The sequence below is a fragment of the Rhamphochromis longiceps genome, linkage group LG22 (assembly GCF_057381845.1).
Source record: "Rhamphochromis longiceps isolate RC_006_pf linkage group LG22, R_longiceps_female_GT1.1, whole genome shotgun sequence".
NCBI classification, from domain to species: Eukaryota; Metazoa; Chordata; class Actinopteri; order Cichliformes; family Cichlidae; genus Rhamphochromis; species Rhamphochromis longiceps.
The window spans coordinates 3,107,284-3,179,372 of NC_140577.1; the positions used below are offsets into that span (position 1 = coordinate 3,107,284).

Below are 72,089 nucleotides of genomic sequence, written 5' to 3' on the forward strand. Positions count from 1 at the left end.
GTCTTCGTGTCACGGGTCTTGTCATTCTGTCAGGGGTTGCTGTGTGGATGTGAAGAAGAGGGGACCCAAACACAGGACTCGTGGTGAGGATTAAGGGAGTTTATTGCAATGGCAGGATGAGCGGACGAGCAGAACAGGGAAGAAGACTGGCTGACTGGACTGAAAGGCAAACATGCAGAGTAGACAGCAGTGACAACATCAATGACAAGACAGTAAGTGAGTGGAAACTGAGGACTTAACACTGGAAGTCCCAGGCTTCTACCTTTCTACCTTTAAAACCCGCCACCAGCCAAATGGCTGGTAGGCGTTTAGCTAAGCTTTAGCTTCAGCCAAGTGGAAGCTAAATTGGCTAGTCATTCATATGTATATTAGGTTGTTACCTGGGAATTCTGGAGGGAGGGGAGTGGGGGGTGTGTGATTGAGGGGGTGGGGGAGCTGCTGATGCATTCTCAATCATCCAGGGAAATAAATCTCAAAAAGTCACCAACTTGAAGTGTTTCAGTTTGCCATCTTAGGGAGAAATCAACACACATGGGTGTATGTCCTTTGTTGCTGAGATTTATTGATGAAAACAGTACAAAAAACCAACCATTTGTACACATATTTACAAATAATGATAAAAAGTGAGTGAGTACATTTCAACATTTTCAGCAATCACTCACAATCCTGGCACTGCCACGGTATCTGTCGTCTGCATTTACCACATGTGTACCTGTAGCAGTGAACACATCGCACAGTGGCCTGATTTTTCTTGCATTTGTGTTTGACCTGACACATGGCTCTTTTTCCAGGGCTAGGTGTGGAGGGTTGTGTCCGAAGCAACTGTTCTTTTCTTGCCTTCTTCGCAGCTACATGAGAGTTCGCCAACTCTCTTGCAAGCGCCACCAGGAAGTCCACCCGTCTTTCCTTCGTCCCGGTGCATGCTTGATACAGCACATGTGCATTCAGTGCTGCCATGTCAATCATGTTATAAAACACGGCAACTGGCCAGCGCCGTGTTCCTCTGCGGACAGTGTACTCCCGAACCATCTGGTCCATCACATCCACGCCACACTTTGTTTTGTTGTAAAGGGTGACAGTGTTTGGCTTCCTTTTGGTAGTGTTATCAGTCTGAACCACGCTGTGCATGCTGCTAAGAATATAGACTGTCTTCTTCCGTTTGGCCGCATACGCCGTCAACGTGGCAGCAGAGGTTGAAAACACCTAAGAAATAAGATAAATTGTTATTTCCATAGCCCTTTTACACACAATGAAACACATAAGCATAGAACCACAAAAGACCTGCAACATACCTGAGTGGTGAATTCATTGCGATATGTCTGTCTAGTGGATTGAGGAATTTCCCTGCGAATCTTGTTGACTGTGCCGAGGATGGTGGTTTTCCATCTAAGAAGTTTTTGCGCAAGTGAAAGCGATGTGAAAAAAATGTCCGTGGTAACATTTCTGCCCTTGTCTAGGAATGGTTCCATCAGCCTCATTACTACATTTTCAGAAAGTCTCTCCCCAGTGGGACGATTGGGGTCCTTGCCAAGATATGGGAAGACATTGCAAATGTACTTGGATTTTAGGTCGCAAGCCACCCAAAACTTGATCCCAAACTTGTCAGGTTTACTTGCAATATACTGCAGGAAACAGCACCGAGTCTTTGATGGGAAAAGCTGTTCATCAACGGTGATATGTAGACCAGGGTTGTAGCACGTGATGCAGTTGGTGACAAATGATCCCCACACACTGGAAATTGCAGCGAACTTATCAGTCTTTGCTCGATCACAGCGGGGGGACTTGTCATCAAAGCGTAGGTGTTGCATGATGTCTTGGAAGCGGTTTCGTGCCATAGTTCCAATTATCTGTGGGTTTCTCTTTCAACACAGAAATATGTCCAAACCACATACAGAAGCAATAAGTGCAACATTTTACAAACCAGTGTCAAAGTCACAAAAATGCAACTCACACATGATTTTAAGTGTTACATGAGTTTAGAAAAATAATTAATCACTAAAACTATTTACTTGATAAACAGAGATATTTACTATACATTTAACTTTAATCTGAATATGTCTTTAAGTTTAGTCTGTTTAATTTTATTTGAAGAATTTTCATTCAAGTAAAATTGTGTTTATCCACAACTTACTGTGAAGAACATAGAGAAAAAATCACTGAAGGAACTGTTTTATTGACAGGAAGTAGGTAAAAATTTCAAACATAAATTTAGACGCAAATTTCTGTCAGCCTCCTTGATATATCAGGAAAAACAACAAAATAAAGTTTTGATGTTTTTCTCTCACCCAACAGTCAACAATTGAAGCAAACAAAGGGTATAAACTTGCATCCAACATCCAGTCTGGTTCCTCCACCAAAAGTCCACCACAGTGATACAAACTCACTGAGTCGCTGTAGAAAAACCTCTGACTGTAGAGAGACACGGCTCTCTGACTCTGAAACAAACAAACTCAACAAATCATTCACTCCCTGTGTAATTCTGACAGCTGATGAATCATTCTTTAGTAAAATTACACAGCCTTTATTTTAATTTTTCCATATTGTTTACTCATTTTAATCCTATGTATAAAAAATGTTAACACGTGCAATATTGTAAAAAAAAACCCTGATCCATCGATCAACCATATGACAAAAGTAAGTAAGTCAGATTTTATTTATGTGGCACCTTTCAAGACAAGGATCACAAAGTGCTTCACAACAAAATAACAGAGCATTAACACTAGCATCCCCAGGCTTCTACCTTTCTACCTATAAAACCAGTCAAATGGTGGAAGTGGAAGCTAAATTGGCTAGTCATTCATATGTATATTAATAATAATAATAATGGATACTTTATTGATCCCCATGGGGAAATTACTTGTTTTTCTCTGCATTTGACCCATTCACTCAGTGAAGCAGTGGGCAGCCCACTAAGCAGGCGCCCGGGGAGCAGTGTGTAGGGACGGTACCTTGCTCAGGGGTACCTCAGGGTAGCCGTTAAGTGGATTCGAACCGCCGACCTTCCGATCATGGGGCGACCACTTTACCTACTGAGCTATCCCTGCCCTTAGGTCGTTACCTAGGAATTCTGGAGGGAGGGGAGTGGGGGTGAGTGATTGAGGGGGTGGGGGAGTGGAGTGTTTCAGTTTGCCATCTTAGGGAGAAATCAACACATGTCCTTTGTATGTCCTTTGTTGCTGACATTTATTGATGAAAACAGTACAAAAAACCAACCATTTGTACACATATTTACAAATAATGATAAAAAGTGAGTGAGTACATTTCAACATTTTCAGCAATCACTCACAATCCTGGCACTGCCACGGTATCTGTCGTCTGCATTTACCACATGTGTACCTGTAGCAGTGAACACATCGCACAGTGGCCTGATTTTTTTTGCATCTGTGTACTTGGATTTTAGGTCGCAAGCCACCCAAAACTTGCTCCATGCACCACTCAGCAGGCCATTTGTAAATATGTGTACAAATGGTTGGTTTTTTGTACTGTTTTTATCAATAAATGTCAGCAACAAAGGACATACACCCATGTGTGTTGATTTCTCCCTAAGATGGCAAACTGAAACACTCCAAGTTGGTGACTTTTGGAGATTTGTTTCCCTGGATGATTGAGAATGCATCAAGATGAAACACAAAAGGAAGCTCACCGCTTTTAGCAGCTCCCCCACCCCCTCAATCACTCAGTGAGTGATTGAGGGGGTGGGGGAGTGGAGTGTTTCAGTGTTTCAGTTTGCCATCTTAGGGAGAAATCAACACATGTCCTTTGTATGTCCTTTGTTGCTGACATTTATTGATAAAAACAGTACAAAAAACCAACCATTTGTACACATATTTACAAATGGCCTGCTGAGTGGTGCATGGAGCATGTTCATTGGTTCATGGACCTCCCTGAACTAATGGCATTTATTGCAATTGTCATCTTGCGGGGGGTTTACAGGGTTCCATCGGTAAATGACTGCTGGTCAGCAAACCTGGGAAACCCACAGATAATTGGAACTATGGCACGAAACCGCTTCCAAGACATCATGCAACACTCCACTCCCCCACCCCCTCAATCACTCACCCCCACTCCCCTCCCTCCAGAATTCCTAGGTAACGACCTAATATACATATGAATGACTCCAGCATTTGACTGACTGCTCTCCGGCTTTTAAAGGTAGAAACGCAAAATGATGACTCCGCAGGGGTCTAAGGTAGAAAACCAAAATGACTGCTCTCCGGGGGTCTAAGTTTAAAGAACAAAGTTTACTAAATTCAAGTCTAATAACATGACATTTGGTTGCGTCTGCGTCCACAGATCTCAGACTCAGAGGGAGAGAGTTCCAGAGTCTGGGGTCACTGTGGTAAAAGCTCTGTCTCCTTTAGTTAAAAAAATTTAAGATTTCTAAAGGAAACATTTATTTTATTTATTTTTATTTTATTTTATTAGTATTTTCCTCACATGTGTCAAATGTGCTGGCTGTGTGGTGCACGATGTTAAGAGGCCAGCATTCAGACCCCAGAGTTTAACGGCCAAGTTCAAGTCTCTGACGGTCCGTCTGCTATAGCTGGGTAGGCCGAGCGATAGACGAAGCTCCGGGCTCCTCCTTTTTGACAGTGGCAGAGAAAAGGACACTAAAAAAACTGCTGGACATTATGAACAATGCTGGGCATCCTCTGCACACGGCCATTAACAACCAGAAGAGTCTGTTCAGTGACAGGTTGCTTCTCCCCAAGACAAGAACTAACAGACTTAAAAACTCCTTTGTCCCACACGCCATCAGACTGTTTAACTCCTCTCTGGAGGGGAGAGGGAGGGGAGACAGGAGGACAAAGGAGGGGGGAACAACTAAGCTGCAGTGCCTCTTCACTTCACTGTGCAATTACCTTTTGTGCAATACTTTTGTTAATAGTCAATGGTGCAATAGACCTCAATACTTGAAATGTGCAATTCACTTGTATTTTTATTTTTATTCCTATTTATCCACTTCGTATATTTTATTTATATATGTCTCTGTTTTTATATGTGTGTGTGTGTGTGTGTGTGTATATATATAATATTCTGTAACTTCTGTCGGTGCTGTGCTTTTGGAAACCGAATTTCCCAGAGGAACCCATTTAATAAAGTTTTATCTTATCTTATTTTATTTTATCTTATCTTATCTTAAATAGCTATGGAGAGCATCCTCACACAGAACATCACATCCTGGTTTGGAAACAGCTGTGTTAAGGACCAAAAAGCTCTCCAGAGAGTGATCCATACAGCAGAACGCTGCTGCAGGATTGCTCTCCCCCAGCTTCAGGACACCTACGCCAGGAGATGCCGGACTAGAGCAGCACAGATACTGAAGGACCCGTCCCATCCTGGCAACAAACTGTTCCAACTTCTGCAATCTGGAAGAAGGTTCTGCATCAATTATAAGCTAGATATATTTCTACTAATGAAAATAGTTTGCAAACAGCAACAGGGATGAGTCAGTGAGTCAGTTGGGCTTGTGAATCATGATTCACGAGGCAGTAAAGTGATTCTCGAGTATTGAACGATTCGTTCATGATTCGCACATCACTAGTCCAGACAGACGATTTAAATGTGATTAAATGGTGCAAAGGACTTTCATTTCACTGGGCACAAATCTGTCCAGGTTAAGTTAACCCTTGTGTGGTGTTCATATTTTTGTTACTCAGCCAGTGTTCATGGGTCTGGTGGACCCGCTAGAGTTTTGGCTTTCCAAATTAACACTATCAAACAATTTTATGTTAAATTACTCAACAGATGTTTACTTCATCCTAATTACAAGCCATATGAACAGCAAACATGGTTAATTTTTTCCTTTACCTTTGTTAGATCACATTTATGAATCAATGTGCTTCTCGTTTTTTTTTGTTTTTGTTTTTTTTTTTATAAAATGTTATAAAAAAATAAATCAGTTATAATCAAGTGGAGTGAGTGGAAAGACAACACATTTACACGTGAAGCAATATGTTTCACAACTAAATGGGATCAGCTGCTCATCAATGGTGACATTAGGCCCAGGTTTGTAAAACAGGGGGAGGTGGTGCACCCACTTATCCCACACTGTCCTGATGGCAGCTAGCTTGTCTCTCTGCCGTCGAGCTGGTCTGTCGTCTCGGTTATCAAAACGGATAATCCTGGAAATTTTGTGGAAGTTTTCCAGAGACATTGATGCACGGAAAGGTTCTTGCCGGTTTCTGCATCCCACAGGGATTCTGTGGATTCCCCTTTGGACCTGAAAACTCCTGCAAGGATAAGAACCCCAAAGTAGGCCTTTGGGGTTCTTAGATGAATTTGGTCCATCTCCTTCCACCTCTCTCCAAAAACACACCTTCCTTCTAGATTACTGCAATCCAGAATAATTTTCTGGATGGAATCTGGGATGAAAAGCTCAAATGAAGACTTGATGTCCTGCACATGAGTAACTGTCAGCTGTGTTGGCCCTGGCTTATCACAGTAACAGCTCTGCAGGGTGGCTCATTTCTTGGGCAAGAAGACCATTCGATTTCACCAGTTATTGACATCCATATTTCTTCACTTGCTGACTGGTGGGCTTGTTCTGGTCCTGGAGCTGGCTGCAGATGGGGTACTCGTCTTCGTTTTGTTACTAAACAGTGCTCAACCTCATCCTCTTCTTCAAAGTCACTGTCAGACTCTGAATTTTCAGAAATGTGAAATATTCTGAAACCTCTTTGTCAACATCATCATCTGAAGCTCCTCTCTCTTCCAAAATCAATTGGATGGCCCTCGCAGCAGATAATCTTTTGCCATCTTGATCAGTTGTGATAAAGAACCACACTGGCAAAGTCTTATTTATAGTATTATGCCCCTAATTTGCAGGTGGGACAGGGTATGAGAAAATAAAATTTGGATCCCTCAAGAAAGAGGGTAAAATGTGTGAGAATGTCAGAGCAGACGGTGTTGATAGTTGAATTTTCAACAATGTTGCAACTTTGTGCGCGAGCAGGAGGGGAAGAAAACACTATCAGCAGCACCAGAAAGGAGGAAGACAGAGTGTGGGAACACAGGACCTACACTTTCAACACTTTTATTAGACCTGGGTCCAGTGGACCCAAACACCTTGTATGTAATGTAAATGAGTGGGAGGAGGTACAGTATGAGGTCATTGAAAATTAGTACGGATTCATGTTCTTCACAGAAAATAAGCCAAAGCCAATGAATTTCAGGTTGAAAAAATAATTAATTGTTTCATTTTTCTTTTGAAAAAAACTGAAAACGGGTCTCACAGACCCGAACACCATACAAGGGTTAAGTTCAACCCCAAACCATTCTTCAAAAAATACTTATATTCAATAACATGTGAGCTGATAGATCCAAGTCCCTGTGTGAGTCAGTCTGATGATTTCCATAGAGAGGCACTTTGCATCAGCAGCACCATGCTCCAGTGCTCTGGGAGAGTTTATAGTCCTGAGAGTTGAACACTGGATGACTGACAGCTGTCCTTCATCACAACAGAAGCCACAGAAATCCTCCTCATCAAAAACATGACTTTGATCTGCGTCCTCATCTGGACTCTCCTCTGCTGCTGCTTCACAGGTAAAGTCCAGAGAATCAAACTCCTCTCCTCTATCAACATCTGTCCCTCTGAAATGAAGCCCACAAAACCATGAAGCTGCTTTATGTTTTTGTCTCTGTGTCCTCAGAGTCCAGAGGACAGATCACAGTGACTGGCCTGGAGCAGTGAGCTCTGCTGTGGGAGGAACTGTGAGCATCAAGTGTAGGACCAGTCAGAATGTTTATAACAACAACTATTTAGCTTGGTACCAACAAAAAGATGGGGAATCTCCCAAACGTCTCATTTACTATGCTAGTACTCGAGAATCAGGGATTCCAGCTCGTTTTACAGGCAGTGGATCAAACTCTGACTTCACTCTGACCATCAGTGGAGTCCAGGCTGAAGATGCAGCAGTTTATTACTGTAAGAGTTTTCATGTTATCAACAGTCAGTGGGTGTTCACACAGTGAAAAACAGTCGTACAAAAACCTCCCTCAGTCAGACTGAACAGAAACTGAAGTGACTGCTGCAGCTGGAAGATACTGCAGAGACTGATACAGTTCACTGAGGACACACACACACACACACACACACACACACACACACACACACACACACACACACACACACACACACACACACACACACACACACACAGAGTGAAAATGTCATTGTTGCTAAAGGAAAAAAAAGTTGGAAATATATCATTTATTTTTAACAAATCATTTATGACCTTTGACTTCTGCTTCATACCAGCTCAAATAAATCTCAATTTCTAAATATCGATCATTATCAAAAATCATATTTCTGTAAGAAAAAAAATCTAACACTAAATGAAGTCAGCAAAAGTCAGTGAGTCATAATTATCTGCACAATTTAGCAAATACTTCAAATAGAAACTTTAAGTCCAAATCAGTCAAATGATCAAATTTCCATCTTTTCTTTCTCAGGTTTTTAGATTTTCTCTTTTTTGCTCTTCAACACTGCCATGGTCCAAAGACCTGTTGACTTCCTATTCATGTTTTTGATTATTAATATGATTCTTTTCATTTATTTTCTGTTTTCCAGTCGCATCTCTTCGTCCCTCTGTTCCTTATGTTCTGTCAACCCGTGTCTCAGAGCTATTCTCTGGTTCCCTGTTTTATTTGGATTCTGCGTTCTGTGTGAGTGTATCCGTCATGTCTGATGAGGTTCAGCTGTGTCTGCCTTCTGTGGTGTATTCCCTCATTACCCTCTGTGTATATTAGTATGTGTTCTAATAATAGCACTGACACATGTTCACATTCCTCAAATTGAGTTATTAATATTTAAACAGGTTATAGTCAAAGGTCAGCTGCCCATCTCAGAGTTAACCAACTCTGACTTTAAACTTAGGAGTTAAAACTGCTTTGTTCCTGAAAGCAGTTGAACAAATTGAGTTGAGATGGAATCTTGAGCTCTCAGTTTGAGAACAGATGAAGGTAAATTTATTGAACTGTTTACCTCGACTTAAGCACATACCTGTGTACTGAACAGCCCTCGTCAGTGGATCCCAACACCAGTATTTGACAGTAACAGGTGAGCCTCAACTTAAATTGGTAAAGAGACACCATGAGAACTGACATTACAATACTTTTATTTTACAAAAGTCAGCGTCTTTCAGTTCAAAGTTTGTTAGGCAGCTATTGCACATTTAAAACAACAACACAAACACAACGCAGCAACAAGAAACTATGCAGTACATTATAACCGAATACTTAAACATGACTGCACAACAACCTTTCAAAAGAACATTTCTAGATGAATTGTTATTTTCCTTCCAATACTTGAAGCATTTTCTGAGCATCACTTTTTGGTGCATGGCTTGTTGCATGCATACCCCACCTGTCTCAACGGGACTATAAATACAACTATATACAGTCACATTTGTAAGAACAAAAAACTTTTATACTAAACACTTTTAAAATGTACAATTTTGAAGAAGCCCAGGAGCAATCCCATTTCAGAACACTTAGAATAACACAACTTCATCCCAAAAGGCCACAGGTTTCAACCACAGCTTTCCAGCATCAGTTCATGTAAATGCAGCTACAGCTTTCCAAATCCCAGGAATGCTTTTAATGCAGTGATCATAAGATCTTTAAATTGATCCTCGTATGCAACACGTCTCGGAAGATACAGGGATAAGCTGCACATCGATGCGTATGGGATGCGCCGCATCCCCGACTCCTGATCATAAAAGTCTATGTTGCAGGACCCCAGTGGTGGAAGTAAGTCAGCCCCAGTTATAAAGACCAGCAGCTCTTCAAACGTGTGGTCCACCTCTTGCTCTGTTAAAATACATACAACTAGTAAATAAACCGTAATGTGTAGGTTTATGAATAAAAGATTTATAATCAGTTACACTGACTGTTATGTAGAGCGGTTGCATTAATGACAATTTAGGAGTCAAAAACAGGTTGTTAGGCAAAACCAATATTGCGAAGCATCGTATAATGAAAAAGCAAAGCAATCCTGCCCTCCTAAGACACAGGACATTAATTTTTGTCCTCCGAGTCGGAGACCTGTATGTCAAGGACCCTTGACAGGTATTCATATACCTAAATGCCAAGAGAAAGAAAATATGTGTGTCGTCGTTAGGATAGGGATTTATGTTGGTGTGAGAGACTGTAGCCTACAAGTTCATATTGTTCAATGACAGTTATGACATGTTGTGTTTCAGGTGATTTTACAGAAAAAAAAACACCAAAATAACGTACTGAATACTTTTAACAAAAAAACTCTGTATATTAAATTACTTCTTAAAATACCTACCCCAACACTGATCACGAGAATAGACTCATTCTTATACAGCACTTTTCTGCTCCACCTGCTCAGTGTTTTATACAACAAACTGCAACATGCTGAAACATTTCATTACACAGCATGCAATGAATTTGCATAAATGTAATGTCTTTAATATCCTGCTTAGTAATGGCAGTGTCTCTCAATTCCCCTTCGCACTTACTCTTTAACATAAACTTTGCTTTACTTCATGTATTGAAAGTGACTTAATTCTACCGACTCATATTGACTACAGATAGCACACTGGCTTCCAATTAGAACCCTGGAAATCATTATTTAGAGTTTAATATTGACATCACCACAAAAGTAAGACAAAGACTCAATTCTTATTTAATATAGATATTTTTTTATTCTTTAAAACTTTAAACAAACTTTAAACTTTAAACAAAGCAATGAAAAATGAGAGAAGAAATTCGATTTTTTTTTTAAAGCTACAGAGTGCAGACTGAAAGTAAGACCAGCATGAAAGTCACAGTTAGTCAGGTCAGGACTGGGGACACTGGTCTCTCATCAGTGGCTCTGAGGCCACAGTGTGGGAGCCCTGGGTGGCCTCACAGGTCACAGAGCCCACCTTCATCCAGTGGTCTGCAGGGAGCCTCAGGGTGCTGCTCCAGCTGTAGAGGCCGTCGTTCTCCTGCACCACGGGGCTCCTGCTCTCCTCCCAGCTGATGCTGCCACTGCCATCCACCTTCCAGGACAGACTCCAGTCTGAGGGGAAGCCCTTGTTGGCCACACACATGACTGTAGCCTTCCCCTGTTTCAGCTCCTCACTGGAGGGACCCAGCACCTTCAGGGCTGGGTGGGTATCACCTAGGAAACACCAATCAGGTTAGAGGACAGGAACCACAATTTGAATTTCTCCGTTAAGAAGTTTCTGTCAGGTGTTTTTTCTGCTCCACCAGTCATTCACTCACACATTGTTTCACTTCCCTTTAAGAAACCTCTCATGCATATCAGCACAGAGAGAATCATCACACAGTTTGAGCTGACATATGTTCAAACTACACTGGAAATAAAAGAACAAAACAAAACAAAGATGTGTCAACACTTTTAAAAGATGTTAAGCTTCAACATCATCAGTTCTTCATAATAAACAGCTTGTTCTGGATAAGAAAGTCAATACCACTACTTACCTCATGTGTTTTTTTTATTGCTTACATTGTTTTAAATGATATGATACAATAAGAACACCAGAGATCTTTATCTTCACTCTGTGCAGTTTAACTTTTTTCAGTGGAAATTGTCCTGAGTGTCTGAATAATCATTTCCAAAGCTGACTTTGTTTCTTAGGACAAAATTTATGAATAAAATATGTAATCAGTTACACAAAAAGTTTCCTAACCTTTCATATTAAATGAAATTAAAGAAAAGAAAAGAAAATTACATTAAAAAAAAAGCTCCAAGTCTGACTTACTTCCAACATCCAGTCTGGTTCCTCCACCAAAAGTCCACCACAGTGATACAAACTCATTGAGCCGCCGTACAAAAACCTCTGACTGTAGAGAGACACGGCTCTCTGACTCTGTCAGACTGGATTAAAACTAAAAGCTCTCGAGACTTAACCAGATGTATGTATATGTAAAATATCCTCAAGTCCACTCTGATGTTTTATATTGTGTTTAATATTCATTTTAACATTTATTCTGAAGCTAACTTTGTTTCTTCATGAAGATTTATCTAAAAACTATTTTCCTGAGGTTTTTTTAGGCGCATTGAACAGAAAAGTTAAGATAACCACAATAAAGAAACTTGCTAAAGTAAAAGCGGTTTAAGTTTGACTTACTTCCAACATCCAGTCTGGTTCCTCCACCAAAAGTCCACCACAGTGATACAAACTCATTGAGGCGCCGTACAAAAACCTCTGACTGTAGAGAGACACGGCTCTCTGACTCTAACAGACTGAACTAAACCTACAAGCCCTCAAAATACAACTTTACCATCAGAACCAGAAATAATAATGAATAATATGAAACATCCCAGATTTTCAGTGGAAATTGTCCTGAGTGTCTGAATATTCATTTCCAAAGCTGACTTTGTTTCTTAGGACAAAATTTATGAATAAAATAATTAATCAGTTACATAAAAAGTTTCCTAGCCTTTCATATTAAATGAAATTAAAGAAAAGAAAATTACATTTAAAAAAAAAAAAGCTCTAAGGCTGACTTACTTCCAACTTGCAGTCTGGTTCCTCCACCGAACGTGTACCACAGTGATACAAACTCATTGAGGCGCCGTACAAAAACCTCTGACTGTAGAGAGACACGGCTCTCTGACTCTGAAACAAACAAACTCAACAATATGAATTCTTTAAATCATAATTTCATAACATATTAATATTATAATTTTTACATAAAAAACAACGAAACACAATAAAACTATATTCCAATAATCCAACAACTGGTACAGGCGTTATTGTTACCTGTTGTGACGGAGTTACACCGTCCCGAGACACATTTTTGGCTTCTAGAGATTTTGCAACTGGCTTTTGGGCTGTGTGGGGTCTCTCTCTTCCGGAAGATGATTGAATAAAGAATTATAAATGTTTGGACCACTCCTGAGTTGGGTTTTCTCTGTTCTATCATGGGGATGAAAAAAATCAGGTTTAATAGACAGTAATATATGATGAGTAATAATTTAAAAAATCCATACACATAAAACACACACACACACATACGGTGACATTTTATACCTTCTCCAGAATACTGTACATACTACGGCCACAAGTTTTCATCATGATGCTGATCCAGAATCCTTCCCTTATTATTTAATTCTAGTGCTATAAGTGTCATGGTCCTGGGTCATGTGACCCAGTGTTTTGTGTTAATTATTATTATCTTATGCTTTAGGTTATTCTGGTTATGTCTTTTGCTATGATTTCTAGTTCCTAGGTTTGGTTCCCATGCTCCCTCTGTTCCAGTTCAGTCAGGTCTCTGTGTAAAGCCCGTGGCTGTGTCCCAATTCAGGGTCTGCACGCTTGAAGTACGCGCACTACGGTGCGTACTATGAGTACGAGAAGTGCGGAAGTGAGAGGCTTGTGAAATGGGACGGTCTAGCCTGCGTCGCGCTGTTCAGGTTGCCTAGCAACCATGATACTAACCGTGAGAAACGTTACATACAGCTTTGTGTGTGACATCACTTTGATTAGTTGAGTATCTGAGGCTGAGACCACAGGACTGGAAATATATATATATATATATATATATACATATATTACAGCAGTGAGCTTGAACTTGAAAGATTCAAGTTGCAGTTATTTATATTTCTTATCACCTTAAATCTTCACTCAAAAGTGTATATACTGATGTATTATACATAAGAGACAAATATTGTTCGTTTAATATGTTGGCATTATTACATTTGGCTCAATGCTTACATACATGTGTAAAAAGAAAATGTACGAGCTGTGATAACTGTTTCTGATAGAATGAAGAGTCGACTGATATATGAAATATTCCTTTATTGGGTGAGAAAATCAGACCATGTCATAACTGCTTTAAGTCACACAGAATAGATATCAGAGCCTTAAACAGGCTGACGTCTGCTAAATGGGTCAAACTGGGCAGAAAGTCTACAAACACATAACATCCTTATAGAATATGATGTAACACTATAGATCAACTTAGCTCAGAATATATAAAGCATATAAACAGTTACAGCAATATGATGCAACAAACACAGCAGCTACTGATCCAAAATACTCAAAGCTTCATAGAACTGAAACAAACATTTATTTTTACATACTTTAGGTTTCTGAACATTAAACTTGTTGCTGCCTTTCACAGTGTGTAACTTGAAGGCCTGAGTACTTTCTCCCACACTGAAAACACTGGGATGATAACATTATGTGAACATTACCTAACAAGACTGATTCAGGACAGACAGTTAGTTATGTTAAACTTTCCATTTTTTTTTTTTTTTTTTTGTGTCCCGTTTGGATCTTTAGCCATCAGAATTGTTGTCCAAGAAAGATGCCAAGCGGATTTATTTTACCAAGTGGATCATCATGGCCTTGCCATATTGGTCCACTTGATTGACCTTTATTATAATTATGTATTTATTTTATTTTCAGTTGCTACAAACGGGACAGACATGACTGGGGGATAGGACAGGGAGAAAGAATGAAAGAAAGAGAGGGAGAGAAAGAAAACCAAAGGGGAGAAGAGACGGTGAGAGGGGGGGGGGGGGGGGGGGGGGAGAAAGAAAAAAAAAGAAAAAAAAAACAAAACACCTGGATCACCTGTATGGAGAAAAAAAACAGAAGAGAAAGCAAACAGCAAAGAGCAACATAATAAAAAAAACAGCACCATCACAATAAACTAGCTAGCAGTAGATATCAGTAGATACTAAATAATAAACGATATTGTGCAGCACGCAAGATAGACAGCGTACAATGTGCTTTGAGGCAGCAGCCAAGAAAGGTGTAGTCCACCCGTGTGCACACCTGTGTGGATCAGCATGCTTGTATTCCGAAGGTTTCTCCATGTAACGATCTGCTAGGGAGTGTGGGGAGCCATAGCCCCGTCCACCAGGGTATGAAGCAGGTATGGAGGAGATCCAGGCCCCAGATATCCAGAGGCCCCAGAGTACAAGGACCCGAGGAGGACCACCAAAGGGGGGAAACCGTGCCACCCTCCTGGGAAGAGCTGAGGAGTAGAGCCCCAAAGGAGAGGTCACCCCGCAGCTACGGAGCAGAGGCCAGAGGGGGTCGCAGTGGCGTGCCCGCGGGCTCTGCCGGCAGCCAGCTGTGCCAGAGAGGACTGAGCTTCAGGCCCAGAGGCCAGAGGCCTGAGGGCATCCCACCCCCCGGAAGGAGCCCAGCCGGGCCACAGGCGCCAGGCCCCGCCAATCGGCCACCAGGAGTGAGCCGGTACATACATGAGCGCCCAGCCCCAGACGACAAGGACCACCAACACACTAACGTCTGAGGGCATCAACCACCGGCAGGGAGTGTGGTGAGGGGAGATAGGCCTCCGTACTTTAGAGGGCCTGAGATGTACCCAGAGAGGTTGAGTCTAAGACCCAACCTGACATATAGACACAGACGAACAGGCACACGCGGACACAGACGTGCATTCCCACCCCATATGCACCACCAAATACTCGGCACTCACCCAACGTGTAGACAGACACAAATAGACACTGCACAGACAGTCGCACTCCCCAAACATACTCTATATCCCAGGTCCAGGTACCCCCGCCCTCAGAGGGGCAAGCCACACCTAGACCCAGGACATGTAACCCTTCTCTCTGGAGTGGAAGCAAGCGGACCACCTCCTTCTCTGCAGTAGCGGGGAGGCCCCACATCCCAGACCCCAGTCTGACGGCCAGCACCTCCTCCCAGCCCCCCAGCCCTGACGGCTAACAGTACCGGGGTGAGTGAAGACCTCAAACCTCCCTACGCCCGCTCATATGTAGTGTTGCTGTGTGCTGTTCTAAAGTGCATTTAAAACTCAGGAGAGCATGGTACTAGCTTCCTCTCAGAGAGCAGCACGGCTCCTCCCGAAAACCCTTACGGTGTGTTCACACCGAACGCGATAGAAGCAGGCGGAGCGTCAGGCTTACATGTAAAGTCAATGGAAAGGCGCGCTGACCCGCGATTGCGGCTCCCGCGAAAATTCGGAAGCAGATTTGCGTCGCGAAAACGCCTGAAACGCGCGTGAGTGTAGCGCGTTTCAGGCGTTTGACTCGCGAAAAAAACCACGCGCGTGAGTTTATGTGTTGCATTTTGTGCATACACGCGTTTCGCGTCCCCCGCTCGAGTTGGAAAAATCTGAACTCCAGCGTCAAATCGCGCCGCGACAACCAATCAGGAGCCTGGTGACGTGGCTGTTACCTAGTTCAAAGGGGCAGATCCAGCCAAAGCCCTTTATTCTTCAATAGAAGGAAGGCTAATCAATGCCGTAGCAAACAACCCGGAGCCGTACGACACCAGCTGCTTTCTGGACCAAGACAGGAATATAAAGGACCGAGCTTGGAGGAAGATATGTAAAGAGATCGGGCAACCTGGTAAGTTCATTCATTTTTCTTAAGTTTTCTCTAAAGTTTTCACTGACCCGGGGAAGCCGCACAAAAGCTAGCAAGCCACCGCTATTTTCCCACTGACGTACAAATACCGTTCTGCTTTTATGCATGTTGTCATTTAAGAATATATTTTATTGTTTATTAATAAACAGCTCACAGTGGTCCCGCTGTTCATCCGTCACTGCCTCTTTTTTTTTTGATTTTGATTTTCTTTTTTTGCACCGGACAGCATTGCATTCTGCAGCCTGATTGACAAATCTCCTGCGCTTGCCAAATTTATCACGTTTGGTTTTGATAACCATCACGTCCAATAGAAAAAACAGCACAAAAACACCCATAACTATGAGCCTCATTCGGAAATAGACACCTGCACCGCGAGGGAAAAAGGCGCACGAAAGTGGCAGGCAGATGAAGACAAACCGCGGCATATTAATACTTTTACGTTTTGCAATCTACAAAGGTTTGCACTTTGAGAATCAATTGTGAGAACTGTGACCAATGTTCATGTGTGTGTGTGGAAAACAGTGTATAAAGTGCGTGGCCAGGGGCTAGTTATTCTGAGAACCCCTGCTGCAATAAATGAGGGACCACTGTCTACTCTATGATTATTATATTCAACCTGTTAACATTTAATACTGTATTGATAGAACCAACTGATTCTGCAGCAGAGCATCCCCTGTTGCTTCTCCTGGCTCCCCAGTCCCTGAGCTCCTGCTGCTGCACCCACAGGTATGTACAGCAAACACTGATACCTTTTTAGTCGGTGGGATTGCCTATGATCACCTTTACTAAATATCTACAACCAATCTGATTATATCCTGTTTTTGGTTTGTTTTTTTCAATGTTGAAATTAAAATCTAGTAGCAGCCTTCTCATTTCTTTGTGTTTTGTGCTGTTTTACAGGCCCACAGGGGAGGACGGCTCCGAGGCAGATGAGGGACGGGTCCCAGGACGGTCCATCGGTGGTGGAGCTGGAGCCACACCAGTCTCCAATGGAGCAGTTCCTCCTCAGCCTGGTTCCTGCTCTGGAGAGCAGCTGGTCCTTTTTATTCCTGTCTCTCTGTAAATACTTATATTTTATATATTTATGCTTAATGTATTTCTGTGTGAGAATTTTAATATTATTTCAAATAAATTTTTATAATGACTAATGTCTCAGTTCTACTACACAGCAAATGTTGGCACACGACTTGACACATGTAGAATTTATTTCATATTATACTAATGACAAAATATACTAATACAGTGGGATGCAGAAGTTTGGGAAACCTTGTTAATAGACATTATTTTCCTGTATAAATCGTTGGTTGTTACAATAAAAAAATGTCAGTTAAATATATCATACAGGAGACACACACAGTGATATTTGAGAAGTGAAAAGAAGTTTACTGGATTTACAAAAAGTGTGCAATAATTATTTAAACAAAATCAAGCAGGTGCATAAATTTGGGCACCACAAAAAAGAAATGAAATAAATATTTAGTGTATATCAATGTGTGTGTCTCCTATATGATATATGGGGTGCCTTTGTCTGGACGTGCTTCCCATCCAGAGCTGCACAGCACAGAGGGAAGTTCCAGCGCTCCTGGAATCCCTCTGTGATGGACCGCCAGTCTCCAGGTGAAGGCACAGCCATGAAGTTGTCCACTAGACAGTCCCAGATGGCCGTCACTGCCTGGGGGGTGATCTGACACACCGACTCTGTAACTGAACGCTTGGTGCTGAAGGAGTCCGCGGTGACAAGGAACCTGGACAAAATTGTTCAAAATCAGTATTATGTGTACTGCAGTTACAAAATACATTATTCAAATTCCAAAATACTTTGGTGATGTCAGATTTAAATCACAAAACTTAAATCTTACATAAAACATTTTGTAATTATAAGGATAATTACAAAATGTATATTAGATAATATCTAAAACAGTTGTGTTTTGTTTTAACTTTAACATATCATAATTTGATTGGTAGCAACTTTCACAACTACAGTGAGCCAATCACTCATAATTCCTAAACATGTCAATCAGGTAGGAATGAAGTAAGACATTAATAGAAATAAAGAGTTGGATGTTGACATGTAGCCCTTTCCTTGCTTAAATCATTAATATTTTTGAAAAATTAATCTGTGATAAGACAGCTTATCAAGATAGAACCATGTAACTAGAGATGAATCAAACTGTTCACAGTTTTATCTAACTCTGTTTTAATAAAGGCTGGTGACCCCTGTTATAGAGTCTGACAGCTGCAGGGATTATATACAAATATTCAACTATCCCAGAATTAAACCAGGTCTAAATAAAAAGGAGTGAGTATCACTACAAAGGTTAACTCAGTGGTCCTAATGCTACAGTTTGATATCAGCAAACACCGAGCGCATACATTGATGTGACACCACAGCCATGCTATCATTCAAACACTGATAACAGCATAAATCGAATTAAATCGGGACTTGATGAGACCTTCTGAGTATCACTAGAAATATTATAAACAGTCGTCTTTGTACCACAGTTTGCTTTCAGTAAACACCGAGAGCATTCACTGTTAGCATAGCACATCCATGTTAGCAGTGTATAAATGGATGATTTAGCATATATTAGCACAGGTATCAATAAAGGACTACGTATTAAACACTTTTACTAACCTCAGGCAGACGGACAGGCGCTCTGCAGGTGGGATTGAGCGCCTGTAGTCGGTGTCTAGGCGGGCGATTCTGGGACCGACGCGGGACAGCAGGTCCTCAAACTGGCCGAGTGAATGACGGTGATAGCGCTGGAATCGGCCGTCATCCAGGCGCAGCTCCTGGAGCAAGTGGTGAAACTCACCAAACTGCTCACGCCTCTGGAGGACCTGATGGACCCAGGTACGGCAAGGATGTCCTTTACGCCGCTACTCTGCTCTCCACAGTAAATAGAGAAAGGAGACTCTCTCTTCAAGCGCTAGCTCGACAGCTGCCATCTTGCAAAGATACCGGTCTTGCAAAACATCCTCCCACATCCCTCCAACATTTCCGGTTCACGCGCGTTAAAATATGATATTTTGGGGCGCGATGGATTTTTCTTGGACACGCGTAGAGGTGCGAATGTGCACGCGTCAAGTTAGGGGCGTTTGGGGCTTTTTTCACGCGCCCATCGCGTTCGGTGTGAACACACCGTAAGTGTCTAAATGCATTTAAAATTGAGGGTAGGGCACCAGCGCCAGAGGTGGGTTGGAGTACACCGACCATCCTCTGGATGCTGTAAAGCGTGCCCACCCCCAAGGCCCTATATGTATGTGTTATGTGAGAGTGTGAGTAATGTGGATGTCTAGGTTGCAGGATAAAATTGAGGCACAGGCGGCCAGAAGGGGACAGAGGGGGAGTGCCTCCCCTGCACCCTGGTGACATACCCGCACCCCAAGCCCTGCGTGTGTGGGTGGGTGTGGTAGAGCGCGAATAGGGAGGCAGCTGAGGATGGGGAGGGAAGAAAGGGAGGGGCAAGCGGCCCCTCCCTGTGGCCAGCTCCCCTGCTGACCCCAGTAGGCACCTCCACACTCTGGAACCCACCAGGGCAAGGGGGTCCAGGCCCATCCGGACCGGGGCCCGCAGCAGCAGCACCGCCCAGCCCCACAGAGTCCAGGGCAGCCCACCCGACTCCATCCCAGAGAAAACTGCACCCACCCCATCATCCAATCATCTCCCAAACTACACAAGACAATAGACACCCAGGTTGAGTTCATTCTCCACCTCTCCTATATCTCTCCCCCCACCTGCAGAGTGAGCTCCTGTAGTGAGGAGACCACCTGCAAAGATATAACAACCTCCCCACCAGTTAGAGAGCCCCCTAGTAGGGCCGATGCACCAGAGGTCCCCTGCACTGGGGCTGAGCCCCCCTGCACCCACCCACCCACTGCTCCGGCGACACAACAGCCAGGACCCAAGCCCCCAAGGCCCGGCCAGCACCCCAGACCGGGGGGCGGAGCACCCCCAGACCCCCAAGCCTCCATGCCCGTCCCGGACCCTCCCAGGGGCAGCCAGGCTACCAGGCCAGTAACCAACGTCTGCCAGCACAGACCCTCCCCCATCTCCGCTGTACGCAGCCACAAGGAAAACACCATCCAAGAGCCCCAGAGCTCCTAACCAGGTCATGGCCACATCCCTCTAGGGAAACGTCCCTAGGGACTCCCCAGACGCCCTAAGGCCGTCCCTACCCCCATATCAACCACAATAGTGAAGGCAGGACCAAACCATGACCCCCCACCCCCACTAAGTGATGAAGCCGATCAAAGGAGCCCAAAGGGATTGATCAAATGTGATGGCAGATGTTGTATCAAGACTAATGTGATCTATTAGATGGTTTCTATATTGGTTAGAATTAAGATTATTTTTATTTTTCCAGTTAATGAGGACCATTTTCTTGGCAATGCATAGGGCCGTAAAAACAACGTGGGCTGTGTTTATTTCTGCAGTGACCTCATCCAAGTTGCCCAGCAAGCATACTAAAGGGGAGGCTGGAATGTTACATTTCAGACACTTTGATAAGTCTTCACATATCTCACGCCAGAATTTCTGAACTGGTGGACAGAACCAAAGAGCGTGGATGTAATTGTCCGGTGTATTTGCTGTGCAGTGTGAGCAGTTGTTGGAAGGCGTATAGCCCATCTTGAACATCCTATGACCAGTATAGTGCACTCTGTGTAATATTTTGTATTGTATCACATTATGTGAACATTACCTAATAAGACTGATTCAGGACAGACAGTTAGTTATGTTAAACTTTCCTAGCAGTCCTTCACAAACAGGGAACAGTCTGTCTATTCTCTCCATCTGTCAGCAGACAGGGTCAAAAAAATCAGATTTGATGCACGTTCGCCTGCAGTGTGAACGTAGCCTTAGTTCTGTCTTTGCCATCCTCACTTTTTTTTGTGTGTTTTCACCTGTTGGAATAAAAGCTCACTCGCATCACAGCCTGTGCCTGAATCTTGGGTCCTTCATTCATAACACCATGCAGCTTGCCTCAGAAACCGTGACAATAAGAATAAAATGAGACTAAAAAGTAAGTAATAGTAAAAGTAATAAATATAAAATAATGTATTTGTGATGATTCAATATTTTTGACTATCCACTCTGTGCATAAGAAATGTTTAAACTGTAGAGATACAATCATTTTGCTGCTGTAAGATTAGCATTTTGTCATGTTTGAAATATTAATCTAATATAATGTGTTTCTGGCACTTCTCCCCCTGCAACTTTGTGTCTTTGTCTCATTTTCTCTGTATCTCTTTGTACAACTTTATAGTGACAAAAAAAGGCTTTCTATTCTATTCTAACTTGCATGTTTCTGTCAGTCAGATGATTTCCATAGAGAGGCACTTTGCATCAGCAGCACCATGCTCCAGTGCTCTGGGAGAGTTTATAGTCCTGAGAGTTGAACACTGGATGACTGACAGCTGTCCTTCATCACAACAGAAGCCACAGAAATCCTCCTCATCAAAAACATGACTTTGATCTGCGTCCTCATCTGGACTCTCCTCTGCTGCTGCTTCACAGGTAAAGTCCAGAGAATCAAACTCCTCTCCTCTATCAACATCTGTCCCTCTGAAATGAAGCCCACAAAACCATGAAGCTGCTTTATGTTTTTGTCTCTGTGTCCTCAGAGTCCAGAGGACAGATCACAGTGACTCAGCCTGGAGCAGTGAGCTCTGCTGTGGGAGGATCTGTGAGCATCAAGTGTACGACCAGTCAGAATGTTTATGTTTATAGCAACAATCAGCGTTTAGCCTGGTACCAACAGAAAGATGGAGGAGTTCCTAAACTGCTCATTTACTCTGCTAGCACTCGATATTCAGGGATTCCAGCTCGTTTTACAGGCAGTGGATCAAACTCTGAGTTCACTCTGACCATCAGTGGAGTCCAGGCTGAAGATGCAGCAGTTTATTACTGTAAGAGTTATCACTATCCTAACAGTCAGAATGTGTTCACACAGTGAAAAACAGTCGTACAAAAACCTCCCTCAGTCAGACTGAACAGAAACTGAAGTGACTGCTGCAGCTGGAAGATACTGCAGAGACTGATACAGTTCACTGAGGACACACACACACACACACACACACACACACACACACACACACACACACACACACACACACACACACACACACACACACACACACACACACTGTAGATCTCTTAAACAAATACCATCATTTTTTGCACAGCAAGGAAAAGTTGGAGAAAGTCTCGAGAAACAATCTCTCATCTTGCAAAAATTATTTCTCTGAAACGAAGCTGACAAAACCATGATGTGTACGATTATGATAAAGAAAGCTGAGCAGTGTATTGAAAAAAGCTTGGCTATGACCTTTGAGCTCAGCTTGAAAATAGATCTGTGAAGGTTCTCAGTCATCCAGGTGCTCGTACTCTAAGGAGCCACCAAACCTACAAAATGTCTTTGGGGCAAGACTTCGTTCCCTCTCACCTACTCGAGGATGACAGTGTGGAAATAAGTGTGCAGTCAGTTATTAATACTCGTCTTCTACCTGGGTGTTGTTGGGTCTGTGTTTCCACAAGCCCCGCTGGTTTAGAGACTTATTCATCATGAAAAAAACGAGACAGTCAGCGATCGATCGATTTATTTGCAATGGAGGCCTCGTCGGTGTCTACCACAAAATGACCCCAACGACGGCCTCCGCTTGCTGCCTTTTATTGGGAATTGTGTGTGTGTGTGTGTGTGTGTGTGTGTGTGTGTGTGTGTGTGTGTGTGTGTGTAAGCTGGTGCCAGGAGTCCAGCGGTCCACCTAAACAAAAGGCTCTTATACTTAAACAGATACAGAGTAGGTGTCCTCCCATACTATATAAAGAAGGTACGACCTCACTCATGACCTTAGGATGTGTGTGCATGCCAGAACACTCTGGAAGAGTCTTTGCAGACTACCAAGGATCAGACCTCTATCATTATACAATTGATACCTCTAAGCATATATGATTACATGATAGAGCCCTTTTTTATGGCCTCTATCAACCCTCATCGCCTCACTTCAGGCATTCTTCCTGTGGGGGGAATACTTATGACTCCTCTATTGTCCTTTTTATCTCTGCAGAAAACCTTTCTCGGAAAGGGTATTGGATCCAGTTGTTTTACTGCTGTTATGATCCCACCTGTTGAATCACTTTAGCAGTCTTGTAGAAGTGGTCATGATGCAAATGACAACAACAATGACACAAAGGAAGACCCTCTTCAGATTGTCAAAGTATGCTTAGCACAGTGACACAGCATTAGGTGATGTTCATAGGAAATTGCCGTCGGTCATTCCCCATCACCACCCTAGCTTCTGGTTTCTGTGCTGCTCACAGAATCATGATGCCATCATTGAACTCGACTGTGCTGTCGATTGGAGCTTGGCACGCTCCCCTCACCCTCAGATGCCCGTCTGTAGTATTTTTTCTCTCTTACTTTCTTTGCTAAATGTACCTGTATATTGTTTATATGATCTAAATATATTAACAATGAACAATTTCTTTTTGTTCTCAGATCAAATAAAACAATTCCATCTCAAATACTTTTTTTCCACATAATGAAAGTATTTGTGTAGAAATTAAAACTCTTTGCAAGTAAATTATTGTTTTATCATATATCCTGCGTAATTTAAAATACGAAAATATTAAAACCATACTAAATATAGAAGAATGTATTAAAACTATCACAGTAAAGCTCCTGTTAAGTAAAGGTGGTATGAATAATTTGTTTTACAGAGACGAGTAAAACTTTGATTTTCAAGTCCTTTCACTCTAATTACCACTGGAGCAAAGCTAAGTTAGAAAAATTAAATGTAATGCAGGGCTGTAGAGTGCAACCAATTTGGTCGCAAGTGCGATTAAAAATAATCTCAGGTCGCAGCGGTACGACAAACTACTCGAGTAAAATAAATAAATAAAAAAACACTCTGCAACTCTGAAACTCTCCCTGTGGTCAACAACCGACACACATTATGCTCCTATCGTGGTCTAAACCAATCAGAGATAATCAGGGGTGGGACCTCTCTGATTGGTCGTAGTTCAGATATTCATGTAGTCCGTCTGTACGTTTGAAAGTACAGGCAGATAGAGAGAGGTGAGTAGCTTGAATAAAGCGACATTGATTCATTAAATCCTAAATCGAGTTTTAAACATAAATATATTTTCCCAGAAACGCCGGAATCTCAGGTTAAAGATCACAAAAGTATTTTATCAACCACCAAACAGTAAATGAGAGCAGGTAAACGGATTCCACACAAAGACACACAGTGTAAACACACAGAGCGGACCCGACGCATCAGAATCAGCTTTCTCTGCTTTCTCACACGACGGCACGTAGACGGACACGCCATCGGGCTGAAAACCGACAGCTCACTGATTCTGATGCGTCGGGTCCGCGCTGTTTACGTCTTTTTTTGTGCTGATTCTGAGCTGCAGGTTTTGTCTCTCTCCAAGCAAAATTGACTGAACCAGCAGCAAAAGAAGCAACAAACTATTCACATCTGATAAACATCGTCATGAATTCCCTCTTACTTTACTGTTTTGTTTACACCAAGATAAAAATCACACTTCATGCACAGCTCTCTCTCTCTCTGTACTTCAAGAACAGTTTCCCGTCTCAAATCTCTGTTTTCTGCATTATTCCTTCGCTTATTACCCACCAGTCTACCGTTGTTTGCAGCGCTGTCAGCCTCTGTCTTTTTTTTTTCTTTTTTTCTTTTACTTCAATGACCTCGGACAAGAAAACCTATTTTCTGCTGTTCAATACTGAAGAAATGTAAACTTTTTAAAATTATGCAAAATTGCAGAATATTTTTTAAGATTATCTGCTATAAAAATCCAGGCCAGGAATATCTCCTTCATGTTTCTGTTTTTTATTCTCAGTTACTTTGACACATGGGCATTGTTAGGATTGATATTTTTTATATTGTCATTTGTGCTAAAATATATAGATATATAACCATTGCCTTTATGTGTCCTAATATGGCTATCATTATGAAGAAAAAGCCAGACAGTCAAAGGGGCTTTCTTTTGTTTACATTTACATCATGTACACTTATATAAGTTGGTTGGACTTTTGAGCCATGGGTGGACATGACTCAAAAATGGGGGAGAAGATCATAAACAACTTGATCCAATTTCCTTTAAAAAACTTTTTCTGCAGTGACAACAGGAAAGGAGAGGAGTTGTAAATGCAGATGATTCACCAGGTGACTCTATCACCCCACAGGATGTGTACAGTGAGAAGATTTGGGGGTTTGAAAGGGGTCATAAAGAGGAGTGTTGACCAGGCTACAGCTTTGAAGATAGCTGGAAGCCACATGGACAAACCAAAAACCAACGGATGTGTTTGAATGCCTATGTCTGCATACATTTGGATTGTAGTGCATATTCTTTTGAGAATGTTGATTCTTGTTTTTGACTGTTGACATTCATTTGTTTCCTTGCAGGATGTAGTTTACTGTGTGTGAGATGAATGAGAAGTAGGATAATTGCTAAGCACGTTTTGTACATGTATTAACTGTGAACTTTTGCAGCAATAGGAAGTGAATGATGTGAGGAGCTGTGTGTGAATGAAGCCTATACTGAACTGTCAAACACAAGGGTGCATAAGTGGAAATTTATGTACAAAGTTGACAAAAAGGGGGGGACTGTTGGAGTCAAATTGTTAAATGTTGTCATTGTGTTACTTAAATGTGTAAGACTTAGTTCAAGCAGCATGGTCAAAGACATTCCTTTGTCTCTGACCACCTCTCCAGCCTGTTTGTTGGTGGGGGAGGCTGTAGTGTTTCATTATAGGGACATCCTATGTGAGGGTTCTGTTTTCTTGGTTAGTAAGCTTCCTGCTTTTATGACCCTTTTGATAAGCAGGAGGTCACACAAACGCACCACCAAACAAGCATACACACTCACATACACACAAACACACATACTCGCACACACACACACACACACACACACACGCAGTGTTTTAACCTTTTGTGACCATAGGGGGGTTTTACAACGAGTGGTGTTTGTGTTCTCAGAATAAAAAGCTGCAAGGAAGGCTGTTTACTTGATACTGGCTAGGAGACAGGTGAGGAGCGTTTAGCTCCAAGAGCCTGGTTCCAACCAGCCTCCCTTGCTAGCAAGTAAAATTGCTGTTCATCTTGCTTCCTTGTCGTTAACGGGAATAAGTTTCTAAACCAGCGGGGCCTGTGGAAGCGCAGAGCAGCGATCACGGCGAAGCTGCTCCTCCGGCACCGATGCCAGAGGCGGCGGGATTCCTCCAGATCGCTCGCTAACACTGTGGAGCATCAGCAGTGAGTCACGGATGTTAAAAAGCGTCTGTCGCTCATACACCAACAGGGAGTGGGTTTTCCAAGCTAGCAGGGACACCACTAAGAACACAATATGCAAACATTGCAGAACCGAGAGAAAGACGGCGTGCCATAACACCCGGTGCCATCTCTGCATTCTTATTGCCAAAGAGTGCCAAAGCACTTTAAGCACAAGAACAAGATTGTTAGTTAATCATTTACAAATCAATATTGTCTGTATGGACAGCAATTTCCCCCCAAAAAAGGGCACATGTAAAACCACGGTGTTAAGCGATGCGGTTGAAAAAGTGGCGCACCAGTGCAACCAAGGCAAAAAGTTATTCTAGAGCCCTGTAATGTTAAAGATAATTAGAACATGAAGCCACTGCTTAGCTTAACTGAAAACAATTCTGGGATTTGTTTTTTGAACTTTAGCATCACAGTTGAACAAATGAAACACCAGGAGAATAACAAAGTGAAAGATGAAACATCGACCAAATCATTTTAACAATCTTCATGTTTGAAAATATACAGCTTAATAAAAACAGGATGACTTTATTTGCACAACAAGATCATGTGAGTTGATAAGAAGGTTCGTTTTTGGTATAGAGGAGTTTATTTGTTTTGGATGTGAGCAATGCCAAAACAAGAAAACAGGTCCTTATGTTCCCCAATCTTCCCAAACAGAAAATGAAAAGTAAACCAAAGACGAGTTTCTAAGCAATGCTCTTAACCAGGAAACAAGTGTTTCAACAAAAATGGCCTTTCACTGTGTGTGTGTGTGTGTGTGTGTGTGTGTGTGTGTGTGTGTGTGTGTGTGTGTGTGTGTGTGTGTGTGTCCTCAGTGAACTGTATCAGTCTCTGCAGTATCTTCCAGCTGCAGCAGTCACTTCAGTTTCTGTTCAGTCTGACTGAGGGAGGTTTTTGTACGACTGTTTTTCACTGTGTGAACACAGCTTGACTGTTGATAGCATGAGCACTCTGACAGTAATAAACTGCTGCATCTTCAGCCTGGACTCCACTGATGGTCAGAGTGAAGTCAGAGTTTGATCCACTGCCTGTAAAACGATCTGGAATCCCTGATTCTAGAATGTCAGCACCATAAATGAGCAGTTTAGGAACTCCTCCACCTTTCTGTTGGTACCAGGCTAAAGCGATGGAACCAAGAACATCCTGACTGGTCGTACACTTGATGCTCACAGTTCCTCCCACAGCAGAGCTCACTGCTCCAGGCTGAGTCACTGTGATCTGTCCTCTGGACTCTGAGGACACAGAGACAAAAACATAAAGCAGCTTCATGGTTTTGTGGGCTTCATTTCAGAGGGACAGATGTTGATAGAGGAGAGGAGTTTGATTCTCTGGACTTTACCTGTGAAGCAGCAGCAGAGGAGAGTCCAGATGAGGACGCAGATCAAAGTCATGTTTTTGATGAGGAGGATTTCTGTGGCTTCTGTTGTGATGAAGGACAGCTGTCAGTCATCCAGTGTTCAACTCTCAGGACTATAAACTCTCCCAGAGCACTGGAGCATGGTGCTGCTGATGCAAAGTGCCTCTCTATGGAAATCATCTGACTCTTTTGTTGTGAGTCAGTTTGCTGCATTGACTTGGAACCAGTTGTCCTCTTAGAGTGAAGGGTCACTGAAAATGTATTAAAGTTGCTCTAGTTTTGAACTCCAGCTGTTTGAGTTACACCTGAATTCTGCTGCGCCTTTGCTGTGTGCCCTCATATATCGCCCTCCCAAGCTTAACAAGGATTTTATCAAAGAGTTTTAAGGTTTTATGGCTGGAATTGTTCTTAAATTTGACAGTTTTTTAATCCTTGGTGATTTTAACATCCATGTCTGCTGTGACTCTAAACTGTTGGTCAAGGACTTTTTAAATATTATTGACTCTTTTAACTTGACCCAGTGGGTTACTGGTCCCACGCATGAAAAAGGTCACACACTGGACTTGGTGCTCTCCCACGGGTTGGATGTGTGCATCACAGAAATATCCGAGTTGCGCATCTCCGATCATCTTCCTGTGTTGTTCACTCTAACACTGCGCTGCTCGATGGATAAGCCGTACGTCCCAGCGCGCAAAAAGCAGGCGCTTAATGTACTAACAGCGCCGCTTTTTCTGCTGCCTTTATGGACTCTGGAATAATGAACTCCAACTGTAAAAGTGTTGAGGACCTTTCGGACATTCTTCATTCTACCTGCACTGATATCTTGGACTCCATTGCTCCGCTCAGGACTGCGCGCTAAGCATTTATCAGAGCCGTGGTTGAATGAACATACGCGCTCCCTCAGACGTGACTACAGACGCGCTGAAAGGAGATGGAAAAAGGACAGATTGTATGTTTCCCTACAGATTTTAAGGACTCGTCTTTCTGCTCACCAAGAAGCTGTAAAAACTGCAAAGACACAGTTTGTCTCAAACTTAGTGTCAGTAAACAGTCACAGGCCTCAGGTACTTTTTAATATTCTTAATCGCTTTCTTAGTTTATGTGCTAATTCTGGAGTCACTTCTTCAACAAGTATGTGTGATGATTTTTTAGCATTTTTTAATGACAAGATCCTATCGATCAGGGCCCTTGTCTCGTTGTCTGCTGCCTCAGATCAGAGTCCTTCTCCTGTGTGCTCAGCTGTCTTAGAGCAGTGTGATCCCGTCTCCCTTAAGGACTTGACCGCGGTAGTTAGTAACCTAAGATCATCACACTGCCCCTCTGATTGTCTCCCCCGAGCTTGTTTAAAAGCACTTTTAATACTGTTGGGCCTTTCATCCTGAGATTAATTAATACGTCCCTTGCTACAGGCTGCGTCCCATCATGCTTTAAACAAGCTGTAGTTCAGCCTCTTCTTAAAAAACAAAACCTGGACCCAACTGTTCTGTCCAACTACAGGCCTATCTCAAAGCTTCCTTTCCTATCTAAAGTCTTGGAGAAAGTGGTCTACCTACAGTTGCAGGCACACCTTGATTTTAATATGATCTCTGAAAAATTTCAATCTGGTTTTAAATCACTACATAGCACTGAGACGGCACTTTTAAGGATTTTTAACGATATTCTTTTAACTCTGGACTCTGGCAGCCCTGCTGCCCTTTTATTGTTGGACTTGTCAGCAGCTTTTGACACGGTCGACCATGACATCCTGTTATCACGGCTAGAATTTCATGCTGGCCTAAAAGGATCTGCCCTACAGTGGTTTCGGTCCTATTTGTCAGAAAGGTTTTTTCATGTCAATATGGGCCCCCACAACTCCAAAATAGCCCCTCTTAAATACGGTGTACCTCAAGGCTCTATTTTGGGTCCTGCCCTGTTCGCACTCTATTTGTTGCCATTGGGCTCCATCTTCTCGCGGTGCAGCATTTCATTTCATTGTTTTGCTGATGATTTGCAGATTTATCTACCTTTAAAAGCAGGGTCAGACCATCCACAGCTCTTATTACGCTGCCTTGACGATGACAAACAGTGGTTGTCATTACATTTTTTTAAAGCTAAATGAAAATAAAACTGAGGTTGTTATTTTTGGCAACTTTAATCATATCGACAGCACTCTGGGCGCCCTTTCCTCGTATTGTAAAACATGTAAAAAACCTCAGTGTCTACATTGATGGTTCTTTTAAATTGAATAAGCAGGTGAGTGCAGTAGTTCAGTCCTGTTTTTTCCGTTAAGACAGCTAGCCAAGGTAAAGCCATACCTTCCCGCTAACGTCTTTGAGCGTGTTATTCACCTTTTTCTTACTTGCAGATTGGACTACTGCAATTCATTGTATTATGGTCTAGATCAGGCCACCATCCATCGTCTTCAGATGGTTCAAAATGCTGCTGCTCGCCTGCTAACTGGTACCAAACGGAGAGAGCATATAACCCCAGTTTTAGCTTCTTTACACTGGCTTCCTGTCTCCTACAGGATCCAATTTAAACTTCTACTTTTTGTTTTTAAGTCACTTAATGCCCGAGCCCCTCCTTACCTGTCTGAGCTCCTCTCTGCCTATGCTCCAGGAAAAACCACGAGGTCTAGCTCGAAACTAATGTTGTCCATCCCACGGACTAACCTCAAATCCCGTGGTGATAGATCCTTCTCTGTGGCAGGTCCCAGACTTTGGAATAGTCTCCCCTTAAATATTAGATCTGCACAAACACTTGAGCAATTTAAATCTTTACTAAAGACACATTTCTATACCCTGGCTTTTAACACACTATGACCCAAGCATTTTGGTCTTATTTGAATTAGTTTAGTTATTGTTTAAATTCTTTTACTGTCCTTTTATTGTTTTTTACTGTTATTATTGTATTACATTGTTGCTTTTTAATACCATTTTTATATTGTTAAGCACTTTGTGCAGCATCGGCTGTTTGAAATGTGCTATATAAATAAATTTGACCTTGACCTTGACCCCAGCCCGCCGCCTCTCACCAGGGGCAACTCCAGACTGAGACAGAGTCTAGCCCCTCTCCAGGAGACTGATTCCAGAGCTCAAGCCATGCGTAGAGGTGAGCCCGACTATATCTAGCCAGTACCTCTCAACCTCACGCACTAACTCAGGCTCCTTCCCCACAAGAGAGGTGACATTCCATGTCCCTATTGCCAGTCTTGGCAGCCGGGGGTCAGTCCGCCAGGGCCTCCACTCCTGGCCACCACCCGGCACACAATGCACCCGTCCCCTATGGCACCTCCTGAGGGTGGTGGGCCTGCGGGAGGATGGGCCCATTTCTCCTCTTCGGGCTGTGCCCGGCCGGGCCCCATGGACTAAGGCCCGGCCACCAGACGCTCGCCCTTGGGCACCCTCCCCGGGCCTGGCTCCAGGGCGGGGCCCCGGTAACCCTATCCCGGGCAGGGTAAACTGTTCCCTCAATGTTCTCTTCATAAGGTTCTTCTGAATCGCTCTTTGTCTGGTCCCTCACCCAGGACCAATTTGCCATGGGAGACCCTACCAGGGGGCAAAAGCCCCCAGACAACATAGCCCCTGGGATCCCTGGGACACACAAACCCCTCCACCACGATAAGGTAGCGATTCACGGAGAGGCAAAAAGAAGATTTCCTGCAAAAATCCATGTCACAAGTTATAACACAGTCAAAATGATCACAAAAGTTAAAAAAAGTATAAAAGATGCTTTAAAATGTGAACATCTGTTGATCCTGTTACAGTCCCTAAATTTATGGCTCAAAGAATGAGAGGATGAGATGAGATGCCACAAGGCTGCTGCTGGTCCTTTGATAAAGCTTTTAATAATGGGGATGTAGCTCCTCCCAAAAGGACAGATGGAAGAAATTGGGGAAAAAACTAGGAGGCATGAGGGATACAAGGATTACAGGACACACAGCAACATCGAGGACATGACAACGAGCAGAAGGAGGCTGAGCAAGGAGGCAGGAGTTCAACAGACATGAAGACAAAGGTGAGGAAGCATGAACCACCGGGGAGGCACACTAACCAGAAATGAAACAAATGAAACAAACGATTAAACCAGGAAACTGAACAATGCCAAATAAAGCCTAAGACAGTGGTTAACAAACTTTGGTACGCGTACCACTGGTGGTACTTGGTCTCTCTCTAGTGGTACATGGGAAGTCTCCAGATTAACTAATATACCATGTCCTGAGGGATTTCTGAAACGTTCAAATGCACAGCTGTGCTATCACTTATGACATAAATGAAATGTCATAAGTGATGTGGATGACGTTACCAGTCATCCAGTCTTGCCAGACTTTACCAGTCATCCACACACTGGTGATGGCAGCTACAGTGGGGCAAAAAAGTATTTAGTCAGCCACCGATTGTGCAAGTTCCCCCACCTAAAATGATGACAGAGGTCAGTAATTTTCACCAGAGGTACACTTCAACTGTGAGAGACAGAATGTGGAAAAAAAATCCATGAATCCACATGGTAGGATTTGTAAAGAATTTATTCGTAAATCAGGGTGGAAAATAAGTATTTGGTCAATAACAAAAATACAACTCAATACTTTGTAACATAACCTTTGTTGGCAATAACAGAGGTCAAACGTTTACTATAGGTCTTTACCAGGTTTGCACACACAGTAGCTGGTATTTTGGCCCATTCCTCCATGCAGATCTTCTCGAGAGCAGTGATGTTTTGGGGCTGTCGCCGAGCAACACGGACTTTCAACTCCCGCCACAGATTTTCTATGGGGTTGAGGTCTGGAGACTGGCTAGGCCACTCCAGGACTTTCAAATGCTTCTTACGGAGCCACTCCTTTGTTGCCCGGGCGGTGTGTTTTGGATCATTGTCATGTTGGAAGACCCAGCCTCGTTTCATCTTCAAAGTTCTCACTGATGGAAGGAGGTTTTGGCTCAAAATCTCACGATACATGGCCCCATTCATTCTGTCCTTAACACGGATCAGTCGTCCTGTCCCCTTGGCAGAAAAACAGCCCCATAGCATGATGTTTCCACCCCCATGCTTCACAGTAGGTATGGTGTTCTTGGGATGCAACTCAGTATTCTTCGTCGTCCAAACACAACGAGTTGAGTTTATACCAAAAAGTTCTACTTTGGTTTCATCTGACCACATGACATTCTCCCAATCCTCTGCTGTATCATCCATGTGCTCTCTGGCAAACTTCAGACAGGCCTGGACATGCACTGGCTCCAGCAGCGGAACACGTCTGGCACTGCGGGATTTGATTCCCTGCCGTTGTAGTGTGTTACTGATGGTGACCTTTGTTACTTTGGTCCCAGCTCTCTGCAGGTCATTCACCAGGTCCCCCCGTGTGGTTCTGGGATCTTTGCTCACCATTCTCATGATCATTTTGACCCCACGGGATGAGATCTTGCGTGGAGCCCCAGATCGTGGGAGATTATCAGTGGTCTTGTATGTCTTCCATTTTCTGATGATTGCTCCCACAGTTGATTTTTTCACACCAAGCTGCTTGCCTATTGTAGATTCACTCTTCCCAGTCTGGTGCAGGTCTACAATACTTTTCCTGGTGTCCTTCGAGAGCTCTTTGGTCTTGGCCATGGCGGAGTTTGGAGTCTGACTGTTTGAGGCTGTGGACAGGTGTCTTTTATACAGATGATGAGTTCAAACAGGTGCCATTCATACAGGTAACGAGTGGGGGACAGAAAAGCTTCTTACAGAAGACGTTACAGGTCTGTGAGAGCCAGAGATTTTCCATGTTTGAGGTGACCAAATACTTATTTGCCACCCTGATTTACGAATAAATTCTTTACAAATCCTACCATGTGGATTCATGGATTTTTTTTCCACATCAGAATCAGAATCAGAATCAGAATACTTTATTGATCCCTGGGGGAAATTATTTTTTGTTACAGTGCTCCATTTTAAACCAACATTAAGACAAGACAGACAATACGCTAACTAAGAATAGTACAATATATACATATATATACATACATACATACATAAGTCACTTATAAATAAATATTTGGAAAAGAAACATGTGTAGTTGTAGCAGCAAACAGTGTGTTAAGTGGATGCGTTGTACAGGGAGATGGCCACAGGCAGGAATGATTTCCTGTGTCGTTCAGTGGTGCTTTTCGGTAATCTCAGTCTCTCACTGAACGAGCTCCTGTGACTGACCAACATGTCATGGAGTGGGTGGGAGGTGTTATCCAACATTGTCTTTATCTTGGACAGCATCCGCCTCTCCGACACCAACTTGAGGGAGTCCAGCTCCATCCCCACAACATTGCTGGCCTTACGGATCAGTTTATTAAGTCTGTTGGCATCTGCGACCCTCAGCCTGCTCCCCCAGCATGCAACAGCATAGAGGATCGCACTGGCCACCACAGACTCATAGAAAATCCTCAGCATTTTCTGGCAGATGTTGAAGGACCTCAGTCGCCTCAAAAAATAGAGACGACTCTGGCCCTTCCTGTAAAGTGCTGTGGTGTTTTTAGCCCAGTCCAGTTTATTGTCAATGTGTACTCCAAGGTATTTATAGTCCTCCACAATGTCAACACTGACCCCCTGGATTGAAACAGGGGTCAAGTGTTTCCTGGTCTTCCTGAAGTCCACGATCAGTTCCTTGGTCTTTGCCACGTTGAGCTACAGATGATTCTGCTCACACCACGTGACAAAGGAGTCGACCACAGCCCGGTACTCTGTCTCATCATCCCTGCTGATGCATCCAACCACCGCAGAGTTGGATGCATGCAGAGACATTCTGTCTCTCACAGTTGAAGTGTACCTCTGGTGCAAATTACTGACCTCTGTCATCATTTTAAGTGGGGGAACTTGCACAATCGGTGGCTGACTAAATACTTTTTTGCCCCACTGTAACTGAAAGCTTCACAGTGGGAATACAATAGACTTTGTGGAGAAAGTGTTTTCTAAACCACTTGTGCCACTGTGCTGGTATTTGGAAAGAATGTAATATCACATATTATTTGTATGAATGCAGTTATACTCACTGTATGTAAAGTACTATTGAGTGAGACATGCTGTTTGACTTATTGGAAACACATTTTTTAGTTAAGCATAACATTTTATTGGTTTTGTTTGCGATGTTGTTGGTTATTAAAGTTTCTGATGACAATGTAAATTTTAAAATGTTGCTATAGGAGACCATTAAGATGGCTGTGATCCAAAATTAAATATGGTTCAAACAACATGATACAACATGATTTCCTCCAGTACCATCCACCTCAAACATATGTTACAGTTTCTGTCAGTTTGCTGCAGTTCTCAAATCAGTGATGCTTTTCCCCAATCAAATTAGCCTTTCTCATTGTTTTCATACACACATACACACTGCTGTTGTTTCTACACTAATAAAGGGATTTGTTACTTTGTTGATCCACTTGAATCTCACAACTCTTTGAAACAGTTTTGTCAGACAGAACTCCAGATCTGTCACTTTGCTGAATACTGTCCAACACTGCATTAGTGTTTCCACTCAAATGACTTCAAAGCAGTGAAATTGCTCTTCAATTATAATCACATATGGACACATGTTCTCAGAAGACGTTTAAGTTGAAACATTTGGAAATGCATAATCTCAGTCTTGTCTCACACGTCCATGCCATGGCACTGCTACTGTAATTACACAGAAACATACACTATATGCACTCATTAACCACTTTATTAGGTACACCTCGCTAGTACCGGGCTGGACCCCTTTTGCCTTCTGAGCTGCCTGAATGCTTTGTAGCATAGATTCAACAAGTCAGAGATTTTGCCCCTCATTGACATAATAGCATCATATCATTGCTGCAGATTTGCTAGCTGGACACCCCTTTCAAGCACATCCCAAAAATGCTGTCTTTAACTGAGATCTGGTGACTGTGGAGGCCATTGGAGCACCGTGTTTTTGTTTTTTTGTTCTTACAAGTTTGGTCAGCTCATGTGAATTATAACCTCAGTTTCCTGTTCTTAGGTGACAGGCCCTGCAGTGCAGTCTTCTCCTGCTGTAGCCCATCTGCTTCAAGGTCACATGTTGTGCTTGCAGACATGCTCTTCTGCGTCTTGTTTGTATCGAGTGGTTGATTGAGTTACTGTTGCCGTCCTTTAAACTCAAAACTTTCAGGCCGTTCTCCTCTGGCCTTCGACATCAACATTTTTCAGACTGTTCCCCATCAACCCTACAAATGGCTGTGTAAAGAAATCCCAGCAGATCAGGCTGTCTGGCATCAACAACCATGACACTGTTAATTATCTTTCTTAATGATGTTTGAATTAATCCTCAGCAGGCTGTGTCCAACATGTCTACATGTGTAAATGCTATGAGGTGCTGACATGTGATTGGCTGATATTTGGATTAACAAGCAGTTTAACAGGTGTACTTAATAACCTAATAAACACATGCAGTATGACTTTACTGGACTATACAGTAGTTGGTGCTGTGGTCTCAGATTGTATACATTTTCTTTTCCTGACACATATAGTTTAATGAGTATTATTTTGCTTTTCTCCATTTCATCAGTTTTGTAAGGTTAAAAAAATACAAAAAAACCATCAGACTTGATTTTTGTTTCTGAAAACAGTTTTAAACTTCTCATTAGCTGTCACAGTCCGGGTGAGCTGCTGGTAAATTTCCACCATGTTCTCCTGTGTCTGCCCCTGGGCAGAGCCGTCATCTCCTCACATGGAGCCAATCTGGAGCAACCTACTCAGGATATTTAAGACCAGCGTTGCCGTCTCTTCACTGCTAGTTTGCCAACTTACCCTCGGTGCTAACAGGCTACCATGCTTCATGCTCCTTGCCCAAGTCTATGCACTCGGCCATACACACTGCAGTTTCATGCTCCGTCTCCTGGGAAGGATTTCAATATCACACCTGCTGCCCTCTTCCCACTGCTTCTCACAGGATCCCTTGGAGCTCAGGTCAGCTCATCTTAAATCTATTCAGCTCACCTGGACCTTCACCTACTCCCCTCAAAGTACCACCAACTCCACCTGCAACATAAGCCATACTCCTCTTTAAAATTCAACCACACCTGGAGAAGTCTGTGAACCCACTAACCCCCTTTTCCTCTCTCCCTCTTGATCACCACGCCACCTTAGGCCACCACGCTACGTTTTCTTGTCAGGAATCCCACGTCAAGTATAACTCTGTGTTTTTGTGCCAAATAAAGATTTGTGTGAAGCAAACTCAACCGTCTCCACATGTGGTCCAGCACTTGAGTCCAGTTTTGTACAGGCCTTTGGCCCCTTGTGACATTAGGCCTACATTTTTTGCAGTACTCTTTCCAAAGTAGGTGAGGTTTTGAGAAAAATAACAAAACAAAAAAAACCTGTTTTGATGTCTTAAAACGACGGTGAAAGTGTTTTATGAAGTGTCTTTTGCATAGATGAGTCTGTGTGGTGAAAAAGGCCTTACATATTTGGAGAGCTGCATTAAGAGTGGTGAGAATGACGTTCCTGATGTAAGACTTTCACCAAAGCAACTGAGAAAAGCAGTGATGGGGAAACATTTACTGGAGTTCATTTAAGTGTTCACGAATAAATGTCAGTGAAGTCGTTTGAAAACGTGTGTGTGTGTGTGAAACATGTCAAAAGTGAACCAAAGCAACACATGGTGATAAAACCCGAATTGAATGGTAATGTCAATCACTGAGTCTTTCATGCTGTTTTTCCTCTTTCTCTCTGTTTCTTTTTGTTTGCAGATTTTTTAAAAAGCTTCGAACAGTCATGTTTCCATCTCATAATGACAACAATCATAGCAACAATCTCGTCTAGTTTCATCCTTTTGTGTCTGTTGTAAAGCTGATATTTCAAACTCTTAAAAGAATAAAAATGTACCGAGAAAACATGTTCTTTGACTCTGTGAGTTTAATAAATGCACATTAAAAAATTAAGATTTTGTAACATTTATTAAACCAGACCAAAAGAAAAAGCGTCAACAGAACACAGCGAGTGTAATGTGCAGTTAAAATATTTAAACATATTTTTAAACCCACATTTTTTTATAAGATGTTGAGGTCATGTCAACCATAGATTATCTGTGTGCTCTTCATAATTTCTAGTCTCAAAGCTGTTTTATGATCTACATTTTAATCTGAAAATGTTGAAAAATTATTATAATTGACATTAAAGAGCAGGGTGTCATCTGTATGTTTAAACGGAGTTTATCTAAATAAAGTTCAAATGAAGATTTACTGAAGTTTGATTAATGAACTATTTGACAGTGAAACTGTGATGAAGCACCAAAGCAGAGAAGAGTCTACAAGCTGGTGGTGGCAGAGGTGAAGCAGGTGGAGACTTAGCTGAGGATCTCTAATTGTCAGGATGAGGTGGAGATCAGGAGTCTGAGAGTTAAAGCACACAAAACAGAGGCTGAGTAACTCACAGAAGGCAGCGAGACAATAACTGGACTCAAATAATGACGACAGAATTGAGCTCGACAGTGGACATGATGTTAAGAACAGACTAACAGAACAAACACAGGAATGCAGGCAGATGAGAGACTACAGGTCTGCTTTAATCAACTTATATAGAAGTTAATCTCTTCTAGTGTTCACAGCAAAATGAGAGAAACTCACTTCACTAAACCTCTTAACACAAGAAAAAGACCACGGTCTGTCAGGAGGACGCTTGCTGGTTTTACATCTGACAGAGACAGTCTGTCCTGGAACAAAAGACTGAGTCGGCACTTTTTCTCCCAGTTAATAATAAAGAATATCAGAGTTATTGAAGTTACAGGTTTCATGTTTCATGCTTCATGCACGACATTCACAGTGTTGGTTTTTGCCCAGTTTAGGTATTTGTGTCTTAGTCCTGTTTTTCCTTTGCTTTGTATTTTTCATGCAGTCTCAATGAACGCCTCGCTTTCTGGTAAATTCCATCCTGTTTCCACGTGTCTGATTTTGGGTCCTCTCACTCTCCGCTCCACACAATCTGCTGCTGCAGATCGTGACATTATTTGAATTATTCATTCTTTTTGTTAAAGTCTTTATTAGTTTCACTATTTGACTTGTCCAGGGTGTACCCTGCCTCTGACCTTAAGACAGCTGGAATAGGATGGGATGCATGTATAGTTTCATTATTATCATTATTGTCAGATCATCAGCATGTGATAATGTGGATATAATACCAAAATAGTAAAATGCCTTCTTATTTTGCATTTATTTATTACAGTTTTTTCATTTTTGATTTCAGACAACCAAACTGTACGATTAAGAAGAAAGCTGTGTTTCTTTACACTCAGAGGTTTTAGCTCAATCATGATGATACAAACTCTTTTCTTTCAGGATCCAGACTGGATGTCTGGAAATAAATCAATTTTAAATGAGTATTTTAAACAATACTTTGTCCTTCTGTTTTTGTTTTAGCATGCTAAGTATGTAAAAAAAAGTCCTGTTTAGAAGCGGACATGTCACAGTGCTGGATCTGTGACCCAGTGTTTTGTCTGTGTTGTTAATTTATATTCTTTGATTACTTTTATTCATGGTTTTGGTTATCTTTTTTTCTTAAGTTCTTAGTGATCCTAGTTCTCCCTCCCTCAGTGTCCATCTCAAGCCTGTGTATAAGCTCTTGTCTCCATGTTTATTGTTCCCTCTGTTGCACAGGCAGTCATGTCTCCATGTCTCAGTGTCTAGTGTCTGTCTCTGTTTTTGTTCCCCCAGTCACAGTGTCTTTTCTGCATCTACATATTCGTCATGCTTCCTGTTTTCTTCTGATAGTCCTTGTCCTGTGTTCAGTTTTGCTTCCCCTTGGTCTCCTTATGTGTGATTATTTCCATCTGTGCTCTCCTCCTGTGTGTCATTCCCTTGTGTGTTTCCTCTGCCTGTTGTCGTGTTGTCCCATGTGCTGTAAGTTTCTCCATGTTTCTGTCCATCATTCCTAGTTCCATGCTCCTTATTTCCTAGTGTTTCTGTCTCTAGTCCCGCAGAGTCTAGTTCTTATTTTCCATGTTCAAGTTTTGGTTTGTTTTTCGTAAATGTTTATTTTGTGCATTATTTCCCAACAAATAAAGCTTTAAATTTGTTTCCGTGTAAGAATCCTGAATCCAGGAACCTTCATGCTGCCTGCCATACAGCAAACATGACAGGACATTGAATAACAAACATTAGTATACACAGAGCCAGCCAGATGTAGAAGTGTGATGTGTCTCATGTGATGGTGTTTTAACCTGAGTGAGCACTTCATTTAATTATTCACGATATCCATATCCATTTCATCTTTCCAGGATATCAGTGTATTTAAACTTTTAGCGTCCGAGAGCCTGAAAGCTATAAATATTTTACTTTTTACCACTTTGCTTCAGTTTAGTTAATTTTATATCTAAATGTTTACAAATTGCATTTAATTCCTGTTTGAATCATGACATTAAAATGGGAAACAGAGACATTGTCCTGGTAATTTGATGTTTTTGTGTTTCTTTTTAAATTCTTAAATGGTTTTGTCCTGCCTTACCTCTGAGCTACTTTACTCAAATACTCCTGTACAGAAACATGTTATTAATATATGTTGTTTAATCCTGTCATGTCTGGCAGTTTATGCAATTTGAATTATGATCTGAATGCACTGTGGTGCCAAAAACATGTTGCAAGATCAGCTCTATAAGTTCTCTATGGTTCCTCTTGTTTCCTCTGCCTGTTGTCGTGTTGTCCAACAATGTGTCACCAACTGCTGCACCTGTAAGAAAAAACAAAGGGAACAAAAACATACAGCACCTGGAACACAAAGATATGAAAATGCACAGATACATAAATTAACAATCTTTTTGTGGTGTGTGTCATTGTCACAAAAGGTAGACAATAATGAGGGCAGGGAGGTGCAATAATGCCCTCCTGGGTGTCAGAGGCAGACAGCGATAGATCCAGGAGATCCAGGAGATCCAGGAGGCCAAAGCAGGAGAAGGAGGAAGGCCCCAGATGGGGCACCCAGAGGGTGAGAGTCTCAGAGAACCAGAGGCAACAGGCATCAGTCGGATGTCCTAGCACGAGCCGAGAACATTGCCCAAGGACCACCTGGCACGACTTTGAAAAGTGGAATGAGAGGCAGAGTCTTCAGCTCAGAGACGATCAGCTTCCAAGTTGAAGTCATGAATCACAATCACACACAAATCTGTGTTTATTGATACCAAATACAGTTACAATGCATTCATTGTATACTCTGATTACATTGTATAAAGAGTGAAATGCATGTTTGTTACTGCTTCTATTAATACTGTTGTTATGAGTGGTTATGATGCTGTTTAAGGTAAATCTGGAGGAAATCCATCAGTCTCTGCAGCTATCAGTTCAGCTCTTATTCAGTCTGAGGTAAAATAATATTAAAATGTGTAAACACATCTGTGCTGAGATAACTCTGAACTCTAAACTTATTTGTTCTCTATCATGTAGGAACGTCTGTGAGCAGTAATGTGGTTTTTCTGTAGCTCCTTATTTATTCATGTTGCTTTAAAATTTAAGACTTAAGATTCAAACTAATAAAATCATTTAAAGATTTCAAAGTTATGCTCTGATAAAGCAATTAACAAAGTGGAGTCTAAGCAATGATGGGAAAGAGGAAACGAATGCTGGATTCAAAAGTTTACTATTTAAATTTCTACAGCAGCTAATTAATAAATACTTAATTTATCTACTGATGTTTTCTGTGTGTTCAAAGTATTTGGTGGTCTTTTAATTTACAGCAATACACTCAATGTTAATGTTAATAAAATCAATAAATATCATACAGCTCAAGATAAAAAATAAAGTTTAATTTAAATAATCTAAACATAAATTTGAGGCTCAAAAACAAACACTCTGTTTACACAGTGAAAATCTGTCGTACAAAAACCTCTCAGCTGAAGAGGAACTGATCTGAAGCAACAGCTGCAGAACAAACTACAAGACTGGGAGGAACGATTACTTTAATATTTACTGTGGAAGTTCATTTGTGTGCACTCACAGTTTAACATTCATAAACTTATTGAATACGTTGTTAGTAACATGAAAAAGAAAATGAAGTGGTGTCCCCGAATAAAAAGATAAATGTTTAATGAGTCACAGAATACGGACACAACACTGGCTCCAGATGTTTAACACATTAACATTATTTTTAGATGACTGATGTTCTCTGCAGCCCATCAGTCTGACTCATTCTTAGTTTCTACATTTATAACAATAAGTTCAGATGAAAAGACGTAGCTGGAAGGTCCACAAAGAAAAAAAATTGTTGTTTTTGCTCATTAAAGATTTTTATATTAATCCAAGTTGTAAAATATAACAAGCTGTCATTAGAAATACAAATACTGTTGTCAGTGTTTCTGCACTGATGAGCAGCTCTTTTCTATTTGTAAGCTGTTAAATATTAAACTGATGCTTCTGTGGAGCTCAGCTGCAGTCCTTCATCACACAAATCCAGAAAATCATTGTAGTCACATCACAACTAGTGTCTATAATATTCTGATATTCTGCTGATTAACAAATCAAGCAGGCTGTTATAACAGTGTTTGTAGGGGATGTGTTCAGTGAAGATTTAGCCTCATTTGGATATTTCCAGCACAAACGAATCACTGTTACTGTTGTAAAAACCTAAAGTTATTTAGTCAGTTTCCAAAGTATTGATGTAGACAGAACAAAGAAGTAAAAAGTTTCTCTTTCAAATAATATCTTACTAATGCTTAAAAGTGTGACATTAATATAAAGTCCTACCTAAATCTGAAACCACTGAAAATAAGATGTGATCATCCTCCTGACAGACCGTGGTCTTTTTCTTGTGTTAAGAGGTTTAGTGAAGTGAGTTTCTCTCATTTTGCTGTGAACACTAGAAGAGATTAACTTCTATATAAGCTGATTAAAGCAGACCTGTAGTCTCTCATCTGCCTGCATTCCTGTGTTTGTTCTGTTAGTCTGTTCTTAACATCATGTCCACTTCAAGCTCAATTCTGTCGTCATTATTTGAGTCCAGTTATTGTCTCGCTGCCTTCTGTGAGTTACTCAGCCTCTGTTTTGTGTGCTTTAACTCTCAGACTCCTGATCTCCACCTCATCCTGACAATTAGAGATCCTCAGCTAAGTCTCCACCTGCTTCACCTCTGCCACCACCAGCTTGTAGACTCTTCTCTGCTTTGGTGCTTCATCAGAGTTTCACTGCCAAATAGTTCATTAATCAAAATTTATTAAGTCTTCAATTATACTTTTTTTTAATGATCTCTGTTTAAACATACGATGACACCCTGCTCTTTAATTTTACTTATTAGGTTTTAGATCAGATTAAAATGTAGATCATAAAACAGCTTTGAGAGTAGAAATTATGAAGAGCACACAGATAATCTATGGTTGACATGACCTCAACATCTTATAGAGAAATATTTAATATGTGGATTAAAAAATATATTTAACCATTTTCACTGCACATTACACTTGATGTGTCTGTTTACATTTTTATTTTGGTCTGGTTTTACAAATATTACAAAATCTTAATTTTTTAATGTGCATTTATTAAACTCACAGAGTCAAAGAACATGTTTTCTCATTACATTTTTATTCTTTTAAGAGTTTGAAATATCAGCTTTACAACAGACACAAAAGGATGAAACTAGAGGAGATTGCTGCTCTGATTGTTGTCATTATGAGATGGAAACATGACTGTTTGATGCTTTTTTAAAAATCTGCAAACAAAAAGAAACAGAGAGAAAGAGGAAAAACAGCATGAAAGACTCAGTGATTGACATCAGGACTGGGAACACTGGTCTCTCCTCAGTATCTCTGAGACCGGAGTCTGGGAGCCCTGGGTGGCCTCACAGGTCACAGAGCCCACCTTCCCCCACTGGTCTGCAGTGAGCGTCAGGGTGCTGCTCCAGCTGTAGAGGCCGTCATTCTGCAGCACTCCAGGAGTCCTGCTCTCCTCCCCTCTGATGCTGCTGCTGCCACTGCTGTCGCTCGTCTTCCAGGACAGACTCCAGTCTGAGGGGAAGCCCTTGTTGGCCACACACATGAGCGTGGCCTTCCCCTGCTCCAGCTCCTTGTTGGAGGGACCCAGCACCTTCAGGGCGGGGCGGGTATCACCTAGGAAACACAAATCAGCTTAGAGGACAGGAACCACAATTTGATTTTCTCCGTTAAGAAGTTTCTGTCAGGTGTTTTTGCTGCTCCACCAGTCATTCACTCACACATTGTTTCACTTCCCTTTAAGAAACCTCTCATGCATATCAGCACAGAGAGAATCATCACACAGTTTGAGCTGAAATATGTTCAAACTACACTGGAAATAAAAGAAGCAGATGTGGAAACATTTACAGCAGAAGTTTGGCTTTAAAATGATTAGAAGTCTAAATCATGGACGACTGAAGACATTAGTGGACACAAGCACAGAGCAGCTACTCATTCATATAGATTTGAAATGTTATTGAACAGCTCACATGATTTCAAACTAAATCTGAAACATCTGACACGATAAAAACATCAGAAAGCAAACTTTGACTCATCCAAACAGCAGCTGATGTGGTGGAAATTTACAAACTAAGCATAAGATGATGAAGTTTACTCTTGTCTACATATATTTTACTGTGACAGAAATGTAGATTAAACAAGAGAAACTTGCAGAGCTCATCTGAATTAGTCCAGTAAAAAGGACAAACATCAAAAACTCAATTATTTTAAATAAAAAAAATACTTTTCTCTCATCTAAACAGCCTAACAAATAATTATTAAATAAAATGATACAATATTTAATAATAAACACAGTTTAATTAACTTACGTCCAACATCCAGTCTGGTTCCTCCACCAAAAGTCCACCACAGTGATACAAACTCATTGAGGCGCCGTACAAAAACCTCTGACTGTAGAGAGACACGGCTCTCTGACTCTGACAGACTGAATTAAAACTAAAAGCTCTCTAGACTTAACCAGATGTATGTATATGTAAAATATCCTCAATTCCACTCTGATGTTTTATACCATTTGTTAATATTCATTTTAACATTTATTCTGAAGCTAACTTTGTTTCTTCATGAAAATTGATGGAAAAAATATTTTACTGAGTTTTTTTCTGGCACACTGAACAGAAAAGTCAAGATAATTACAAGAAAGAAATCTGTTAAAGTAAAAGCGGTTTAAGTTTGACTTACTTCCAACATCCAGTCTGGTTCCTCCACCGAACGTGTACCACAGTGATACAAACTCATTGAGGCGCCGTACAAAAACCTCTGACTGTAGAGAGACACGGCTCTCTGACTCTGAAACAAACAAACTCACCAATATGAATTCTTTAAATCATAATTTCACGACATATTATTATTATAATTATGAAATAAAAATGAATGAAACACAATAAAACAATTTTCCAAAAATGTAATTTGCATTTACTTTAGAGTTTTTATCCAGTTTTGGTCCTCAGTAACCAAAAGGTTATGGCTGTGATATATTGTGTATTTTAGAGTTTGAAAAAATCTAAAATAGTGCTGTCAGCGTTAATCTTGTTAAAATGACGTTAACGCCATAACCACATTAAGATCAAACCTGCACCATTCTTTTGGTCCACTGCAGTGTAGTAGTCAAAAGAAAAGTGAAGTGGCCACAAATGGCCAGGATAGAGCCCAGAGGGTTAATGTGTAAAATGTATAAAAATATTATTGATTACAGGGTAATACATTAATGTTAATAGCAACTGTAAGCTTTTTATTTTGAAGTAAGAAGTATAAACGATGCTGTTACTGTCACAGGACCGAGTGGTCTGTACTGAACTGAACTCAGGCGCAGAAACCCAGAGCAGAGACAGCAGATGGTTTAACAATAATTTATTAGGCCTAAGCGCTCCAAATGTAGCAAGGACAAAAAAACCCTAACCCTGCAATTCTGGCTTGGAGGCAGAATAAACAGAGAGAAAAACAGATAAACACCATATACACATTTAAGTTCAGGTTTTAGCAGAAATAACACGTTACAGTTAGCATGTAAGAGATTTGGGAGAAAATTCTTTACAAAAACATAATTTACCAGACACTTTTATTAGTGACATACGTATCTATTGACATATAACAGACAATTTAGCAAAGGCTAACTAACATCTGGGCAATAAAAAACAGAGCAGAATGTAAGTTTGTCTTTGTGACAAACGCTACAATGTTAATGCAGGTGGAATGAGAGACATAAATAAAGTGCAATATGCAGTAAAGGGAACAATGTGCACTGATGTCAGAGAGAGAAAAGTAGTGAAGTGAATTTGTTCAATAACAAGCAAAAATCTAATACGTTTGAAACTGACCACTAAAAGCTAACCAGAGGTGTCAAAAGTACACACATTGCAAGTTTAGATACCTCGGGGGTCTGACCGTTGTTGTAACGCTAACAAAGTGCCAACATAATCAGTGTAAGCAAACTAGATGATTCCTAGAATTATATAATTATTAACGGCAAATTTATACATGACAGACTCTGTCCCAACCTTTACAATCCACTTGCAAGGTTTCCACAGACGATGATCCATGCAGGAACGCATTTCGGCCTACTGTAGAGATCACGTGTTTCCGGTTAGCATGGAGGTCACGTGCTTCCTGTTACTGTGGAGGTCGCAATATGGCGCTCCCCAGTGGCTGCAGCCCTTCTCTGTGCATGGGGCTGCACGCCACTAACACGTTAACGATCTAACTGCGCTAATGCGTTGACGCCGTGCAGCCAACGCACGGGGCGATCTGCGTTAACTCGCTAAGAGAGATTTGTAGTGTTAATGCAGTTGTGGCTTCAACGTCATTTTAACAAAATTAACGCTAACAGCTCTAAACATTAAAATGTACTTTTAACCTACAGTCACTAAACTTCAAACTGCATCAAAAAACTATTTTGTGTGTACTCCCAAACACAGGTTACAAACGATAAGGAGCAGTTATTACACACTACATCACAAAACCTGTTCAGGGCATGAAACTCAAGTCTGTCCAGTGTCACAGGTTGTCCTGATATTCTACAAAACATATACAAATGTGAAGTTAAAACAGAGATGAATGATTCTGAGCTGTGGTCAGGTTTAACTTTTGCATCCTGTGGTCAGCATTGTACATCATTGTGAATCACTGAAAGTGTGTTTAATTGAGTGAGTTTTCTAAAAATCTAAAGTAAGTTTTACAAATTGAACCTTTCCTCTGAATATTTTTTAAATGTCCTTCACTTTTGAGGCCCTGTTTACATGTGCAGGCGTCTTTTGGAAAACAGACTTTTCTATTTATTCTGTCCTGCTTACATGTTAACAGCACTTTAGTCCAAGACAATCCAATACAAAAAGCACATGGCCCAAAAATCAATGAAGTTTCAATGAAGCTCCAGAGGACGACCCGGAGGTCGGCAGCACAATAGCCCACGATCAAATAGTTGTGGGGGTCGACAGCTTAACAGTTGATACCGATGTAACTCTGGGGGCAACCAGGAGGCCTGTGGTGGCGAACTGCATACAAAGCGGTGACGTCGTCGGTGAGGCCATGGCAGAAAAGCCCCCAGTGGCTTGGCTACACACACTCTGCGCAGGTGCATAGCATTGGCTTGGCAGGCGTCAGGCACGCTGAATGTCACGGCAGCATGAGAGCCACGAATAGTGGAGCTGCTGGCGACGGATTCGTAACTGAGACGAAGCCGAACCAGCAAGCACGGGGACTGCTGGTGGGGACGAATCAGAAACGGCAGGCGTGCAGTCCACTGGCAGCTGCAGCCGCAGTGGGCAGAGTAATCCAGCAACTCCCGGGCTTGGATCGTCTCCTTGGCTCGGACCAGATAGCAGATCAGCACCGAAGCCGACGGGATCTCCAGCAGTTCGGGATTGCCGTGAAGAATCACCTCCATGGTGTTTACTCCCACAAGCTTTGTCCACACATCCGAGGTGCCAGAGATGTATGCTCACAGGTTCCAGAGACGGGGACACCCTCCTCACGAACAGCATCCACTGGGTCCATCTTGCGTCAGATCGTTCTGTCACGGCAGGGTGTGCCTGTGCTTTTTTGATACAGGACCCAAAAGCAGATGATGACAGAGGAGTTGCAGGTTTCAGCAAAAAACAAGCCTTTATTTGGGTTGAGGGCTGAACCAAAAATGAAAACTACGAAAAAACTATGAGAACTGTGACAACAGTGACAATTGTGGTGGGTATAACAGACGACCTGACAATGACATTGGCAGGGCTCGTGGGATGAGCCGTGTGGAATTTAATGAGGACCCAAGATGCAGGCAGCTGAGATGCAGGGGAGTTTTTATAGAGAAGGTGGAGGTACAAACAGAAACGGCAGAGGAGTGGAGGAAACTAAACAAAACCTAAACTGGAAAAAACTAAGAAAACAAACCTGAAGCGCTAACCAACACGGAGAAGTGGGAGCAGGCAGGCACAAAACAAAACCCTAACAAATGGTAAACCTTAACAAAAGATATAACAGAATAAACAAAGAACATAGAATAATATAAATACACACAAAACACAGAGTCGTCAGACTCAGGACCATGACAGACATACAGAAAACACACCGACTTAAATACATACGGCGGACGAAAGCGAAAGCATTTGCCAAGAATGTTTTCATTAATCAAGTGTATGAAAAAAATACACACAGGTCCTTTTCTGTCACCATGGGTACCTACGCCTCCTCCATTGCCCCTGTTACCTCTGGTGTCCCCCAGGGGTCTGTGCTGGGTCCCATGCTGTTCTCTTTATACTTGTTACCCTTGGGCCGAATCTTTTTTTTTTGGTCTCCATTCTGCCCTTATTCACAAACTGCGGCTCGTTCAAAATGCGGCTGCGCGTCTTTTAACTGGAACTGGCAGGTTTGAGTCTATTACTCCAGTTCTTTCCGACCTGCACTGGCTCCCTATTAAATTTTGTATTGATTTTAAAATCTTATTGCTCACTTTTAAAATCATAAATAGCACTGCGCCCAGCTATCTTACGGATCTCCTCAGCTTTTATATCCCAGGGAGAGCGCTTAGATCAGCAGCCCAAATGCTCCTGGTGCGACCTAGATCTCGGCTCAAGACCAGAGGTGACCGCGCATTCGCTGCTGTCGCACCCTACCTCTGGAATAACCTCCCTCTAGCTATTCGGGCGTCTGATTCAATTCAATCTTTTAAATCTCGATTAAAAACTAATTTGTTTAGCCTTGCTTTCCCCGCCTCCTAGAACCTGCATTTTTGGTGTACTGTAAGTTATCTTTTTTGCTTTATTAATATTTATAATGTTTTAACCTTCAGCCTTTCAGGTTGTGCCTACTACGCCTGGTGTATTATTGGTTAGTTATGTCACCCGCCTGTTAGTATATTTTATTTGTATTTTGTGTTTTGTATTTATTATTGCTCTAACTCGTTCTGTGAAGCACTTTGGCATACCTGTGTTTTTTTAAATGTGCTATATAAATAAAATTGTATTGCATTGTATTGTATACAGGAGGTGATATGGGGAAGTGGGGACAAATGGGGAAACAGCTGACTGACATTAACATAATGACGGGACAGGAGAAGTGAACCTAATACAACGAACAAAGAACACAAGACTCAAAATTAAAATAAAACAAAAATAAAACAGGGAAAACGGCCAAAAAATACAATAAACAACGAAATAGCACTAAAATACACAAAACACTGGGTCTCAGACCCAGTACCATGACAGCGATACCCTAATCCCATGGGGCATGTGGTCGTCTGTGCACCCACTGAGCTTGAACTGGCACCCTGCACAGTCCAGACTGGTCAACACTTAGTATTATAATAAAATGTAGGGCTCAGGTTTGCTCTTGAAATATTTTCTTGTCTTCTCCTTCAGCTGAGATGTTTTTTTAAGAGGATTGCAGAAAATGTCCTATTTAAACATACCTATGTATGATTGTAACCTAAGACACGAGGTTACAATCATACATTCACTCAAAAATATAATTATACAAAATCTGAAATATCTTTCTAACTAATAATAAAATCAGTTGATTCACCACCAGATCAAGATAAAAATAATTGAATTTTTCATAGAAGGAGGAAGAATGTTCTTTTTGAAATAATTTACAGTGAACATCATCAACAGCATCATCAGATCGATCCCACTCCCTGTTGCAGTCATTTCCATAGAGAGGCACTTTGCATCAGCAGCACCATGCTCCAGTGCTCTGGGAGAGTTTATAGTCCTGAGAGTTGAACACTGGATGACTGACAGCTGTCCTTCATCACAACAGAAGCCACAGAAATCCTCCTCATCAAAAACATGACTTTGATCTGCGTCCTCATCTGGACTCTCCTCTGCTGCTGCTTCACAGGTAAAGTCCAGAGAATCAAACTCCTCTCCTCTATCAACATCTGTCCCTCTGAAATGAAGCCCACAAAACCATGAAGCTGCTTTATGTCTTTGTCTCTGTGTCCTCAGAGTCCAGAGGACAGATCACAGTGACTCAGCCTGGAGCAGTGAGCTCTGCTGTGGGAGGATCTGTGAGCATCAAGTGTACGACCAGTCAGGATGTTGATGGTAATGATTTATCCTGGTATCAACAGAAAAGCGGACAACCTCCCAAACTGCTCATTTACTATGCTAGCACTCAAGTATCAGGGATTCCAGCTCGTTTTACAGGCAGTGGATCAAACTCTGACTTCACTCTGACCATCAGTGGAGTCCAGGCTGAAGATGCAGCAGTTTATTACTGTGTGGGAGAATTCTATCCTAACAGTCAGTGGGTGCTCACACAGTGAAAAACAGTCGTACAAAAACCTCCCTCAGTCAGACTGAACAGAAACTGAAGTGACTGCTGCAGCTGGAAGATACTGCAGAGACTGATACAGTTCACTGAGGACACACACACACACACACACACACACACACACACACACACACACACACACACACACACACTCAGACACACATTGTATTTTTTTTTTTAAGAACTCCCTAAATTTTGTGAGGAACCAGATTATGCTTCATGAATAGAAGTATGTAGAATAACTTACATTCTTCATTAATAAAATATGATAGAGCACACATACAATTGAGTTGAAGAAAACACAAAAGAAACTGACTCAGTTGGTAATGGTGATCTTTTGAAGTCTCAATGTAAAATCAAGAAGTTGTGGTCATAGCAAAAAAAAGTGCAAACGGAAACATGAAAGGTAAAAATGTAGCATAAAAGTCTCTGCTCTTGCTTGTCATCGTTTCACACCAGTTCCTACCAGCCCAAGAGCTACTGTACTATCCTGTAACATTTACACTACACTTTATAATAACTACACAGTTTTAATCATCATCCCTATTTAAAATCTGACTTATTTCTCTCCACTAGATATCATAAATTATTTAATTATTCACTGCTCACTGAGAGTAAAACAGCTTTTTTTGTTGAGGACAGCTGCAGCTGACTGACTCTGTGTGTTTGCATATGTGTCCTGCCTCTCTGCTCACAGCTGTTAAGAGGCCAGTGTTGATCAGTGGCTGTCCAGGCCTTTCAGAGCCACTCACACACCAGCAGCACAATGATGATGTCACTCACTCCACTGCACATATGTGCTTTATGACACATGCAGTGAGACATTGTGAGTAAGTTGGAGACATTCAGGCGCCGTGGGGAGTAGACAGATAGTGAGACCCTTCTCTGGCCTTTGAGAGGAGGTGGTGGAGGAGGTCTTGAGGGTATGTCTTGTGACCCTGACTGTGTTAGGTGGGAAAAACAAGGTCGTGACTCTCTCTCTCCCTGCAAGGATTGGCTAAAAGTATAGGCGCAAGTGATGTGTTGTGAAATGTCTGGGTCTGTGGGTGTTTTGACAGTCTGTACATAAGGCACAAGGCTGCACCTATCTTTAGAGACCATTTTGGCTTTTGACCAGTTTCCTCTCTCTGCTGCAGTGTAATATTTAATCCAAATCAAAAGATGCTCATTAAGCGTTTGCAGTTTATTTTAAAAAACTTCCACAACAATGTACATCACATATTAGAATGATCACACCTAAACAGCTCGGGTGATATGAAGCTTCCAGGCACGAGGAAAAGAGGAAGATCTCAGAATATGTTCGTGGATGTAGGTGGACATGAGATTTTTACTATACAGTAAAATACTATACTATACTATACTATTACTATACTTAATCTGAAACTGTCTTTAAGTTTCCATCCATCCATCCTCATCCGCTTTATCCGAGGCCGGGTCATGGGGGCAGCAGCCTAAGCAAAGAGGCCCAGACCTCCCTCTCCCGAGCCACCTCCTCCAGCTTATCCGGGGGAACACCAAGGCGTTCCCAGGCCAGCCGAGAGATATAATCTCTCCAGCGTGTCCTGGGTCTGCCCCGGGGCCTCCTCCCGGTGGGACATGCCTAGAACACATCAACCAGGAGGCGCCCAGAGGGCATCCTTGTCAGATGCCCGAACCACCTCAGCTGGCTCCTTTCGATGTGAAGCAGCAGCGGCTCTACTCTGAGCCCCTCCCGGATGGCCGAACCTCTCACCCTATCTCTAAGGGAGAGGCCAGCCACCCTTCGGAGGAAGCTCATTTCTGCCGCTTGCATCCGGTCCTGCAGCATGCGCTGGGACTAGACCCGCCGTTCGACCTCAGTCTTGGAGATAAGCGTTCAAAGGTGTTTGGAATCCAGGATGGGGGACGCAGGATGGGAACGAAGAGTCTACAGAGTTTGTTATCAGAAATAGAGTTTCCTGTTGGTCAGCTCCAGCCTTGAGACCTCAGCTGGCGCTGATATGGTAGCCACATGAAATGATGGTGGTTTCCTTTAGTGCGAACAACTGCATGTCAATTTTACAGTCGATCTAAATGTCCATCAGTCTCCCGTTGGAGATTTTGCGCTCAAAGAGCATTTGTTAACTGTCTATAAATTCTACAGGGTTCATGTGTGTCACAAGCTAAATATGCTGTGAAAAACTTTTTTTAAATAAGTCCTGCTGGAGTCAGTTCATTTCCATAGAGAGGCACTTTGCATCAGCAGCACCATGCTCCAGTGCTCTGGGAGAGTTTATAGTCCTGAGAGTTGAACACTGGATGACTGACAGCTGTCCTTCATCACAACAGAAGCCACAGAAATCCTCCTCATCAAAAACATGACTTTGATCTGCGTCCTCATCTGGACTCTCCTCTGCTGCTGCTTCACAGGTAAAGTCCAGAGAATCAAACTCCTCTCCTCTATCAACATCTGTCCCTCTGAAATGAAGCCCACAAAACCATGAAGCTGCTTTATGTTTTTGTCTCTGTGTCCTCAGAGTCCAGAGGACAGATCACAGTGACTCAGCCTGGAGCAGTGAGCTCTGCTGTGGGAGGAACTGTGACCATCAAGTGTACGACCAGTCAGGATGTTTATTATGTTAGTGTGCATGAGTTACACTGGTACCAACAGAAAGATGGAGAAACCTTTAAACTGCTCATTTACCTTGCTAACAACCGAGCATCAGGGATTCCAGCTCGTTTTACAGGCAGTGGATCATATTCTGACTTCACTCTGACCATCAGTGGGGTCCAGGCTGAAGACGCAGCAGTTTATTACTGTCAGGGTACTCATATGATCAATAGTCAACGGGTGTTCACACAGTGAAAAACTGCTGTACAAAAACCTCCCTTACTAAGGGACACTCAACTGACTGCTGCAGCTGACAGCTGTGTTTGTGTGTGTGCGCCACACACTTAGACACACGAGAGCGATGGTATTCTTTAAACACGTTATCACTCTACGGCAATGTCTTAAAAACTAGTAAGATTTACATAACTGATTCTTTTGTTTAGTTTTCATCATAAATCCATCATGACATCTGATTTTTAAGTAAAAAGGGAACTCATGAGAAAAGGCTTGGCCTTGTTAAATATCCCAATTCTTTCATCCTTGGGCTGAAGGAAGAACAACACTCGGTGTATAAATGCTCAATCAACAATCTCTTTATTCCATATTACATACAACACTTTGAGCTTTAGAAACATCCTAACAGGAGATGTGGACCTGAGGGTGTCCGCCAGACCTCAAAGTGTCTGACCGTTTCTCACATTCGTATAGCTTTGGCCCCCCTTCCACAGTCATAAAACCTAAACATCCACATTCTTGCTTTCTCAGTGAGCCTAAGTTATGACCTTGGCTTCCTGTGCAGTATGTTCTGTTCTTCCTAATCAGATAAGTAAGGCCATGATTCTCTGAAAACAGTATTTCTTATAAATCAGCAGTATAATGCATCATAAAACAATGTAATTCATTCACAATAAATGAGCAGTCTAATGTAATACAAATCAGTCTGTAATAGTTATCCCCTTCTTCTAAGTCAGGAGAATAATGCAACCTAAAACTACATAATGATTTCACAATCTTTAAATAAAGGTATAACGTGGCATAAGATAGTATAATAATCTCACAGCCTTCACTTTTAATATCACTTTAGCGTAACAACTGATGTGCTTCGAACCACAAAAAAACTCCTGTCTCCTTTTCTTAACCAATTTTCCTTAACCTCAGTGGAAAACGTTATAAGGTCAGGGAAAGGTGTGTAGTTACGAGAGTTGATAGTGAAAAGAGCAGCTCTGTGCTTAGAAAATGCAACCACACTTAGACTAGACTCCTTAGCAACAGATATTTGCAATGTTAAAACTACATTAACCAGAATGGACTACAAAATGGTCATCTTACTTCACCCCAGCGTGTCCTTACCATGTTTTTTTATATGTTGGTAAATAATGTTTTGTGTGTTTCTGGACATCACACAGGTCAGTTGTTATATATAGATTTCAGGTTCATCTGGTGGAATAGTTCATAATGCAGAACTGCATATTTGTATGTACAGTAAATTAGTGCATGATAAGTAGATCACTCTACCATTGCATCACCATGTAAATCTGCCTCATAGCCAAATGCGGCCCACAAATGCATCCTCCTTTCACCCGGATTTGAAGGACAGGTCGGGTGTGTCCTTTGTGGCCCATCCCCTATCCCAGGATTCATAGCGCATCCTAGTCGATTGTCTTTCCAACAATGTGTCAGCTACAGATGCAGTAGAGATGGTGTTGGAGGATACATGCGAGTTTTACATACAAGTTATTTTCAGGATAGCAATAAAAATTTCAAGATGTTAAAATGTTAATATACTTTTATTTTTAAATTTTAAGGTGAACATTACTGTAGATGCATGTACTGTACAAAGGTCAACCAGTAAATCACTGGATTCTTGCTGATTAACCAAGGTGTGTTAGATGGTAGTAAAATAAATGTACTCCAATGTCCTGTTATATTTTAGGAACCAAGGAGCAGATGGCGGGATTTATTAAACTCCACCGAGACACCGAGACTTTTCACTGAGCCAAAAACTCAGCCACTGTAGCTTTGAGGTACAGCAACAGTATGCAGAAGGTGGAGCACGTTTCTTTCTAGTAGTCCTAAGTCACAGAAGTACATTATGCTGTGCTGTTATGTTGACATGTTCTATTATTTTCTGCCTCTTAGGGCAATTCTCAAAATGGGGCTGCAGGGGATTGTCACCCCTTCCCTTTGCAAGCAAAACAAGGGACAATTTAAAAAAAATAATACGTGTGTTGAGTAATATTCAAATACAAACTTTCGATTTTCTCTGCCTTCCAAGGCAATTTCAGGCGAGGGAGTGAGTAGGAAGCCCACTGCTGCTACATGGCCCTTGTTTGCTCTCATGGATGAGGTGTTAGGACTAGTGATGTGTCGGCCGTGAACGAAACGGCTCTTAGAGCCGACTCTTTGAAGTGAACGACGCGAGCCGGCTCCTCTCTTGCACTTTTTTCCGCTTCACTCAGCACGTGAGCCTTGTGCTTTGCGCTGGGCAGAGGGGGGAGGGGCGGTAGTTACACTCGCAGTAGCACAGGAACAGAGCGGGAGGGAGAGAGAGAGAGAGAGAGCCAGGGACAACAACGTCACATTAGAAAGGTATAGTAATCATCCACAACTATTTTCAGTTGCGGATGATAAAGGACTCAGAAAGTTTATTCATGCAGGTCCATATGACAGAGAATGTGCATCTTCTTTTAGTTTTCATATTTTAATTTATATTTAATTGTGTTGTGGTTTGCAGTGTTTTGTGTTGTTTAAAAAGAAAATTAGTTTAAAATAGAAAAAGCTGAAAATTCCGAACCACGTACAAACTCCAAAACACAACAGAAGTGCTCCAGGATGCTGGGCGCAGTGTTGAGCTTTTGTTACCTCGTGGCTACACAAGCCAGGAAGTACCAACGACCGGATTTGATGTGTGGTAGTAACAGGTAAATGAACTTTTTTTAAATTATTTAAATATATATGAGTGCTTGTGTATAAATACACAAACAATACACACATGCTTTCAATTGTGTAATTTAAGTGATCTAGGTAGCTCTGTTTTGGAAGTTCAGTTCATGCTAGAAATGTGTTTTGGAGTTTGTACGTGTTTTGTCTCTAGGGGCCACCGCATATATTTATATATAAAAACATATAAATAAAACCACTGTTTTTTTTTACATTAGTAATTCCTTTTGTGCATAATTTTATATTGTTGTTAATAATAAATTAATTAAAGCAACAAAACAACCTGAAGAGCCGGCTCTTTTTAGTGAGCCGAACCAAAAGAGCCGGTTCTCTAAAAATAGCCGGAAATCCCATCACTAAAAGAAAGGCAGTGGATTGGCCAATGTGTCATGATGGACTCTGGGCTGGACCAATTACAGCTGAGGAGGTTGGATGCACCCGCCCCTTTGCTTGGGCGATGGCTCTGAAAACAATCTTATCGCAGACAAACAGAAGAAAATGGTATTGAGGTGAAAAGGAATGCAGTTTGTCCCGTACTTCAGCTAGAATGAAAAAAAGACATGAAGCTGGAGTTATTCTGTGTCTTTGCTGCACAGCTGCCTCTTCTTCTCTCACCCCCGTTTCTACTTCAATCATGAAACTGATCAATGATCAGCTGATCAGCTTTTCTCGCTTGTTTGTTTATCGCCCACTTTGCGCCAGAAAAAGGAAACCAGCGGATGCTCGCTAAACAACAGCAGCACGTTTAAGCTTGATCAGCTGTTGTTAGAATTGATTTAATATTACTTTCTAGTATCAGCTGATGTTTGCTGGAGCCACAGCTGTAAACCTGCTGGCCATGATGTCGGTTTGGATATGTGGTGAGAGGGAAACATGAAGATGAAACCAGGAGATGTCCTTACTGAATCATCAGAGCTGAACAGGTGATGGAGAAACAGGTTTACCTTTTAGGTGACATGAATGAGTTGAAGGGAAGTTATGAACTGTTTCTGAGAGACAAATAACACCGGGATCCTTTTCTACGTATCTGACAGCTGGTAACTGTGAACACTAGTAACTATAAACACCAAAACCAGGCAAATAAAGTGAAGTTAAATAAATTCAACAAAATAGACCTAAAAAGTTGGTATAGTCGCAATTATAGCATCATTCCCAAAGCTTGACTGATTGACACTATGATAAACGCTGGAAACATTGATGTTTTTTACTAACCACATTCCAAAAACAATCTGTAGGTCAATTGGCCCTCAAAACAGATGAACTTGATGAACCTGTTGTTCTCTGCATTTCACACGCACAGCTTGCAACATTCAGGATATGACAAGGATATTTTTAAATAATCAGATTTACTACAAATACTTACAAAATTGAACAAAACACACAAATATATTCCACTTGTGTCTTTCAATCTTGTAATGTTCTATTCTGACAATGTGAATCCGTGTGACTAAAAAAAATAAATAAATAATAGTAAGGGCAAACTCTACGTTGCAGCAATCGGAAATTTGTATAATGCTAACACACTAGGGGCTTAAGAAACGTCTAACGGAGTCAGAGGGAATACTGGGAGCGTGGCTTGATCAGTTTCACTGAATCATGGATGCACCAGGACATTCCCAACGATAACGCATCCGTGAAAGGCTTCCATACTGTTTGGGGGACAGGGACAGCATCGCTAGCGGTAAGTGAAAAGGAGGTGGGCTTGCTGTTTTTGTTAACAAGCGGTGGTGTAACCCTGCCCACATAACAATCAAAGAAAGGATTTGTTGCCCGGACATTGAACTGTGTGCTGTTGGACTGAGGCCGTATTATTTGCCCAGGGAATTCTCTCATGTCATCTCAGTGGCTGTTTATGTTCCTCCTTCTGCTAACCCCACAGCTGCATGTGACACTATCCACTCTGCCATAGCCCGGTTACAGACTCAGCACCCGAGTTCCTTCATTGTGATCTCGGGTGACTTCAACCATGTCACACTGGACAATACACTACCAACATTCAGACAATATCTGGACTTTCAGCGCCTCTCTCTGTCTCTCGCTAGCAAAGTTCCCCCAGACAACAAAGTAAAGCTAGTTTTAGGCTACGAGCCCGACGTATTAGCAAGAGGTCCCTTTACTATGGTTTGGAGCCACAGACCTGTTTTATACACGCGGGGAATAGTTTTCTATACAAGATCGCTGCAAAAAGTGCAGCCTTACCTAATGTCCACCCTGCTTCCACTGAAGGCGTGAACATACAGAGAGATGTTCTCTACCCATCACAGGAAAATAGAGGCAGAACTATGAGGCTCTAGAATGTGTTGTTTTTGTCATCAAGCATGAACTTGTTCTGTATCCTCAAGAGTCCAGAATGATTGAAATATTCTTAAAGAAACATGAAGAGCTTCACAACACTCACATTGCTGTACACACATGTTAATATATAAACTTCAGACAAAGAAACATGTGAGAAAAAGCAGCAGACAGTTGCCTTGTCTTTGTCCTGGTAGGACTTTATGTGGTTTTGTGTGATGACTTCTTCATTCTTCCCCCTACATGTAGGCAGGACTATACAGCATGACAGACATGGGAACACTTACTGAAACATTTTTCTCTGAGATCATTTAAAATCTGGATCATACATGAGACTGAAGGAATTAGAGGAAACTTTTAAATCACGTCTAAAAACCCACTTTTATTCCTTGGCTTTTAACCTCAGTGAGACTTAGTTTCTTTTTTTAATGCAGTAGTTATTTAATTAATGATTTCACTCTTCTTTTATTTGTTTTTTATTTATATCTCATGTAATTTTATTTTACAGTTCCAATGTACAGCACTTTGTGTCAGCTGTGGTTGTTTTAAAGTGCTTTATAAATAAAGTTGATGATGATGATGATGATGAAACAAGTACTACAGCTACTCACTGCTATAAAATATATTTCATGTACTTTTCAATCATGATCAGAATAAATCTGAAGCAATAACTGACTAAATACAAATATGAGAGAGTTTATATATTTACAAATTAAAAGTTGTAATCTTTATTACAGAAAAAAATCAGTTTGACATAAATGTAGAGAAAACAGCTGATGTGAGAGAGTCTCCCTGGTATACGAGGAATGAAGGGATGGAAATTATTTTTCCCAAACATATTCCCTCATTTGATGTGACCAAAAAAGTGAGGATATAAATATGTAATTAGGGGATAGTGATGACTTCTTAGAGCAACTTTAATACATTTTCAGTGACCCTTCACTCTAAGAGGACAACTGGTTCCAAGTCAATGCAGCAAACTGACTCACAACATAAGAGTCAGATCATTTCCATAGAGAGGCACTTTGCATCAGCAGCACCATGCTCCAGTGCTCTGGGAGAGTTTATAGTCCTGAGAGTTGAACACTGGATGACTGACAGCTGTCCTTCATCACAACAGAAGCCACAGAAATCCTCCTCATCAAAAACATGACTTTGATCTGCGTCCTCATCTGGACTCTCCTCTGCTGCTGCTTCACAGGTAAAGTCCAGAGAATCAAACTCCTCTCCTCTATCAACATCTGTCCCTCTGAAATGAAGCCCACAAAACCATGAAGCTGCTTTATGTTTTTGTCTCTGTGTCCTCAGAGTCCAGAGGACAGATCACAGTGACTCAGCCTGGAGCAGTGAGCTCTGCTGTGGGAGGAACTGTGAGCATCAAGTGTACGACCAGTCAGAATGTTTATTATAGCAACCCATATCACTTTTTAGCTTGGTACCAACAGAAAGATGGAGGGGTTCCTAAACTGCTCATTAAGTATGCTAGCAGTCGAGTATCAGGGATTCCAGCTCGTTTTACAGGCAGTGGATCAAACTCTGACTTCACTCTGACCATCAGTGGAGTCCAGGCTGAAGATGCAGCAGTTTATTACTGTCAGAGTTATCACAGCATCAACAGTCAGCTTGTGTTCACACAGTGAAAAACAGTCGTACAAAAACCTCCCTCAGTCAGACTGAACAGAAACTGAAGTGACTGCTGCAGCTGGAAGATACTGCAGAGACTGATACAGTTCACTGAGGACACACACACACACACACACACACACACACACACACACACACACACACACACACACACACACACACACACCTCACAGTCCTTTGTTAGGCCCTGGTACAACTTAAACTTTCATAACTAATGTTAATGTGGGTTGTCCTGTTATTCTACAAAACATATACAAATGTGAAGTTAAAACAGAGATGAATGATTCTGAGCTGTGGTCAGCATTGTACATCATTGTGAATCACTGAAAGTGTGTTTAACTGAGTGAGTTTTCTAAAAATCTAAAGTAAGTTTTACAAATTGAACCTTTCCTCTGAATATTTTTTAAATGTCCTTCACTTTTGAGGCCCTGTTTACATGTGCAGGCGTCTTTTGGAAAACAGACTTTACTATTTATTCTGTCCTGCTTACATGTTAACAGCACTTTAGTCCAAGACAATCCAATACAAAAAGCACATGGCCCAAAAATCAAAAGAATGATAATCAATGAAGTTTCAATGAAACTCCAGAGGACGACCCGGAGGTCGGCAACACAATAGCCCATGATCAAATAGTTGTGGGGGTCGACAGCTTAACAGTTGATACCGATGTAACTCTGGGGGCAACCAGGAGGCCTGTGGTGGCGAACTGCATACAAAGCGGTGTCGTCGGTGAGGCCATGGCAGAAAAGCCCCCAGTGGCTTGGCTACACACACTCTGCGTAGCTGCATAGCATTGGCTTGGCAGGCGTCAGGCACGCTGAATGTCACGAATAGTGGAGCTGCTGGCGACGGATTCGTAACTGAGACGAAGCCGAACCAGCAAGCGCGGGGACTGCTGGCGGAGACGAAGCAGAAACGGCAGGCGTGCAGTCCACTGGCAGCTGCAGCCGCAGTGGGCAGAGTAATCCAGCAACTCCCGGGCTTGGATCGTCTCCTTGGCTCGGACCAGATAGCAGATCAGCACCGAAGCCGACGGGATCTCCAGCAGTTCGGGATTGCCGTGAAGAATCACCTCCATGGTGTTTACTCCCACAAGCTTTGTCCACACATCCGAGGTGCCAGAGATGTATGCTCACAGGTTCCAGAGACGGGGACACCCTCCTCACGAACAGCATCCACTGGGTCCATCTTGCGTCAGATCGTTCTGTCACGGCAGGGTGTGCCTGTGCTTTTTTGATACAGGACCCAAAAGCAGATGATGACAGAGGAGTTGCAGGTTTCAGCAAAAAACGAGCCTTTATTTGGGTTGAGGGCTGAACCAAAAATGAAAACTATGAAAAAACTATGAGAACTGTGACAATGGTGACAATTGTGGTGGGTATAACAGACGACCTGACAATGACATTGTCAGGGCTCGTGGGATGAGCCGTGTGGAATTTAATGAGGACCCAAGATGCAGGCAGCTGAGATGCAGGGGAGTTTTTATAGAGAAGGTGGAGGTACAAACAGAAACGGCAGAGGAGTGGAGGAAACTAAACAAAACCTAAACTGGAAAAAACTAAGAAAACAAACCTGAAGTGCTAACGAACACGGAGAAGTGGGAGCAGGCAGGCACAGAACAAACCCCTAACAAATGGTAAACCTTAACAAAAGATATAACAGAATAAACAAAGAACATAGAATAATATAAATACACACAAAACACAGAGTCGTCAGACTCAGGACCATGACAGACATACAGAAAACACACCGACTTAAATACATACGGCGGACGAAAGCGAAGGCATTTGCCAAGAATTTTTTCATTAATCAAGTGTATGAAAAAAATACACACAGGTCCTTTTCTGTCACCATGGGTACCTATGCCTCCTCTATTGCCCCTGTTACCTCTGGTGTCCCCCAGGGGTCTGTGCTGGGTCCCATGCTGTTCTCTTTATCTTGTTACCCTTGGGCCGAATCTTTGATAAATACAATATTTCCACTTTTATGCAGATGACATTCAAATCTATTTTGAACTAGCTGAGGATGTTATTTCTCCGATTGTATGAATGAAGTTAAAATCTGGCAACTGAGCAATTCCCTCATTCTAAATGATAAGAAGACTGAAATTGTAATCTTTGATACTCCCTTCTCTCGGACTGAACTAATTGGTATTTTTGGGCCCTTTGCTGACTCCCTTTATGACACTGTGAGGAACCTGGGTGTTGTCTTGGACAGTTTCTTCAAGTTGGACAAACATGTGTCCTCTGTAGTTAAATCGAGTTTCAATCAACTACGTCTAATCTCTAAGGCCAAGCCCTACTTACCACGTAAGGACCTGGAGAAACTTATCCATGCCTTTGTTACATCAAGATTAGATTACTGTAATTCCCTTTACACTGGTCTCCATTCTGCCCTTGTTCACAAACTACAGCTCGTTCAAAATGCGGCTGCGCGTCTTTTAACTGGAACTGGCAGGTTTGAGTCTATTACTCCAGTTCTTTCCGACCTGCACTGGCTCCCTATTAAATTTTGTATTGATTTTAAAATCTTATTGCTCACTTTTAAAATCACAAATAGCACTGCGCCCAGCTATCTTACGGATCTCCTCAGCTTTTATATCCCAGGGAGAGCGCTTAGATCAGCAGCCCAAATGCTCCTGGTGTGACCTAGATCTCGGCTCAAGACCAGAGGTGACCGCGCATTCGCTGCTGTCGCACCCTACCTCTGGAATAACCTCCCTCTAGCTATTCGGGCGTCTGATTCAATTCAATCTTTTAAATCTCGATTAAAAACTTATTTGTTTAGCCTTGCTTTCCCCGCCTCCTAGAGCCTGCATTTTTGGTGTACTGTAAGTTATCTTTTTTGCTTTATTAATATTTATAATGTTTTAACCTTCAGCCTTTCAGGTTGTGCCTACTACGCCTGGTGTATTATTGGTTAGTTATGTCACCCGCCTGTTAGTATATTTTATTTGTATTTTGTGTTTTGTATTTATTATTGCTCTAACTCGTTCTGTGAAGCACTTTGGCATAGCTGTTTTTTTTAAATGTGCTATATAAATAAAATTGTATTGTATTGTATTGTATACAGGAGGTGATATGGGGAAGTGGGAACAAATGGGGAAACAGCTGACTGACATTAACATAATGACGGGACAGGAGAAGTGAACCTAATACAACGAACAAAGAACACAAGACTCAAAATTAAAATAAAACAAAAATAAAACAGGGAAAACGGCCAAAAAATACAATAAACAACAAAATAGCACTAAAATACACAAAACACTGGGTCTCAGACCCAGTACCATGACAGCGATACCCTAATCCCATGGGGCATGTGGTCGTCTGCGCACCCACTGAGCTTGAACTGGCACCCTGCACAGTCCAGACTGGTCAACACTTAGTATTATAATAAAATGTAGGGCTCAGGTTTGCTCTTGAAATATTTTCTTGTCTTCTCCTTCAGCTGAGATGTTTTTTTAAGAGGATTGCAGAAAATGTCCTATTTAAAAACATACCTATGTATGATTGTAACCTAAGACACGAGGTTACAATCATACATTCACTCAAAAATATAATTATACAAAATCTGAAATATCTTTCTAACTAATAATAAAATCAGTTGATTCACCACCAGATCAAAATAAAAAGAATTGAATTTTTCATAGAAGGAGGAAGAATGTTCTTTTTGAAATAATTTACAGAGAACATCATCAACAGCATCATCAGATCGATCCCACTCCCTGTTGCAGTCATTTCCATAGAGAGGCACTTTGCATCAGCAGCACCATGCTCCAGTGCTCTGGGAGAGTTTATAGTCCTGAGAGTTGAACACTGGATGACTGACAGCTGTCCTTCATCACAACAGAAGCCACAGAAATCCTCTTCATCAAAAACATGACTTTGATCTGCGTCCTCATCTGGACTCTCCTCTGCTGCTGCTTCACAGGTAAAGTCCAGAGAATCAAACTCCTCTCCTCTATCAACATCTGTCCCTCTGAAATGAAGCCCACAAAACCATGAAGCTGCTTTATGTTTTTGTCTCTGTGTCCTCAGAGTCCAGAGGACAATATACAGTGACTCAGCCTGGAGCAGTGAGCTCTGCTGTGGGAGCATCTGTGAGCATCAAGTGTACGACCAGTCAGAATGTTTATAACTCCAACTATTTAGCCTGGTACCAACAGAAAGATGGAGGAGTTCCCAAACTGCTCATTTACTACACTAGCAGCCGAGTATCAGGGATTCCAGCTCGTTTTACAGGCAGTGGATCAAACTCTGACTTCACTCTGACCATCAGTGGAGTCCAGGCTGAAGATGCAGCAGTTTATTACTGTCAGAGTTATCACTACATCAGCAGTCAGGATGTGTTCACACAGTGAAAAACAGTCGTACAAAAACCTCCCTCAGTCAGACTGAACAGGAACTGAAGTGACTGCTGCAGCTGGAAGATACTGCAGAGACTGATACAGTTCACTGAGGACACACACACACACACACACACACACACACACACACACACACACACACACACACACACACACACACACACACACACACACACACAGTAATGTTAATGTGGGTTTGACTCAAAACATCAGACTTGTGTCCATCCTGACGAGCTCGCACAGAAGAACATGTGAAACACAAAACAGTTGATACTGTGAGTCAGATCTGTGATGAAGAAACTCTCCTGTAAATATTCAAACTGGGAAGTAGTTATTAAATGAGAATATTTTAGTAAACTGCAGTACTGATATATGTATGTATGTAGATTGCTCAGCTACATTCTTGGTCACAGAAATATTTCACATGATTTGATCTGAAGATTTAAAGTTTAGTTCATCAAGTCTTTAACTTCATCTTTGTGACATAAATTATTCTGACATTTACACTTTTTAACCTGCACTGATGTTCTGAAAAAGACATTTTTAGTGTCTCCTATGTTGATAAAGAAAGTTTAGTTTTTCTTTGGGTTATTTTATCAATTCTGACTTTGAAGAAAACCAGGACGGGTCTCATCATGGGTCACATGCAGGTTACAATAATCTGTCACCATGTTTTCTACTTCTTCTACACCCAACAGCAAAGATCATCACAAAGTCCAACATGATGGAAAATAATGCAGCTGCAAAAGACTTTAAAACTATTTATAACAGGGAGCAGCTGCTGGCTGTGATTCTATTTTTAACTTATTGCTTTTTCTTTTTTTTAGTTGTTTTCATTTTTTTACATTTACACTCTGATGTGATACAGCACATGTGATTCTCTCAGTCAAAGTTACTGAAGCAGAGATTTTCAGTGTATGGAAGCATCACTGCTGAACCTGAAGGATGATTATCAGACAGAAGAGCAGCTGAATGGAAACACATGAAAACCACTATTTGAAGACCTCAGTTTTTATTTGAAGTATTAAAACCATCAACAGTGCCACAAGCATGAAAACATGAAAACTATCAAAGCAATACAGACACAGAGGGAGCAGACTGAGAGAAGCTGCAGACTAAAGCCAGTATCAGAGTCCCAGTGAGTCAGCTCAGGACTGGGAACACTGGTCTGTCATCAGAGTCTCTGAGAGTGGAGTGTGGGAGCCCTGGGTGGCCTCACAGGTCACAGAGCCCACCTTCTCCCACTGGTCTGCAGGGAGCCTCAGGGTGCTGCTCCAGCTGTAGTGGCCGTCATTCTGCAGCGCCCCGGGGCTCCTGCTCTCCTCCCAGCTGATGCTGCCACTGCCATCCACCTTCCAGGACAGCCTCCAGTCTGAGGGGAAGCCCTTGTTGGCCACACACATGACTGTAGCCTTCCCCTGCTGCAGCTCCTCACTAGAGGGCGCCAGCACGGTCAGGGAGGGGGGGACTCGACCCACTGCAGAGAGAGAGAGAGATGTTAGAGAAACTGGGAGTTTGGGTGAAACTCTTCTCCAGATGTTTCACTTCCCTCTCTGAGCTTGGTAACCATGGTAACAGACAGGCTTCACTGCTGAACCATGGCAACAGACGAGTTTCAGTACCAAAGATGAAAATATTAAAGTGTTTCTTTGACTTCTGATGGTCTCGTCTGTAATCTGTGAACTATTTCTTAGTTCTACAATTACAATTAAAATAATCAGAAAAATAAATTTGTCAGAATTTTATCATAACTCAAAAATTAAACAATTTTGTACATAAAAATGGAAAAAAACAAACAAACTTATTTTTGGTATATTTGGGAAAAATAAAAATAACTTAATTACAAATTAAATCTCATAAACTGAGCCCAACGTGGTCAGCATGCTTTTAGAGCCGGGGTGGGCAACTCCAGGCCTCGAGGGCCGGTGTCCCTGCAGGTTTTAGATGTGTCCTTGAACCAACACAGCTGATTTAAATGGCTAATTTAGCTCCTCAACATGTCCTGAAGTTCTCCAGAGGCCTGGTAATGAACTAATTATGTGATTCAGGTGTGTTGACCCAGGGTGAGATCTTAAACCCGCAGGACACCGGCACCCGAGGCCTGGAATTGCCCACCCCTGTTTTAGAGTATGGTTAAATGGTAACCATATGGCAGTATAGTAATTTTAAATCTTCATCAAAGGCGAAATGAAATGGATGACAAATTATTTGCAGATACTTTGGCAAAAGGTTAAAACATAGAAACAAAAATGTGCCATCTATGAACTGTTTTTGAAGAAAAAATTCTAAAAAAAAAGTTTTAAAAATTTAAGTTTCATTGAAAGAAAATGCTCAAAAAGATTTTAGTGTGAAATAATAATGGCATCATAATTGCATAATTTGTAGAAAACTGTGCACTTTTCTGTTGCACTGTCTTGTGTCTGTATCCCTCTGTTCTGTTTTTGTAGTTCTTGTATACTTGCACTTTATTATAGTCCTATGTTGATTTACTGTTATATGTAGCACCAGGGTCTTGGAGGAACGCTGTCTCATTTCACTGTGTACTGCACCACTGTATATGGCTGAAATGACAATAAAGCCACTTGAACATGTTACATGTCAGTCGTGACTTGAGTGTGTTCAAAGCAAAAGGAGATAAAAGACCACAAATAAGCTGATTATCAGTAGACCGCCTGACATAACACAACACTCATCCACAAGAAAAACTGGCAAACAACAACAACAACTGGTAAGCTGCCTGAGTCGCACACAGTGGAGTGCCCGCGGAAACATAAAATGTCTCTGTTATGGGTCGAATATTTCACATTTCTATCAAGTAAATGATTCCATGCTGTGTTTCAAATTAAACTGAAGAGTCGTGAGTTCATTAGTCTTTGGTGAATAAATAATGACAGAGTCTAATATGCCATGTGTCGTTGTTTCTCTCAAGATATATTTACCAAATTTGGACTCTTTTAACTCTAACACATCGATCCAAATTCACCCACAGATGTTCAACTGTCTTAAAGTCTGAAGGACTTGAAGGACACTTTATATGATTTATGTCAAAGAACAAGTGGTGTCATGAAACGGCTGAGCAGGCAGGAAAGGACTCAAATGCAGACTCCCAGAAACAGGACGTAAAATCAAAAACCAGCTTTATTTGCTGAATGGAAATACAAAACAAAACTAGACTGGGGGAAGTATAAACTACAAACACAAAGAGGCACACAGGGAAACACAGCCATGAGGGAGGACGCAACACAGGACTGAGGGAGACGCTGACCTAAATACACAGAGGGATAACGAGAACACACGAGGAACCCAGCTAACACGAATAACCACAACGAGACAAAACGACCATGGAAACACAAGACCTTCACAATAAAACAGGAAACATGATGCGGGAGCGGAGAAGAGGCAGACGAAAGGGAGTGAGGGAAGACGAGGGAGAGAGCAGACACGACGGGCTGGGAAACATAGATAAACATGACGGAATGAAACACAAGGAGGAGAAACAAGGCACAAGAACTCACACCACAATATAAACACAGACACACAGAGGGAGACACAAAGGGCAACGACACAAGGGGAAATCTAATAACCAAATCTAAACAGAACAATGCAGGCATTAAAGAATGATCCTTAACATAAACAAGTAGACTTAACATAATACAAAAAAATGACAAAAACACAGGAAACGCAAACCGCTTGGTCGAATGAACCAGGACAATGACAAGTGGTCTTGAATCATTTCAGCAAAATGCCCCTGCAGGAGAAAAGCCTTCACATCTCCTCACTGCAGGAGTAAATTTTGACAAAATTTCTCATCTGTCTATAAATCATGAAGGGTTCATGTGAGTCACATGCCAAATATGCCATGACAACTCTTTTTAGACACATCACACTGATCCAAGTCTCTGTGTGAGTCAGTCAGATGATTTCCTTTTTTTTTTTTTTTTTTTTTTTTTTTTTTTTTTTTCTAAATGACATCAGAAACAGCAGTATGCGACATTACGTGATGGCAGAGCTTCAGTTCATCCTTTGTCATTTTTTTTTTTTTTTTTTTTTTTTTAATAAATAGGACAGGGGGAATGAATGAGAGAGAGAGGGGGAGAGAAAGAAAGAAAACCAAAGGGGAGAAGAGACGGTGAGAAGGGGGGGGAAGAGAGAGAGAGAGAAAAAAAAAAAGAACTCCTGGGTCACCTGTATGGAGAAAAACAAACAAACAAACAAACAAAAAAAACAAACAGAGGAGACAGCAAACAACAAAGAGCAACATAATAATAGAGAAAACAAAGCACCATCACAATAAACTAGCTAGTCATAGATATCAGTATTTACTAAGTAATAAACGATATTGTGCAGCACGCAAGATAGACAGCGCACAGTGTGCTTTGAGGCAGCAGCCAAGAAAGCTTTAGTCCGCGTCTGTGAATACCCATGTGTGCATACCTGTGTGGATCAGCATGCTTGCATTCCAAAGGTTTCTCCATGTAATGATCTGCTAGGGAGTGTGGGGGGGCCACAGCCCCGTCCTCCAGGGTGTGAAGCGGGTATGGAGGAGATCAAAACTCCAGACATCCAGAGGCCCCCAGAACACAAGAGACCATGGAAGACCAACAGAGGGGCAGCTGCGCCACTGTCCCAGTAAGAGCTGAGGAGAGTCCCAGATGAGGGCTCGCCCAGCAGCCGCGGAGCAGAAGTCAGGGGGAGTTGCCTCTCTATGATTTCCATAGAGAGGCACTTTGCATCAGCAGCACCATGCTCCAGTGCTCTGGGAGAGTTTATAGTCCTGAGAGTTGAACACTGGATGACTGACAGCTGTCCTTCATCACAACAGAAGCCACAGAAATCCTCCTCATCAAAAACATGACTTTGATCTGCGTCCTCATCTGGACTCTCCTCTGCTGCTGCTTCACAGGTAAAGTCCAGAGAATCAAACTCCTCTCCTCTATCAACATCTGTCCCTCTGAAATGAAGCCCACAAAACCATGAAGCTGCTTTATGTTTTTGTCTCTGTGTCCTCAGAGTCCAGAGGACAATATACAGTGACTCAGCCTGGAGCAGTGAGCTCTGCTGTGGGAGGAACTGTGAGCATCAAGTGTACGACCAGTCAGAATATTAATAGCAATAATTTAGCCTGGTACCAACAGAAAGATGGAGGAGTTCCTAAACTGCTCATTTACTACACTAGCAGTCGATATTCAGGGATTCCAGCTCGTTTTACAGGCAGTGGATCAAACTCTGACTTCACTCTGACCATCAGTGGAGTCCAGGCTGAAGATTCAGCAGTTTATTACTGTCAGGGTGAATTCTATGTTAACAGTCAGCATGTGTTCACACAGTGAAAAACAGTCGTACAAAAACCTCCCTCAGTCAGACTGAACAGAAACTGAAGTGACTGCTGCAGCTGGAAGATACTGCAGAGACTGATACAGTTCACTGAGGACACACACACACACACACACACACACACACACACACACACACACACACACACACACACACACACACACACACACACACACACACACACACACACACACACACACACTTTACCATATCCTCCATGTTCTTTAAAGCAACCACCATATGATTTCAATATTTTAAACCCTTTTACAATTTCCATGAATGAGTGAATCTCGACAAAATGAAAGACAGTCTTTCTAATGGAAATTCCAAAGACAGCAAGACAAAACATGAGTGACCTACTACTAGTAACCCTACTGTACCAACATGAACACGCAGTATATAAAAGAAATCTGGGGAAGCTCCTAAACTGCTGATTCATGATGTTACCTCCCATCAGTCTGGAGCTGACTTCACTCTGACCATCAGTGGAGTTCAGGTTGAAGATACAGGAGTTTATCACTGTCAGCAGCATCACAACTACCCACTCACACAGTGAAACAACACTGTACAAAAACCTCCCTCAGCTGGAGATGAACCGAGAAGAAGAAAATCTGAATAAGCAGCTTCTCAGAGACGTAAACTATTTCATCATTTAATAATAGCTTCAATTAAACAATTTGCAGTTATTTGATTTTAAATATTTTTATGTTCAATTTTATCACATCAAATCAGAACAACAGTTACTTTAAGATTTTTATATTTTAGGTAAAGACACTACAATAATGTTCAGTGAATTGCCCGAAAAACAGTGAATTATGGTATAAACCATTAAAAAAATGTATGACTACTATATCTCTGGTTTATAGAAAATAACACCAAATATTAAGCTTCTGATAAAATGAGACAGGTGCAGACTGTTTTGCGAGAGTTTTGAGTTTTACATTATTGATGAACTTTGATTTTGCCATTATTTATCATTTCTAGTCTTCTGGTTTCTGTCTCTGTCTTCCCTAGTTACTGTGCCTCATCTGTCAGCTGTATCCCTGTGTTGGTATAACTTTAATGTGGTAATATGCTTTTGTTTGTATGATTTGGCACCCTCTTGTGGCCACAGTTGGTACTTGGGAAGTTGTTATGCCCAGCTAGTTTGCTACAAGTACTCAGTGGAGGTGAAACCTTTGCCCACGCATGCCTGTAAGTTTTCATTACATACTATAACCATAACTATCTGATTTGTGATGCATGTGTAGCGTGCATATACTGAGTTACTATTTCAGCTGTGTGGTCATTTGTAAAGCTACTTGTGTGCTAGCGACTGTATATTAGCATGTGTTTGCTAACTTGCTATGATCAATAGTGCTAGTTAACTGAAGGTGATGTTTATGTTTTATTTAGGCAACCTTAAGATTTATGTTTTTTGCTGGTTGTCATGAAAACTAAGTTTCAATTAGTACATTATGTATGTTCAGTGAATGAGAAGGTAATTATCTGTTTTGTGTTTATTTAGTTTTACAAAAAGAAAAGAGAAAGGAGAGTAATGAAAATGGATAAAGGATACCATGTACACTCAACAAAAATATAAACGCAACACCTTTGTTACTGCTCCCATTCCCCATGGGATGGACGTAGAGACCTAAAATTCATTCCAGATACACAATATAACCATCCCTCCCAAACAGTGGTCACAAATCAGTCCAAATGTGTGGTAGTGGGCACATCTGCCATATTGAGATAATCCATCCCACCTCACAGGTGTGCCACATCAGGATGCTGATCTGACATCATGAGTAGTGCACAGGTGTACCTCAGACTGCCCACAACAAAAGGCCACCCTGGAATGTGCAGTTTTTTGCGCTATTGGGGGTCTGGGGACCCAGAACCGGTCAGTATCTGGTGTGACCACCATTTGCCTCATGCAGTGCAACACATCGTCGCATGGAGTCCATCAGATTGTCAATTGTGGCCTGTGGAATGTTGGTCCACTCCACTTCAATGGCTGTGCGAGGTTGTTGGATATTCGTGGGAACTGGTACACGCTGTCGTATACGCCGGTCAAGCACATCCTGAACATGCTCAATGGGTGACATGTCCGGTGAGTATGCTGGCCATGCAAGAACTGGGACATTCTCAGCTGCCATCTGCCCTGAACAATGTGAACCATGATTCATCCGTGAAGCGCACACCTCTCCAACGTGCCAGACGCCATCGAATGTGAGCATTTGCCCACACAAGTCTGTTACGGCGACGAGCTGGAGTCAGGTCAAG

At 41.8% G+C, this 72,089-nt stretch overlaps 2 protein-coding genes and 1 long non-coding RNA gene across 3 annotated transcripts; 1 reads left to right on the plus strand and 2 right to left on the minus strand.

The window, feature by feature from the left end:
- Positions 1 to 10,665: 10,665 nt before the first annotated feature.
- LOC146643107 (immunoglobulin kappa light chain-like) lies at positions 10,666 to 28,201 on the minus strand. The gene is made up of 4 exons (XM_085396083.1): positions 28,002 to 28,201; positions 27,590 to 27,894; positions 12,495 to 12,546; positions 10,666 to 11,137 (listed from the first exon to the last, which is right to left on the minus strand). The coding sequence occupies exons 1-4, from the start codon at positions 28,051 to 28,053 to the stop codon at positions 10,812 to 10,814; spliced, it is 735 nt and encodes a 244-aa protein (XP_085252209.1). The 5' UTR covers positions 28,054 to 28,201; the 3' UTR covers positions 10,666 to 10,811.
- Positions 16,081 to 17,370, plus strand: LOC146643108 (uncharacterized). The gene is made up of 3 exons (XR_014909286.1): positions 16,081 to 16,333; positions 16,996 to 17,077; positions 17,252 to 17,370. It is a non-coding gene; the product is annotated as an uncharacterized LOC146643108 (long non-coding RNA).
- Positions 28,202 to 43,509: 15,308 nt separating the features above from the next.
- LOC146643109 (immunoglobulin lambda-like polypeptide 1) lies at positions 43,510 to 47,803 on the minus strand. Its single transcript, XM_085396931.1, has 3 exons — positions 47,483 to 47,803; positions 44,733 to 44,814; positions 43,510 to 44,040 (listed from the first exon to the last, which is right to left on the minus strand). Exons 1-3 carry the CDS (start codon positions 47,801 to 47,803, stop codon positions 43,706 to 43,708), a joined length of 738 nt encoding a protein of 245 aa, XP_085253057.1. The 3' UTR covers positions 43,510 to 43,705.
- Positions 47,804 to 72,089: the final 24,286 nt, after the last annotated feature.

Coding starts and splice junctions, on each gene's coding strand:
- LOC146643107 (XM_085396083.1), bottom strand. CDS start 28,053: ATGACTTTGATCTGCGTCCTCATCTGGACTCTCCTCTGCTGCTGCTTC. Junction 12,547..27,589: donor CTCATGCTATCAACAGTCAA/GCTGTGTTCACA, acceptor CGCCTCAATGAG/TTTGTATCACTGTGGTACAC. Junction 11,138..12,494: donor AACCAGACTGCAAGTTGGAA/GTAAGTCAGCCT, acceptor GGTGTTTCCTAG/GTGATACCCACCCAGCCCTG.
- LOC146643109 (XM_085396931.1), bottom strand. CDS start 47,803: ATGGAGGTGATTCTTCACGGCAATCCCGAACTGCTGGAGATCCCGTCG. Junction 44,815..47,482: donor ATGCTATGCACCTGCGCAGA/GTGTGTGTAGCC, acceptor GTCTCTCTACAG/TCAGAGGTTTTTGTACGGCG. Junction 44,041..44,732: donor AACCAGACTGGATGTTGGAC/GTAAGTTAATTA, acceptor TGTGTTTCCTAG/GTGATACCCGCCCCGCCCTG.